This window comes from Elephantulus edwardii, unplaced genomic scaffold (genome assembly GCF_000299155.1).
Source record: "Elephantulus edwardii isolate Elephantulus edwardi_28Jun2011 unplaced genomic scaffold, EleEdw1.0 scaffold00222, whole genome shotgun sequence".
Lineage (NCBI taxonomy): Eukaryota > Metazoa > Chordata > Mammalia > Macroscelidea > Macroscelididae > Elephantulus > Elephantulus edwardii.
Window position 1 is genome coordinate 1,899,603 of NW_006399972.1, and position 71,528 is coordinate 1,971,130.

The window sequence follows — 71,528 nt, forward strand, 5'->3', positions numbered from 1 at the left end:
AGGGCTGTTGTACATAGGGTCGCTATGAGTAGCACGTGACTCGACGGCACATAACAACAACAACAACAGGTGGATCATGGACGTAGGACTAAAACCAAGGTCTATAAACTTCATTAAAGAAAAGCTTGGAAGAACTCTAGAAGTCCTAATCCACAACATAAACAGTCTTCCAAGCATCCTGAAAAATCTACTACTAGGACAGGATAAAATAGATGAATGGGACCTTTTAAGAATCAAATCCCTATGCCCATGCAAAAACTTCTCCAACAGGGTAAAAAGGGAAGCCACAGACGGGGAAATAAATATTTGGTAACAACATGTCAGATAAGGGACTTACATCTAGAATTTATAAAATACTCAAACACCACAAGATAAAGGTAAACAACCCAGTTGAAAAATGGGCATAGGATATGAATAGACACTCCACCAAAGAAGACATTCAGATGGCAAACACATGAAGCGTTTTGTTCTTATGTGTATACTGTCCCTCTGAGTCTGAACTGACTCAAGGGGTACCTAACAAAACCACCAAGTTGTTAAATTCCTAAAAGTAGTTCTAATGTACAATGTTACAAAACTCAAGTTTCTTACATTTAAGATTGTATTTAAAAAAACTTCTCTTTGGATGTTGGTCTTTTTGTGGTACTATGGAATAATAAAACCTTGACTTAAACACTAATTAACATTATGAATTGGCCATTTCCACTTCGAAGGCTGTACCTTTCGAAGGAAATGAAAAAAAGGGTAAGATGTAAATTGATCTGACCAGTGGAGATTGCAAATGCTTACCTGGTTGCTCCTTGGACAAGGCAAGGATTTTGAAACTCCACCTCACATACTTTGGGCATGTTGCCAGGAGGGACCAGTCCTTGGAGAAGAACATTAAACTTGGAAAGGTAGAGGGACAGTGCAGGGGAGGAAGACCTCAGATGAGCTAGATTGACACAGTAAGTGGAATAATGGGGGTAGGTGAGTCAGCGACAGTGAAATTACCTCAGGATAGGACAAGGTTCAGGGCTATTTTTCACAGGGCCTCTACAAGTTGCAGTTGACTTGACAGTACACCACCACATTCAAAACCACTGATAGTTTAACTTGCTATTTCCCTATCACTACAAGCTTCTCCTGTTTTCTTTCTTGGATTTAAGGTTCAACTTCACAGTCTTAAATATCTCAAGCTCATACTTTTGCCCACGGTGCCTTTGTGGTGCATTTTTGGGAGGAATTCTCTTTTAGAAAATGGAAGAAAGAGACTAGAGAACAAAAGATTAAGTGCTCTTTAATCCTCTGTTCTTCAGGCTTCTTCACATTCAAGGAAATAACCCCAACATCATAGTTTCTGAAAGGACAAATAAATTACTTTACAAGATTCAATTATAGTCAATGATAGTCAATTCCTTTTTATGTTGACTTTTGCGGAGGCATTGGAGAACGATTATTGGAAGCAAGAGTGTTGAGATAAGAAATCAAGGAGACCAATTAGTTAGGGAGCAGGTAGAAGAAATGAGGTCAAGGGGCAAGGGGTGATTACAGACCATGTTATTAGTGTTCATTATTGTCATGTAGGATCCGATCCGTAGCTGAGTTTTCAGAAGTTGGGAACTTTACTGGAGGAGATTACCCATCTTTCCTTCTTGGAGCAGTGGGTAGCTTAGAACTGCTTGCTTTTGGGGTGGCACTGCAACTCCTTATCCACCAGGTCATCAGGGCTCCCTTCTGAAAGTTTAGGAAACTGATCACATGCAAATTGTACTCTTATAGAGATTCCTGTCCCCTATCCTATACTTCCCCTCTCACTCCTGTGGAAAAACAGCTGGGCTTTCAAATTCAACATTCTTTAATTTCATATAAAGCTGAGCTGTTTTGACTTTGCCTTCAAAGATGCTGAGAGCACTGAATGTTGTTGTTATGTGCTGTCAAGTCACTTGCAACTCATAGAGATCCTCTATACCACAGCTCTGAACCCTGCTCTATCCTAAGCCAACCTCATTGTCACAGACACACTGTCCCTATTACTGCAGTCACTGAGTCAAATCATATCATCCTGAGTCTTCCTTTCCTGCACTGTTCTTCGACCCTTCCAAGCATTATGTTCCTCTCCAAGGACTGATCCCTCCTTGCAGTATGTCCAAAGTATGTCAGAGGAAGCTTCAAAATCCTTGCCTCCAAGGAGCAGCCTTGTTTCATTCTCTCCAGGAAAAACCTGTTTGTTCTCCTAGCAGTCCATTCTATATTCAATACTCTTCTCCAGCACCACAACTCAAAGACTTCAATCCCTCTCTATCATCCTTAGTTACTGTCCAGCTCTCTGATGCATAGCAAGTAATTGTGAAGACTATGTCCTGGATCAGGCACACCTTAGTTTCTAGACTGATACCATTGCTTTTCAGTATTCTGGCCAGGTCCCTGACAGCAGATGTTCCAATGCAATTTGTCTTTTAATTTCCTGTACCAAGAATGTTGATTGTAGAGCCAAGCAAGCAGAAGTTGTCAACAATCTCAATCTTTTCTCTTTCTATCATGATGCTGCCTATTGACCTAATGGTGAGAATCTTTGTTTTGTTTTGTTTTTGATATTCAGCTTCAATCCATATTGAAAGCTGTAGTCCTTGACCTTCTGCAGTGAATAAGTTAAATAAAATCTTTAACATATGTTGATAGGGCACGATTCCAATCTATTATTCATAGGGTTGCTAGGAATCATAGTCAACTTGAAGGCACCTAACAGCAACGTAAAAGTCATGATTTCACCTTTTTTCAAAATTACCTTTTAAGAACATAAATACAACCATGTCACTCTACATTTAAAGTAAGTCCTATACTCTTTTCCCTGGTTTACAAGGCCCTTCTGCTTGGCTTCTGAGGCTGTGTCTCGGGCCTCATCTCTTCACTCTGCCCCCTTCCAGAACATTCCAACTACAGTTCTTCTCTTAGCTCCTAGAGAACAGCATGCTCGGGCCATCTTACACCTTTAGGTTCTCACACCTGTGATCATTTACAAATGGTCAACTGAGGTGAGTTCTGGAGGCCTAGTGGTAAGAAGTTGCACTGCAATCCCAGAGGTGAGCGGTTTGAATCCAGGAGAGAAGGAGGGACAGTCTCATCCTGTACCAATTAGATCCAATTTGATGGTACACACAAAAAAAACCAAATGGTCAACTGCTCATCTCATGCCTGCCTTTTTTTCAGGAGTCAAGTTTCAGTCCAAATGAGAAGAACCTCAGAGATATCTTTGCCCACTTTTCCCAAAGAAACATCCTGCCCTATTTTCTCCTTTATTTAGTTATGCCTCTGAATTATGGCATTGATGTAAAATATTAAATATGTCATGAATTGTCAAAAGAACAAACAAGTCTGTCTTAGATGAATTATAGCTAGAAAGTTCCTCAGTAGCAAGAATGGTGAGACTTCACCTCACATTCTTTGGGCATGTTATCAGGTGGGGTCAGTTTCTGGAGAAGGAAATCTGATGAAACAGACAGTCAGTGGGGGAATAAGGAAGACTCAGTGAGATAGACTGACATAGGGGCTAGAGGTACAAGCTCACAGAGCAGCAATTTTGAGGATGGAACAGGACTAAGCAGTGCTTCACTCTATCATCCATATATTACTATAAGTAGGAAGTGAGGAGGGCTTGAAGCACTTGTTGCAGAAGATCAAGGAATGCAACCTTAGATATGGACTGCATCTCAATGTCAGGAAAACAGAGTCTTAACCACTGGATGGATAGGCAGTGTTATGATGAATGGAGAAGATACTGAGATTGTCAACAGCTTTATCTTGCTTGGATCCACAAATAAGACCCATGGTACTAGCAGTCAGGAAATAAGGAGATGCATTGCACTGGGAAAATCTGTAATTAAGGACCTCTCCAAATTATTGAGGAGTAATGATGTCAGTTTGAGGACGAAGATGCATCTGATTCAGGCCATAGTCTTTTCAATCACTAGCTATGCATCTGACAGCTGGACAATGAATAAGGATGACAGAAAAAGAATTGACGGCATTGAGCTGTGGTGTGTAAGAAGAGCACTGCACATCCCATGGATGCCTAAGAGAACAAACAGATATGTCTTGGAGAAGGTGCAGCCGGCGTGATCTTTGGAGGCAAGAATGACGAGGCTTCATCTCACATACTTTGGGCCTCTTGCTAGGAGGTGCTATTCCTTGAAGAAGGACATGATGTCGGGAAGGGTGGAGGGTCAGCAAAGGAGAGGAAGACCCTCAACCTGGCGGATTGATACCGTGACTGCTGCAATGGGCTCCTGTATATCAGGAAGTGTGAGGATGTCACAGGTTAGAGCAGGGTTCAGATCTGTTGTTCACAGGGTCACTATGAGTCGTGTTTGACTCAATGGCACCTAAAAACAACAGTGACTAACAACAAACAACAAAACAGTTGTGTTTATTTGAAATAGTCTTGTTCAGTAATTTACTAATTTATTTAGCGTCTCCACTACTTCTCAACCCAAAAGCAAATTTTACCATAGTTGTTACATGTCATCGAGTCAAGAAGTGACTCATAGCTGACCCTGTGGCAGATTTTCAGAGACAATAAATCATACCAGACACTGCCCACCTTTCTCCCTAGGTGGATTCGAAACCCATGCTATAGATTGCTAGTGCAAGCCTTTACCCACTAGACCACCAGAGCTCCCTTCACAATAGTAAGTCTTTACAGTATGGATCTCCATGTGACCTCTTCCACTCCATTGCAGGGTGAAAGGTACCTAGCACATAGTTGGTCCAGTCAGAACCAATTCATAGCTGACCCCTCCAGTGAGTTTTCAGAGTTTGTCACTTGCCTGGCAGGAGTTTGCCCATCTTTCTCCCACAGAACATCTGGGGGATTCAAACCACTTGCTGCTCAGAGGACAGTGCACCTCTTCACACTAAGATCCAGAGCACCCCAGCACATCACTGTTGCTGTTGTTGTTAGGTGCCACTGAGTCGAGTATGTCAGATAGCAACACTGTGAGCAAAAGATCTGAACCCTGTCGTGTCCTGTGCCGTCCTCACCATCTCTGACACACTTGAGCTCATTGCTACAGTCTCTGTGTCAATCCATCTCATGGAGGGTCTTCCTCTCTTTCACACAGTAGTGCTGTTGCTGGGTACTATCGAGTCAGAACCAACCCATAGCTTACTGCAGCAAGTTTTCAAAGACAGTAACTTGCACGGGAAGAGGCTACCCATCCTTCTCCTGTAGTGCAGCTGGTGGATTTGAACCACATACCTTCAGGACTGCAGCACAGCTTCTTACCACTAGGCCATCAATATTTGCTGAACAAAGAACTGAGTAAACAATGATATAGAAGGTAGTGAAGTGCCTATCTTTAAAGGTGTTTAAGTCTGTAAAACCACTTGACAGAGTCTTAGAAAACACAGTGAAAAAAAAAAAAAAAGAAAACACAGTGGCCATAGTTCAGAATAAAAAACCATCAATGTGACTTCTAGGTCTCTAGGATGCTCAGTTTCTTATTAGTTAGCCTATTGGTTGGTGGTTCAGACCCACTTAGCAACGCCACAAACAATAGACCTGTTGGTCAGCTTCTGTAAAGAAAAGGTTTACCAAGTAATCCCTATGGAGTAGTTTTACTCCATAGTATATGGGGTGGCCATCAATTAATGCTATAACAATTTTGGTGTTTAAAACCCTTGCTAGTCCCGCTCCTTCAAAAGCTCAGTTGGTAGTGGACTGTAAAACCCCTTCTAGTCCCATGAGTCTATAATTCTTTGGCCACTGTGTCAATTTTGTAATGCAATGGGGAAAAGCAAGGGAGTGTTTTTCTCAGTCATTTTCTACTGAATGACGTTCACCCCTGTTCCTGCTGCAATATCATCTCAGAATTAAAATGTTGGAGCTAATCAGACATTTAATTTCAAAGTGGAAGGTCATTATCTTGTCACAAAATTTTATTCCAATTACTTTTTTTTTCTATTATACAAAATGAATTAAAAGTAGCACAAAACATTGGGAGATCAAACAGTCAATCAGAAGCTCATTAAATATCATTGAAATTGGTGCAATAAAAAGCATTTCCCATGGCTATGTTATTATTTAAAAGCTACAGACTAGACGGTTCAAGAAACGGACATGCTGCCAATCAAAAAATCACCTTGGCCATAAATAGTCATTTGGCTTTTAAAAATTCATCCTCATCTTTTTTGTTAAATGATAAAAGTAAACATATCAAAAGGTTTAAAGTGTGGGAGGAGCAACCATCCTATCAACCCCTATAAATAGACTCTCAAAAGAAGATATCAACAAAGTAACCATCTGATAACTATAATTTAGAGCAAGATGCTTACTGAATGCTAGTTTATTTTAGAAATGCTTCAATCCATTACATTTATGCTCACCACTCAGCTAAATACAATCTTAAATAGCGATTAGTGGTCAGTTACAATTTTTAATTGAGTTCAACGCCACACTTGGTATAAATGTCCATTTGCTAAAGACTGACAATTAAACATTTCACTGATCTGTGGACCCAAACATGGGTGACTATCAGGCATGAGGATCTGAAACCTTCTTATTTTCAAATTATATATGTTTCCTCTGACAACTCCCTTTCTCCTCTCTATTCCCCATCTCCCCCACTCCCACTAAAACCACTAACTTAAGTGTCCAGTCTCCTAGGAACCGCTGCCTTATGAAGCGTAGGATGGCAGGTCTCTTTCAGGTGACAAAATAATACAACAGAAGCAGTGTTCCCAATCTCTAAGAGTATACAAGAATGCAGATAATAGAAATTAAAGATACAGAAGCCTAAGAGAAAGCCACCAGGTACAGGAAATTATTTCCATTGGAAGCACCAAAGAATTTCTCACCTTTTAACCCTTTCCCACACCACTATCAGTTCCACTTCCTTTCAGAAGCCAAGACTTATTTGCAAATTATCTGGGAGGAAAGGGGGAGGGTAACATTTTAATGCAAAATTCAGAATGGGTTTAGAAAGGAAAGTGTGGGGAGGCTTGTTATCATTTATTTCCTCCAGTATATCATTCAATTTCAGCTGTCTCCATTTCTCACTTAGATGCCTAAGAAACATCTCTCTGGCACCTCATTCTCCCTCTGTGTCTTTCACCAGCATTTCATTATTTCTTAACTGTCCCTCTCATGCTTGTCTCCCTTTTTTCCTAGTGATCCACGTGTCCTCATTTAGCAGTTTTCAGAAGCCAGGGAGAAACGTTGCAAATAATGTTAAATATGATTAATATCTTGAATTCCTTGAAATATGACATGCATGAGTTACAATGAAACCTCTTTTATTTCCCCATGAAATGCTTTTGCATAATGAGAAAGAAAATGTCCTCTATGCCCTAATCAGCCCTGACAGTTCCTGGACTCCCAAATACTTTTATTTATGGCATTATTTATTTCATCTCTAATAAATGAAGGGGGGGGCAGCACCATTTGAGGAGGCCGTAGGGGAGAGGGAGATAGTCCAGAATGGTGGAAAACAGCAGCTGCGCCAGCAAAGAAGGTGGAAAAAAAGCTTCTAAAGGAAAAGAGACCTGGGAAGTGAGTGGTCAATGACCTGTATCACTAGAAGAAAATGGGTCACTTTACCAAGACTAAAAGGAAAGTGGTGGAAAGAAATACAATTCAGACTGGAGAAGATAGGAGTCGCAGATCCAAGGAAAGAGACTGAGCCACAATAACCTAGAGAATGAAGACAGGCGGCTAGAAAGCAGATCTTTGAGAGAATGTGTGGGAATGTGTGAGAATGGGAGTTGGCCAAGGGAAGTGGTGATATGAGATGGGAGGAACGTATACACCCTCTGCTCCAAAGAGTAGCTGGAAGATGCCCACAGTGCCCTGAATTTGAAGACAAACCTACCCTACAGATACCATTCTGCAAACCAGTGAAACTCTTCTCTCTCCTGCAAACAACTATTAACGTCAGTGTGCTCCAGAAATCTTAGTTTGGTGGCACCAGATCCAGGGAGCCACTAAATGGATCTTGTACGATGTGAGTTTTGGGTTTGGTTTTTTGTTCAGACAGCTCTCATCTTGCCAGTACATATACACGTACACACACATAATGGAGTGTCTGAGTTGTGCAAATACTTAATATGCTTGACTGTTAACAGACTGGGCATTAAGAGTGCTCTGGAAGAAAATTCTGGGATCACCCTCTGAAATCAGCCGCTGAAAGGGCACAGTTCAGCTCCAACACTGACAGAGGGGCCATGAGTCCAAGTCAAATTACAGGCAACTGGTGGATTTTAAGTTTGTTTTCTTAGGTGTAAAATGACATGGTTAGAAGTACCCTATCACCATTCCAAAGGACAGATGTCAGGTCACATGCCCCTCTGTTTGCAAGGAGAACTGTCTATGAGAATTGAGGCTTTGAATTCTGATATGGATGGAGGGAGGGAGGGAAAGAAGGAGGGAGGGAGGGAGGAAGGAAGGAAGGAGGGAGGGATGGAATCAAGCTGACACACACTTTCGAGTGTCTGATTTGGGGCAAGTCCCTTCAAACACCTGACACCTCGGTTTTCTCACGTGCAGAAGGATGATGATAAGGAAGTTACGCGCTTTCTCATGGACTTCATGAGGAAACGAACCAAATAATGGGAACGTCCAACGCGAGTTCCGAAGACACCCGCTTGGTAAGGGTCGAGCCCAAAGGCGCAAACACCGGTCCTCAACTAAGCCGATTTTGGCAGAGGTTAGGGGAGCAGAACTCGCTGCAATCCTTCTTCATACGTAAACGCACCCTCACCACCCTACCCTCGACTTAACAGCCACCACCGCTGGCGTGCAAACCCGAGTCTGAGGTCAGTCAGGGGTCACCATAAGCCCGGCCCGCTCCGAAGCTGAACACACTGTCTGTAGGAGTAAAAACCTAAAGTTCAAACAGCAAAGTCTTTTTGAGCAAAGCCGTGCAGTCACTTCTCCCCTGGCTGGTGCCCTGGTCACCACCCCTTCCACTTGTAGTGGGGGCGCCCTGTCCCGGCTCCCGCCTCCCCCGGCCCCCCGCCCAACGCTCAGACCTGACGGGCAGACTCGGCGGCCGCCGGCGGCGCCAGGCCCCGCCCCCGACCCCTATTATCATTAGCAGCTATTACCCTAAACACTTGCTCTTTACCTCCTTTCTCCCTCCAGGCATTGGCGAGGCGGCCTGTCAATCAGCGCTTGGGCGGCAGCCCCCCGCGCGGGGTTTCGGTGGTGCCAGCCTCAGCGACAGGCGGCGGCGGCGGCCACGGCACAGACACACACCCTCCCACACGCGCGCACTCGGGCAGCGGCGGCGGCACCCTCGGACCCGGCGCCCGGCGGGGAGGGGGCGCGCCTAGGGGGCCCCCGGCGCCGAGGCACAGGATGGAGGAGGAGATGCAGCCGGCAGAGGAGGGGCCCAGCGTCCCCAAAATCTACAAGCAGCGCAGCCCCTACAGTGTCCTCAAGACCTTCCCGGGCAAGAGACCGGCTCTGGTCAAACGCTACGAGAGACCCACCCTGGTGGAGCTGCCGCACGTCCGGGCGCCCCCGCCGCCCCCGCCGCCCTTCGCGCCGCACGCCCCGGTCTCCATCAGCAGCAGCGAGCCGCCGCCGCAGCAGCAGCAGCAGCAGTTCCAGGCGCAGGGCTCCTTCCCCGCGGGGCCCGGCCGGGCCGCCGCCTCGTCGTCGTCGCCGTCCTGCACGCCTGCCGCGTCCCAGGGCCACCTGAGGACTCCGGCGCCGCCGCCCGCCTCCCCCGCCGCCTCGTCGTCGTCGTCGTCGTCCTTCGCCGCCGTGGTCAGGTACGGCCCGGGCCCGGTGGCGGCAGTGGGAAGCGGCGGCGCGGGCAGCGACGGCGGCGGCAGCCTGGAGCTGAGCACAGGTACCAACTCTTGGACGTAACTTTACTTCCCGGCGCGGCCGAGGGGCGGGGAGGTGCAGGAGGAGGAGAGGCTGGAATGGGCCGAGGGCTCGCTCTCACGCGTCCGGCTCCGGAGAGGGGCGCGCGCACCGGGCGGAGGGACGCGGGCCGTCGGAGCGCATCTCGGAAGCCTGGCCGTGCGCCCTGCGCGCAGGCAGCAACTTCTGAAGGACTCTCTCGCCGCCGCCGCCGCGTCCCGAGCCTCCGACGGGACGCGCGCCTCCTAACAGGTGGCTCTGCGGTTCGGATGGGCGCCCAGGACGCGCGGTGGCGCCGGCGCCCAGGCCGCGGACCTGGGTGGGGGAGCGCATGCCCAGGGGTGTGCAAGGTGTTCAGCGTCTCTTTGAAAAGCTAGGGACATCCTCCCCTTTAACCTCCACTGCTTTATTTACTTTTCTCTCCCACTTTTCCTTTATTTCTTCTTCATCCTTTTTCATTCATTGCTTTCCGGTCTTTTTAGTTTATTTTTGCTCCTTTGCCCCTCTCCTTGATGCGCTCGTGCCCTGCCCACTGCTCTCAGGCTTGCTGGTGCCGCGCTGTGTGTGTTTTCCTTTGCTTTTAATGTGCACTTCTGTGCTTGCTCCCGCGTGCGCTGGCCTTGGGGTTTTGTTTGTTTGTTTTTAATGTCTTTCTTCACAGTGTGTAGTCCCATCCACCCCTTCGTCTTAACCGGTGGGCTTACTTCACTTGTCTCCTCCGCAGCACCACTCTCGAGGTAGCCTAGCGGTGTACTTGGAAGCCAAGGGACTTGGCTCTCCCTCCCCCTGACCTCCAAGCTTCGAGAGTCCCAGACCCTGACGCGCAAGCCCCACCTCCCTTTGCGACAATGACTTCCTCTCCGCAGGGGACCTGCCCTTCTGGAAACATCTCATCCCTACATCCTAGGGACGTCTCTCCCCTGGAGCCCGCAGGCGGCCCCTAGAGAAAGCCAGTTCTCCAGCCCGTTGGCTGCAAGGAGAAGGACTGTGGCCAGGCCACAGCCTAAGGAGCCCCGGGATCCGCAGACACGTTCATTTCACTCATTAGAACAAAAAGTTCCTGCTCAGGCCTTGTGTGGCACTTTGGAGCCCCCCCCCACCCCAATTTCTCTGAAACAGTAAATCCGAAGTCCCTTTTTTCTAATGAAAATGTAAGAGCATTGTCTTTAAATGAGTTATAGATGCCTAAGCTAATGTTCTGTTGTTTGTCAATATTTTGACACATGAAGGATTGCTTTTGAGAAAGAAAATCTAATTACAGGTTAGAGTGAAGACTTGTTCTGTCACATCCCTCACCGATTTGGAGATGTTTGATGTCTGGGAGTGAGGTTCCTAAGTGGGCCTCACTGTTTATGGGTTTTCTTCAGTTGTTCTTGGCCCAGTACTCGATTTTGGTTTTACAGGTCATTGTTAGGCCACTCATTTACTTCCCTTTTCCTTTCTTTTTCTTTCTAGTTTTCCCAGCACCCCACTTCCTAAGAAGGCTTGGGGTCTTGCTTGCTCTGTACTGCTCCTGCTCAGGTTTGTTCACCATCTGTAGGGCATCTTGATTTTTATGTCTTCTGGAATTGCCAGTCCTCCCATTTTCCGTATTGTTCTGCCTCCTGTTCCTGATCTCCGCTGCATCATGCTCACTGTTGGTGGTTGGTTTGTTTCCCACACCCCACCCCCACTCTCCTGTCTTTACTTGTTGAGATTAGGCTTTGATATCTTAAGATACTTGCCTTCCATCTTGCTGTCTTTCCCAATCTTTGCTGATTGCCTTTCAGTCTTATTTTCTGTTTATATGCTCTACATCTGCTTCTCCTTGTCCATTTTTAGCCAGAGGTTCAATTTTTCTTTTCCTTGCTACTTTTCCTTTCTTGTTACTTCTTGTGTGTGTTCCATGGTTCCTTCCTCTTGCTTTTTTTTTCTTTTGCTTTATTTTTCCTTGCTGTGCACCGTTGATTCGGATCCACCTGGCACAGGAAGAGATTGTCCCTCCTTCTCCAGCGGAGCATCTGGTGGATTTGAACCGTGTGCCTTCAGGATGGCAGCACAGTGGGTCCCTCTTACTTTATCAGTTTGTCTCTTCCTCCTGTTTTTAATCACTGTAGAGTCATCGTCATCCCCCACCCATGTTTTATTTTTGTGTATTTCTTTTTAGTGTTTCTTCTGGTATCTTCTTTGGGGTTTCTTTGTGTCTGTGTCCAGGTAGAAAGCATAAAGTCATTAATCTTAAAGGAGTAAAAAGAGCTTTGTTGGTCCCCTTGTTGCTACTACTTCGTAATCTTGTTTTTGTTTTTTTAAGAGAAGTCATAGCTTAGAAGTCAAGCTTGATACCATCAAATGCAGGAAGACTGTACTTATTGGAAAGATGGAAACTGGATGGTAGGTTTCTTCCATGAAGCAGTGAAAGGGATCCAGGGTGAGGGTGGAAAGAGACCACACAGTATGTATTAAACATCAGAAATTGCAATCATAAAATCAGCCTCATGTTAACACAGTAATAAGTAGCCATCAGAAGAACAGTCTCCTGAAGAGCTGATTGGTTCCTTGAGAAGCTAGTGGTTCCACTTTGAACCAATGAGCACATGTGTATGAACAGAGGGCCCCTTAGGTATTCTAGCTGCTGGTGGTGGTGGAGGTGGTTTGCCTATGGCACCCTCACCAATGTGCCATTTAGGAAACTGAAGTCAGAACGTCAAAGTGGTGAAATAAGTTAAGGATGGAAGACTTTAACTGAATGACCATAGTAAAACCAGTGAAATGATGGAAAAGGTTGAAGTGAATCTTATTTGGCACATAGGGCCATAAACCATTGAAAAAAGAAATACATGATTAAAAATGGATTTTTCAACATTCTTAGGAAATCTCAAGAAGAGTATAATTTTCCTTAAAAGGGGTAATATACTTTGGTTTTAAAGGCATATTTTTCCTCTGTGGGAGGCTTAGAGTTAAAACCCACGTAGATCTTGATATGCAGCCTAAATTTGGCATCAGGAAATGGGAAATTGCATCTTTAAGCAGAGTACAATCAAAAATGAATTACAATAAATCCTATATAATTGCATAGGTCATTCTCTTTAATGAGATTTTATTAACCTGACTGTCAAGCTTTTGAGTCAGGCAGATATTTTATCTTCTTCAACTGATAAAAGTGTCAGCTATAAACCACCATATAAATATTCATAAATCTACACATCTGTGGCAGCCTATCAGCATCATTCTTTTGGACATTAAAAGCATTCTAATTACTTTCTGTCTAGCAGAGCTGAAATGCTGCCTGTTATAGTATGTGCTTGGCAGGCATGATTGCTTTTGTTTGCCATCACAAATAGCAGCATCCTATTTTATATACCGATGGTCCAGAAAATATTCAGGGATTGACTGAGCAGGATGAATATTAGGAAGCACCATCTGGTTTTGATAGCACCGAGTATATTAACTCATCTGTTAATTTTTGACACATCATTGATTTATTTATTTAGAAAAATTGCATCCTGTTTTGCTGTGTTGATGTTTGCCATTATGAAAAAAAGAAATTGGATGGCATTTTTTTTTCCTTTTAAGAAAAGACAGTTCACTGATTGAAGACAAGGCTGATGCTTCTAAAGGTGCTTTTTTTCTCTAACTTCTATTTTCTGTGTCATGAAGTCTTGTCTTAAAAAGAAGTGAAATTCTCATTTTAAGGAAATCACCTCTTTTGAACTAATTGGAAAATCTTTTGAGAGACGTAATATATGGATCTATGAGAGTAGGTCACAAAAAATTCTGCTGCATTTTTAATATTAATACATTTCACCCTTCGGTGGGCTAAAATCAAAAGGTTACTACTAATCTCGACTACTGTGATCTCCTTCATAGAAACAGAATACTCGTGGGGATATGCTGTGATGGGCAGATCCATTCAAGGCTTTACTTACAAAGAAGGATGTTAAAGTAGGGAGCTGGCGTTTGATTGCAAAGTCCCCATCCCTCTTCTTAATCAGTTATCAGATAGAGAATGGTTTAAACCACTTAAATTCAGAAGAATGTGTAGAAATTATTTTTTTAATTAAAAAAATAATCATAGCTCCAGATTCTGAAGTCAGACTAGGCACAATTTGTAGCATGATTTTATCTCCCAACACAATATAACAAAATAAATTAGAAGTGGTCAGTTTGGTGATGATTTATTGTCATTTGATAGCATTTCGTCTTAAGGGAGTTAGGAATAAAGTACATGAGTTTTGTAAACTGTTGACTTTGTCCTTCCCTGCCATCGCTCAAGTGGAATATTCTGTTGGTTGACCAGGGAGCAAGAAGAAGGAGGAAAAACCCCACAAAACAGTTTGGGAGGGGGGGCAATCAAAATACAAGTTCACAGTTTGCTCAATTAAGAATCATGGATCAGTGGCCATTCAGTTGTGTTCATATGGAAACAGAACTTTTCCCCATGTCTTTAGTGATAATGGATATCACACAGTACTTGCATTTTTAATTATATCTGTCTGGGAAGCTAAAGCGTTACTGACTGCAGTATGTATTAAGTGCAAAGATTTGCTGTTTTCTACTAAGAGTAATAGGAAGATTTCTCATCACACCCTTCCTTGCATAGATGCTAAAATACCATTCAGATACTTCAAGATGTTGAGAGAGGGAGAGATTAAATTTTAAGGGTTATAGTTGTTATTTGTGCATGAATCTGAGAACAGATTCAGAATGGAGCATATTAAAAATGCAGGCAAAAACTTATCATTGTAGCTGTCCTCATATTCTGACTGCACTTTAATACATTATGTTCCTAACGTACTATATAACATAACGATTTTTTTCTCAGTATGTTATGAGTTTATCCTTCAATTAAGAAAACAAATCATGCTTGTCCCTAAGTCAGACTTTTTCCTCCCTTAAAAATCTATAATATGATTTATCAATGTGATTAAAAATACTGAATGTTCGTTAGGACATTGAACTTATATATACTATCAGTTCTTTTTAAGCAATTCAGTTTTAGCATTTCCCTTCATATTCCACCCCTTTTTGTCAAGGTTACGTTAAAGGTATATCCTCTGTAAATCAATTGGGACTATGCTGATTAAAATGCAAACAGTAAATACAACTTCAGATTTAGAATGGGATTATAGGATTAGGACGAATGAAAACAGCTTTTGTGCTAGAATTGAAAATTCTCAATCAATATTGTCCTTTGATTTTTACTAATAAAAGAACACAAACCAGGAAGTAAAGAAATAAGAATGTAGCTTCTTTAGTCTCAACAGTTGTAAAGGTCAGCTGCTTTATTTCTTGTTTATTTGGTTTGAAACACTAAAAAAAAAAAGCCAAATACTTTGAGTCTTCTTCCTTTTAATTTTCATTTGAATCATTGTCTCCCCTTCCACTACATGAGGGAGGCTGTGAATGCCAGTCTTCAATGTGTAAATGTTTCTACACACATCCATGTCCTCTTTCAGCCTTTTCCACACGTTGACTTTATCATGGCTACTTCTTCATCTGAGTTCTGTGTCCATCAATCATGGATGTTTCTAACCTGAAACTATTTTTGCATCTTGTAATGTAACCACTCGTGTGCAAACTGTTCAGTTCTTCACAGTTGTAGGATTCCAGACAGAAGTACAAATGCAGGTCCCTGTGCCCTTTGTTTTGCTGCTAGCCCGAAGTCCACACCTCCATAGTGGAGTTCAATTCCACCAGTGTCACTGCTAGGAAAAGATGGGTAATCTCACTAGGTTGTTGTTTACAACCTCGGAAACCAGGTGGAGGGTCAGCTGTCGGCTCCAGTTCAACAGCAGTGAGTAACTAACTTGTAAATAAAATCTGTTTTACTCACCTACCCTGACAAATACACCTTCCCAGTGACCCGGAAGACCAGGTTTAACTTGCATTTTTAGATTGTTCAGAAATGGAAAAAACAAAGCTAGTCACAACCTCCCTTACCTTGGCTTTATTTTCCACTGTTACTACTATGAGGGAGCTCTGGTGGCTTGGGGTAAAGAGATGTACTACCAAACTAAAGGCAGGTGGTTCGATTCTACCAACTGCTCTGACAGAGGAAGACAGGTATTCTCTTCCTGTGCAGTTTACAGTCTCTGAAAACTCGCGGGAGGGTCCAGATGAGATGGTTTTTCTTTTTTTTTTTTAATTTTTTTATTAATTTCAATGAACATTTAGAGACTTTGGATTTCCATTCATTCATTGTTGCACTTTTCACCCCTCCCAACCCTACCCCCCATGGTGGTTGTTCTTGATAGCTACCATCATGTCAGCTTCCAACTCTTGATAGTTATGATCCGTAGAGTTTTCACTAGCTGATTTTTACAATTAGATCTCCAAGCCTTCCTTCCTGGGCTTAGCCTGGGTCTGTTACTGAAACTCGTTCAGCATTACCGTAAAATGCAGTTCTCCATTGGTGGATGGTTGGTGGATGTGTTTAAAGTACACTGACAGGGAAGCAAAGCAGGTATCCCCGTAAGAGAGACAAGAATTTTATTAATTTGACTCCAAGTACTTCCCATCCTGTACCAGGAAGAGCCTTTCATCATACACACAGATGAACTGCTCTCCCCAGACATCATGAAGAAACTGCACCCAAAGAAGCCATTACAGAGGTAGTTTAAGCAGAGAATCTCTTGCGTGTCTTGCGTACCTCTCTATGGAGAGAGGTAGTCTTGGGGGGGGGGATCCTCATTTTCCCACGTCAGGGAGTCAGAACGAACTCTTAGCTGGGTTTCTGAGGCTATCATCCCATGGGAGGAGGTGGCCGGCATTTCTCCCAAGGAACCGCTAGTGGATTAAACCAGCAGAGCTGCACAGCTTTTGGGTTTGCAGTGCAACTGCACCCAGCACAGCTCCTCATCAGGACTCCCTCCTAAGGGAGCACTGAACCTAGAAGTGAAAAAGTTCAATCCCATAGAGAAAAATACTCCCCTCCTACCCAGCAGAGTCGTACCATCCTAGCCAATTACATCCACAAATGCTAAAAGTTAGGAATCATTACGGATCTGAGTCCACTCATGCATTCAGGGTGTCTCTTAAGGCAATGCGCTGGCACTCAAACCCCAGTCAGTGGTCACTGGCCTCGGTCTAGGATCATCCTTTCCTGAACTGGCCTTTCTGGGTTCTGATTTGGTGAGAGAGGTTAAAGATGTTGCATTCTTTAGGCTTGGGAGATCTGTGGAGTGCTCCTATCATATGTGCCAGGCTATGACTTAAGGACTTTATAAGAGCACACAAGGCAGATAATGCAGGTTCAATTCCACACCAGCTCAAAAACAAGTATCACAATAAAGCAAGTCATGTAATTTGTTTTTGTGGTTTCCCCATGTATATGAAAGTTAGGCTTCTACTACACTGTAATTTGCTAAGTGTGCAGTAGCATTATGCATAAAGTTTGAAATAGTGTGAGAATTACCAAAATCTAACACAGAGGTAGGAAGTGAGCCCATGCTATTGGACAAATGGTTCTAAAAGATTATCTCACAGGGTTATCCCAAACCTTCAATTTGTAAAAAGCATGCACTATGTGATAAATGGAAACACAACAAAATGAGGTGTGCCTGTTTATCCTAATAAAATAGTGAAGAAGGAAGAACTGGAGCCCCTCGTCCGTCAGTTGCACCAGGAAAGAATAGTTAGGAAGAAACACAATGGAACATTGAGTACTGCATGGAGATTTCTGAATTGTGCTTTCATTACAATATAATCTGAATTTCCTCAGTAATTCTTAGTACAACTCTCCTGGCTCTTTGTTCCCTTGGAAGCCTGTAACCATAGAACCATTCTTTATTTTGAAAGATTTTTCCCCCCAGAAAAATAAAACTAGTCAAGATTTTCAAAACAAACAGGAAGCTATTTACTTTTCTGTCATAAGTAATTACTGATACCTGGTGAATGTGGCATAAGGATTGGAGGGAGGCTCATCAATAACTAGCATTATACAGACGACACAACATTATTCGCTGAAAGTGAGGTTGCAGAAGATCAAGGAATGCAGCCTTCAGCATGGATTGTGTTTTAATATCAAGAAAAGAAAGATTCTTACCCTTGGAACCAATAGGCAGTGTCATGACGGATGGAGAGGAGATTGAAACTGTCAACACCTTCATCTTGCTTGGATCCACAATTAACACCCTTGGTACCAGCACTCGGGAAATAAGGAGACTGGGAAAAACTGCAATTAGGGACGTCTCCAAATTATTGAAGAATAGTGATGTCATTTGATTCAGGCCATAGTCTTTCTAATTACTAGCTATGCATCCGAGACCTGGACAGTAAATAAGAATGACAGAAAAAGAATTGACTCCTTTGAGCTGTGGTGTTGAAGAGCACTGAACATCCCATTGATGGCCAAGAGAATGAACAGATATGTCTTGGAGAGGGTACAGCAGGAATACTCTTTGGAGGCAAGAACGATGAGGTGATTGCTAGGAGGTGCTGTTCCTTGGAGAGGGACATTATGTTAGGAAGGGTGGAGGGTCAGTGAAGGAAAGGAAGACCCTCAACCAGGTGTATTGACACAGTGATTGCTGCAGTGGCTCTTGTGTGTCAGGAAGTGTGAGGATGACATAGGACAGAACAGGGTTCAGATCTTTTGTTCATAGGGTCACTATGAGTCATACTCAACTCTGTGGTACCTAACAGCAACAACAACAACAAATGCTAAAGAGTTTCTCTGCCAGCCCAAAGGCACATGATTTGAATCCACCAGTGGCTCTATGGGAAAAAGATGAGCAGTCTCCTCTCATAAAATTAATTGTCTATGAAAACCTACTGGAAGGTCAGTGAAGGGCTAGTTGGTTCCAACTCAGTGGTAAACAACATAAAATCCAGATTATTTGTTGTGGTTGGTCTGAATAGAAGAGAAACAAAATGAGAAGTCTATTCCACAGTGTTATGCATCACTACAGAATAGGAATTTGTGAAATACAATACAACGTGTTGAAACTAGAACAAATTATGATGAGAGACATGAGCCAGTCACAAAGGGTCAATTATGAAAAAGACCAGGAAAGGTTTCCACAGATAATTGTGCAAGGTTCATAGGGATGAGTACGAAGAGAGAAGGGAGCAAAAATTTATAAAGTTGGGTGAAGGAAAAGGCAATAGGTAATAAGGGTTTGATGAGACATTATAACTAAAGTGCATTATTCAGTTGTAATTAATATTATAAAACCAAATGTCTGAATAATTGAATGAGAACCAATATGATTTATAAACTTTAAAAAAATGGGTAAAAAAAAACACCCAATATCCCCCAACAACGATAATTCTGGATCATGTCTAGCAAAGCAGAGAATCTACTTTATGATGTTCAGTTGTTGTTGTTATTAGACGCTGTTGGGTCGAGTATGACTCATGGAGACCCTATGAACAACCAGTCTGCACGCTTCCTGTGTGAAGTTTATATGACCCTTCTACTGACAGAGTGGAATTCTCCTGTCACTTTTATGAGCTTTTGTTGGGTTTTATTGGCAATGAATTGGTTACTTCCTGTTGCCTTTTAGGTTTCTCTGATCGACAGTGTGCTTTAGAATTCACATATGTGCACTCAGTTCAGCACCCACAACTGCATACCTTTATAGAGAAGCTTTGGCAATTTAATGATGCTGCTATAGATCAACCTAAACATTCCAAGTTTGCAGATAAATGAAAATTAAGTTAGAGGGATAATGGAACAAAGATGTTGAATGACACAGTGTTACTTTGTGGCTACCCTTTGACTTACAGGGTCTCTGCTGGTTACCTTGGACGCCTGAGAGACTCCTCAAAAAGATTTAAATCTCTCTCTTCTCCAGTTTGCATTTGGGAGCAACGGTACTCTCAGCAGGGATTGTATCAGCTGATTAATAGCAAGGGCATGAGGGCACTCCAGAAATAGAAGTAATGATTGCTCTAAGTCCTCCTATCAATGAGGAATTGAGTCTGCAGTGGCTGGCTCAATTCATTAGAGTAAGGATATTAATGAAGCCAGAGGGGCGAGTGTGGACCTGTGCGGGTCAGTCAGGGCTCCGTCCAGCCACTTCCAGAGTGAGGGAGTGGGGGTGACTCATCAGATACCCTACCCACTGCAGAACTATTGACAGTAGACTGAACAGTGTCACTTGGGTGTATCACAGGATGGAAATGCATGTTTCCGCATTCTCAGCTGTTAACCTCGTAAGAAGTGAGGATCTCTTCGTACCCTCATCTATGGCTGGCTGTCTCTGATGTGTCTTTTCATTTCTTTCAGAGAGTCGCATGATCCTGGATGCCTTTGCCCAGCAGTGCAGCCGAGTTCTCAGCCTCCTAAATTGTGGAGGGAAGCTCCTGGACTCCAACCATCATTCTCAATCCATGATTTCTTGCGTAAAGCAGGAAGGCTCGAGTTACAGCGACAGGCAGGAGCAGTGCCACATCGGGAAAGGAGTCCACAGCCAGACCTCAGACAATGTAGACGTAGAAATGCAATATATGCAGAGGAAACAACAGACTTCGGCCTTCTTGAGGGTTTTCACTGACTCTCTACAAAATTACTTGCTCTCGGGGAGCTTCCCGACTCCGAACACCTCCTCAGTCAGTGAGTACGGGCACCTGGCTGATGTGGATCCTCTGTCCACTTCCCCCGTGCATACACTAGGCGGCTGGACCTCCCCGGCAACGTCAGAGTCCCATGGCCACCCATCCTCTTCCACACTGCCGGAAGAGGAGGAGGAGGAAGAAGAGGAAGGCTATTGTCCCCGGTGCCAGGAGCTGGAACAGGAAGTTATTTCCCTGCAACAAGAAAACGAAGAGCTGAGAAGGAAATTAGAGAGTATCCCAGGTATCCCGCCACATAATTTGTTAAGCCAACTATAACTTTCTTCCTTACACTTGTCTCGTATGTGTGCATGCATCGAGGCTTTCAAGGACTCAGCAGTGTGGAGGGACTCGGAAAACAGGTGTCTGTGAGAAATCTGCCTGCCCTGGGCCATTTGGGACGACTTCATGATCTGCCTAGCTTTTCCTTGCTTAGTTTAAGCTGTAGGGTTCTTGGGCATAGACTTGAAGACCATCTAACAAAAAAAAAATCCAGTTGCCACGGAGTGGATTCCCATTCCTGGTGACCCCATGTATGTCAGAGTAGAAAGCTGCACTCTGTAGGATTTTCAGTGACTGGTTTTCAGAAGTAGATCACCAGGCCCTACTCCCACCAGGCCTCTGGGTGAACTCCCAACTGGTGGCCTTTCCATTAACAAGTGCACACATAAACTGTTTATACCACCTGAGGACTCCCTAAAGATCCTAGTCCTATTAAGTGATGTCTCTGTCAGTGTAAAAGCAGCTCCTGGATGTGGTGCGGTGAGATTGAAATTAGCCAAGTGAGCAGGCCTCAGTTGTCTTCAATAAGTTGTCCTGTTCCTTTAAAATAACCTTTGTATGTTAAAGACTTGACCATACACATTTATTTTTTACTTTTTAAACTTTTTTTTTATTTTAATGAAAGTTTACAGAGACTTTGGATTTCCATTCATTTCATTCATTGTTACACACTTTCCTCCCTGACCACCCCTCCCCCCAGTTCACTTTCCTCTTTGAAAAGTAAAAAAAAATTTCTTTCAATGTTACACACATCCCCCTCACCCCCAGTCCACTTCACTATGCAGCTTTCACGCTGGACTCTTGTCATGGCAATAATACCTAGTCATATATTCCTCTTAAACAGTTCTCTCCCTTATCTATTTCAGTGCAATATACATCATTTATCCGCTCTTAGTTTCCCCCCAATCCTGATGTCAGTCCCTCTTACAACAGTGGCACTGTGCAGCATTTGTCCCTCTGTGATCAAGATATTTCACTCAGCGTGATATCCTCCAGGGTCTCCCATTTTGTATATTTCATGAGTTCCTTGCTTTTCAATGAAGTGTAGTATTCCATTGTGTGAATATACCAGAGCTCTTCTATCCATTCGTTTGTTGATGGGCAATTGGGTTGTTCCCAGCTCTTTGCTATTGTGAACAAAGCTGCAGTAAACATGGGTGTGCATATATCTGCTGGGTAGCAGTAATGGTTTCTTTGGGGTCTGTTCCCAGTAGTGGAACTCTGCTGGGTCAAATGGTATTTCTATTTCCAACTTTTTGAGAAAGCATCATACTGCCACTCACAGTGGTTGCACCAGACTATATGCATTTTGTTTGTAATTTAATTGTAATTTCAGAAGCAGAATTGATAGTACTAAGCCAGTAGTATCTCTTATTTTCTCCAATTTCATTAATTTCCCTCACTTCACTTGTTAAGTTTCAACAGATACGGTCTGTTTAGCATGCAAATTCCCCACTGAGGAAATCATTCATTACTGTTAAATTGAAACCAACTCACAGCTAGCGTCCCGCTGGCTTTTCAAGACTGTAAATTTCATGAGAAAAGATTACCCCCCTTCCTCCCTCAGAGCCTCTGCTGGATTCAAACCACCAGAGAAGTGCAACCTTGGGTTTAACTACACAACTCCCTGTGGACTATAAGGCCAGAGTTCCCCTGAGAGATAAGAAATTAAACTAAAACAGGCCATAGGCTGACCACTAATGTAGGCAGCCCAGGATGATCTGTGTCTCTGGCTAAACCTGAAGCATTTCCTGGTACTTCAAGACACTAGTTTTCTAAAATAGTAATGGCATCCACTTCTTAAAACAACATGCCTCTGGAAGCTTTATGATCTTAGAGACATGGTGATAGTTATATAACAAAGTTCTAGTCTTTTGTTCATAGGGCAGCTATGAGTTGTGCTCAACTTGATGGCCATCAACAAAAACAACAGAGACATGGAAGAGGAGTTCCGGTGGCACAGTGGTTAACAGCGCAGCTATTCCTTGAGAGCGCCATATCCTAACCACTAGACCACCAGGGAGCAGCACCTCCTTGAGAGGTCATCAGTTGGAACACACCAGTCATTCCTTGGGGATAAGATGTGACAGCCGACTTCCGTAAGGATCACACCTGTGGAAACACTGTGAGGCAGTTCCACTTTATCCAGTAGGGTCACTGTGAGTTAGAATCAACTCAGTGGCGTTGGGTGTATTTTTGTTGTTATTCGGCTGATTGATCTGAAGAAATCTTTATAGTAAGATCTCTAGTCTGCAGTGAACCCTTTTTGCTATTTTTGGAACAGCATGGATTAAGAATCTAGCAACTTGTTTACTTTTTTTTAATGACCATATAACAGTCTACACACTTATTGATAAATGGAGTCCATATGACTACTACATACTCATCAATTATGTACAAAAGAAAACATATAATTACCAATACTTGTTACTTATGATGACAAAAATGTAAGTAGAATTTATGTTCTGTCCCTAAATTGTGTATCTCCACTGCCGTGCTTGGCAGATGAGCTATGGAAAGAAAAAAATACTGATGACATTCCCCTACTCATTTGTTAATACACGTAGGAAGTAACCTGCAGTGTTAAGAACTGGCAGGTCTTTCCTCCAGAGTACCTCTGGGTGGGCTTGAACCACCAGTCTTTTGGTCAGTAGCTGAGTGTTAAGTGCTTGACCTACACAGGGACTTTTAGTCCAAAACTTGCCAAGTTATAACTTAGTCTTCATTCCTTCTAAAGAAATCCTGAGTGGAACCTGAAAGAGATTTCACAAATTGAGAGGTGCAGACATGACTAGCAAGATTAGGAAAGGGGCTACGAAGATGAATTGTGAACAGCTGAAAGTTGACAACATCTATTACTCTCAAGATTTACATCTCATTTCTCATTGCCCTTGAATCGTTTGAGGCACAACCAACTTACAGTTGACCTTCAGTGAGTTTTCTGAGGCTCTAAATCACACAGGAAGAGACTGTCCATCTTTCTCCTGTGGAGCTACTGGTGGATTCGAACCACCAGAGAGGGGCACTGCCTTTCAGTTAGCAGTACGATTCTGCAGACTGAGCCACCAGAACTCCCTCACGATTTACATCAGTATTCATTATGTTTTTGTCAGATAACAGTCGCAATCAACATCCCTCACTCTGCTCAGTTATTATTTACCATTCTCTAAGTCCTGCCAAGTCTCGGTCTCTTCATTCTGAATGTAATTGTGGTTCGTCATCCCTCACACTTTCCCTTTGGCAAGAATGGATATTTTTTTTCTTTAGTTGGCTTGACCTTTTATGTACCCAGCCTTTCACACTTCTAGAAGAACCTCATGTTGTTGGCATTGTTCTCTGAAAAATTGACATCGTTTTTAAAAAAACCTCTCAGTTTAAATGCTGTTAAAAAATATAGTGTTCATGTACTTAAAATAGAGCACCTGTGATTCTGGTCATAAAATTTAAAAGCATATTTGGTCAGTGTATATAAATATAAACACACACACACACACACACACACAGCTCTGGTGGCCTTGGGGCAAGAAGCAGCTCTACAATTCCGAAGGCAGTACATGGTTTGAATCTACCAGCAATCTCCTCCCATGCAATTAACTGCCTCTGAAAACCCTCTGAATGGCGTAGGACAGGACAGGGCCCTAGTCTCTTGTTCATAAGGCTGCTATGAGTCTTATCCGACAGCACCTAACAACAATATCAACAGTATCATATGTAAAACTTTATATGAATATGTAAATAGATACACAGAAATCATCCTATCTTTCAGTGTTTGGTTCTGAACGTTTTGAAATTAGACTAAGCCAGTTGTCTTGAAAGGAAAAGCAAAAACTGAAGGAAATGCATTCTTTTTTTGCATGCATGCCTTGGGATTAGATGTAGAATCAGGATGTTTTTCCAAGCCAGACACCTGTCTCCAGGAAAGAAGCTAGGTAGAATGTAGTGGAACTGGAGTTCTCTGTGTTTCCTGATCACAGATCTCTATTTGTGGGATTTACAAGCTCTTTAAATTGTGATTGATGCACTACATGTTGGAGATTTTACCCCAGCACAATATTTTCCATCCTTACCCACTAGGGAGCTCTTGGTGGCCTAGTGGCAAGAAGCTGCGCTGCAATCCCAAAGGCACACGATTTGAGGTCACCAGCTGCTCTATGGGAGAAGGATGGACAGTCTCTTCCCATGCAATTAACTGTCTCTGAAAACCCACTGGAAGCTCAGCTATGGGCCAGTTCCAGCTCAACAGTACACAACAACCACCCACTAGTACTCTTCTTTCATAAGTGGTAAAAAATCCTAGAGATTAACTGTCTGCTTAAACACTTATCAACCACTTGGGGCTATAGACAAAGGAGCCCAGATATCAGCATACCTTGATCCTATCTGTGATTAAGAGTGTCTGCATGCAAGGATAGCTCACGCAAATGTCCAGAATTATTACTCTCTGATTCACAATGCTATATATTTGGCAAGATGTTTGTCCTAAGTATGCTTTAAGCAAATTTGTGCTTTTTCTCTCATTATTTAAGCTTGTATTCATGAAACATTAGGGTTTACTAATGTTTACTAATAACTTGATGATGACCTACCGTTGCAAGGTGTCCATCTGTATTTCCCAGGAAGACACAGATGCAGCAGTTTCTTGATGGCCAGATGCTGTGTGACTCTGGAATGTCATTGATTGGAGTGAAGCTAATGGTCATGACTATTCCTCTGTAGACGTTCCACCTTGTTGACAATTCGCTCTGTGAAGCAATCGTTTTTACACATGGAAAACCATGGTTGCTTCAATAGTCAACACTAAAACACAGAAATATAGGAGAAAAGTCAGTTTATTCTTTACAAATCTTTTAAAAAATGGTCTCGGGGACATCATAGAGAGTGAAGCTACAGTGCACCCCAAAGACAAGTGGTTTAAATCCACCACTTGCTCTATGGGAGAAGGATGGGCAGTCTTCTCTTTTACCATTTACTGGCTCTGAATACTCACTACAGGGGCTGCAGTGGGTCAGTTCCTGCTCAACGGCACACAACAAGAGGGAGACTTTCATTTTAGGAACCAGGTTGAAAGTGTTACTTCGTGGTGAAAACTTGTACCAAACAGAGGCATGACTGTCTCTGTTGTCTTCACCTCTCAACCCCTGTCTTTGATTAAATAGCAGAGCAGACCCTGGCTGGCCATGCGACAATCCACTCCTCACTCTGTAGGCTCGGCCTTTGAGTGATGAGGTGGGCAGAGTCTATCAGTGACACCAGTAAAGTTGCAGTCACTCAGTACAGTAACACTTGATGTTATTTTCCCAGGGGATCTCCTCCCATTCTAGACCAGACAGAATGCACATAGACACCGTGAACTCAGCAGGCATGGACCGCAGTGTCCATCAGCCACCAACTCCTATACTGGCTGCACCACAGCCCCTGGGTCCAACAGTACCTCTTGTACCAACAGCCACATATTGCACTGCACAGAAATCCTAGGGACTGTCATTTTACGGTCACTTGTTCTGACACTGTTGGTTCAAGCCACATCTCCATATCCTCTAGTGACACCACTGAGATCTGTTGTTATGTTTGGCCATGCATTTGAAACAAAATGTGTTAAGTAATACTCTGGTTTTATATGTAAGGAGATTATGTTTTTCAAGCAGGAACTAGATATGATTTTGGGATAAGCTTTTTCTAAGCAGTACCATTTTCCTTGAACAGTAGGATTTCTAATTTCTTGATGTTGAGGTATTATCCATACTGAATGCTATAATCTTTGATCTTCATTTCTAAGTGATTCTAGTCTGTTTTCAGCAAAGAAGATTGTGTCACTTGTGTGTCACAGATTGTTAGTGAATCTTCTTCCAGTCCTGATGCTGCATTGTTCTTCACAGTCCAGGTTTTTTTGGATTATTTTCTCAGTGTACAGATTGAATTAGTATGGTAAAAGGATAGAGAATATATCTTTCCTGATTTGATACCATGCCATATCCCCTTGTTCTGTTATAGCAACTGCTTTTTGGTCTGTGTATAAGTTCCACATGAGCACAATTAAGTTCTGTAAACTTCTCATTCTTCATACTATTACCTATAATTTGTTATGAGCCATACATTTTAATATCTTTGTATTCTTCTACTATAATGGTATTATTAGCGTATAAACAAGTCAATGTTCAGTTTGTCACCCAAGTTAGAAACCTCAGACACAATTCTAAATTCCCGCCTCCTACATCCAACCAATCACTGAAACTCCTGCATCTCACCTCTTAGGTTTCTAGAAATTTCCCCTCCTTGTCTCTCACCCCCCTTCTGCTTCACCCAACCAGTGGGGATGAGAGACAAATGTGGGAGGAGGCCAAATTTCATCTCACATCCTGACCTCCTGCAGTAGCTACTCAACTCTTCTCCCAGAAACCAGTTTCTTCCCACTGAAAGCCTCTTAGTTATCTAGTGATGCTGTAACAGAGATATCACAAGTGTATGACTTTAACAAAAAACTTTATTCTCTTAGAGGTTACGAGGCTAGAAGTCCAAGTTAAAGGTGCCAGGTCTGGGGGATGGCTCTCCCTCTCTGTCAGTTATGGAGGAAAGTCTTTATTTCAGCATCTGCAGGTCCAGTGGTGGTTGGAGAGTCTCTGTGTCTTGTGCTTCCTGGGTATCAGGAAGCTTCCTCTAAAAGGGTCCCAGGTCCAAAAAAGATGCATCCAACTCCTGGTAATTCTCTCCTGATGGTAGGGAAGATCCAGATCTCAGCTTGATTCCCTCCTCTGTTACCGCCAGTGAAATAAAAGGTGTTACAGGCCACACCCTATGGAAAGTCTCCTTACTTTAGTTTTGAGCAGTGGTGGAATTAATAGGTGTTGCATTTCACCCTTAATCCTTTTACAGCTATTTTGTTTGTCAGATTGTGGGGGGATCATTTCATAGCTTCCACATTATATCGTTTTACACGTATATTTTGGAGGACACAATTCAATCCATGAAATCACCTCTAAGAACTTCATGTAGTCTGTGGAGTAAAGTGTAATATTTTCAGTTGTTGTTGTTGTTGTCTACCATCGAGTCAAAGCCGAACGATAGCTGATCTTCTAGTGGGTTTTCAGAGGCAGTAATCACACAGAAGGAAATTGCCCATCCTTCTCCCTTGAAAGATTACATTTTTAGTAAACACATAAGATTTCATACGACTAGCTTTTTTTTTTTTTTTACGACTAGCATTTTTTTCTTATCCATTTTTTAAGGCCTGGCCCTGAGTTCCTACTGTAAACCAAGTGTTCTAACCCCAGTGGACATTTGTTACTTCCTAAGATCAATTTTAAACTTCATCCCTCTTTGACTATTCATACTGATGACTGCCATTTTTTAATTCCTGGTTACCAATCTAACAGCCCACTCTCCTCTAATCCTATTGAGAAACTTCTATTCACCCTTTAGTGCCCAATTCAGATGACACTTTTCTGTGTGAGAAAATTTTCTTCTCAGAAAAAAATAAATCCCTTTCTATAGTGCATCATGCATAACTGTTAGAGTCACTATCGTGAGAAATTGACACGTATCTGCCTCTCCTGATGTTCTGATTGTGTGAAAAATGAACAAGATGAAGAAGTCCTTAAAGACAGAGAATAAGTCAAAGACATTTTTGTATCCCAGTTCCTAGCCCAGTGTCATGAATGACATGTTGTTGTTATGTGCCATCAAGTCGCTTGTGGCTCATAGCAACCCTATGTACAAGAGCCCTAAATGCCGTTCTATCCTGTGCCAACCTCGCCATCTCAAACGCACTCATTCCCACCACTTCAGTCACAGAATCGATCTATCTCATCGAAGGTCTTCCTCTCCTGTGCTGTCTCTCCACTCTCCCGTACATGTTGTCCCTCTCCAAGGACCAGTCCCTCCTTGCAACATGCCCAAAGTATGTCAGACGAAGCTTCAGAATCCTTGACTCCAGGGAGCATTCTGGCTTCACCCTCTCCAGGACAAACCTGTTTGTTCTCCTAGCAGTCCATGGTGTATCCAACACTCTTCTCCAGCACTACAGCTCAAAGGCATCAATTCTTTTTCTATCATCCCAATTCATGAATGGCATATCATCTACATATATTAGTTAACTTAACAGAGACAGGACACTAACATTACCAAGAAGCCTAACCATACATCAGGGTTGTTCTTAGGTGCCATGAAGTCGAATATGATTTGTTGCAACCATGTGAACAACAGATCTGAACTCTGTCCTGTCCTGTGCCATCGTCATCATCTGTGGCATACTTGAGCCCATTGCTTCAGTCCATCCCTTTGAGCCTCTTTTGTCTTTGAATGACCAGCCACCTACCAAACATGATATCCCTTTCCAGTGAATAGCCCCTCCTAACAACATGCTCAAAGTATATCAGATGAATGTTTGCTGTTCTTACCTCTAAAGAGCATGCTACCTGAACATTCTCCAAGACATAACTGTTCTTTTGGCAGTCCATGGAATAGAGTCAGTACTCCTCTCCAGAACCACAATTCAAAGGCATTAATTCTTCTGACATCCTTATTCATTGTCCACCTCTCAGATGTGTAGCAAGAGATTGAAAAGACTATGGCTTGAAGCAGGTGCACCTTACTCTTTAAACTGACATCATTGTTCCTCAGTACTTTGGCGAGGCCCTTGAGAACAGATTTTCCTGTTCAATACACCTGATCTCCTGACTGCTGGTACCTAGAGTGTTAGCTGTAGATCCAAGTAAGATGAAATCATTGATAATTTCAGTCTTTTCTCTGTCCATCAGGCTGTTGCCTATTGGTCCAGGGGTGAGAATTTTTATCTTCTTGATGTTGAGATGTCAATTGAAGGCTTATTGATCTTCTGCAGGAAGTACTTCAGGTCCTCCTCAGTTTCAGCATGCATGGTTGTGTCATCTGCATAATGCAAATTGTTGATGAGTCTTCTTCCAATCCTGGTAGCACATCCTGCTACTTACACTGGAGCTTCTCAAATAATTTGTTCAGTAGACAGATTGAATAGATATGGAGAAAAGATACAGCACTAATGTACACCTTTTGTTTTTTATTATTTTAAACCATACAGTATTACTTTGCTCTGTTGGGACAATAGTTTCTAGGTCTAGATAGAGGTTTTGTGTGAGCATAATTAAGTTTTCTGGATTCTTTTCCATGTTAGCCATAATTTATTATGATCCAAACAGTCAAATGCCTTTGCATAGTCAATAGACATAAACAGACATTCTTTTGGTATTCATCAGCAGTCATATCCCTGGAGCATGGCCTCTTCTAAATGCTTTTGGACTTCTGCTCTGCCAGTGTACTCTTTTAGCCCTTTTTGTATAATCTTCAGCAGTATTGTGTTTGTATGTGATGTTGTTGTTATGAGCCGTCGAGTCGTTTGCGACTCATAGCGACCCTATGTACAACAGCCCTAAACCGTGCTCTATCCTGTGCCAGTCTCATTGCCTCTGACACACCCATCCCGATTACCCCAGTCACTGAGTCAATCCACCTCATAGAGGGTCTTCCCCTCCTGCGCTGTCCCTCTACTCTACCCAGCATGATGTCCCTCTCTAAAGACCTGTCTCTCCTTACAACATGTCCAAAGTATGTCAGACGAAGCCCCAGAATCCTTGCCTCCAAGGAGTAGCCTGGTTTAACCCTCTCTAGGATGAATCTGTTTGTTTTCTTGGCAGTCCATGGTACATTCAATACTCTTCTCCAGCACCACAGCTCAAAGGCGTCAGTCCTCCTTCTATCCTCCCTAGTCGTTGTCCAACTCTCTGATGCATAACAAGTGATTGCAAAGACCATGGCCTGTATCAGGCGCACCTTAGTCTCCAGAGAAGACACCGTTGCTCTTGAGTACTTTAGAGAGGTCCCTAACTGCAGACTTTCCCATCGCAATACGGTTTTTTTTCCTGGCTACTGGTGCCAAGAGTGTTGACCGTGGAGCCAAGTAAACTGAATCTGTGAACAATCTCAATCTCTTCACCATCCATCCTGATGCTACCGATTGGTCCAGTGGTGAGAATTTTTGTCTTCTTGACATTGAGCCTCAGTCCATATTGAAGGCCGCAGTCCTTAACCCTCTGCAGTATTGTATGTGATAGTAATGATATAATTCTATAATTTCCACATGCTTTTGGATCCGTTTCCTTGGGAATGGGAACAAAAATGCACCTACAGGCTTATTAATAATGAAAGTACCTTTTATTTCTAGATATTTGCAGTTCAAGAGCATACCTACAAAGACAGTGTGAATGACACTTTCTTATAATAAGATGGTTTTCATTCACATTGTTTGTGGAATATGTTGAGATACACATTTTGAGCCTTTAAAAAGAACTATGGAAAAAAAAGAACTATGTAACACATATTGCTAGAAGAATGAAAAAAGATAAAACTAATCAAGGTTTTAATGCATTAAGCCTGCATTGAAATTTAGAAATCTAGGAACTCTAAAGCTGGAATTGGAGAATAAAAAGGGAAGAACTTGCTCTGTATTTCTCAAGCTGAAAAACAAATTTAAGCCTCCTGTTGCAATATTGAAAGATGCTTTGGGCAATATTTAAGAACCCAAAAAGCATCAAAAGAAGATGGAAGGAATACACAGTCACTGTACCAGAAAGAATTGATTGACATGGAAAAATTTCAAGAAGTACCATATGAACAGAAACCAATGGTAAAGAAAGAGAAAGGGGAAAGTGCATCAAAGGCATTGGCAAAAAATAAGGCCCAAGAATCAATTGGATACCAATTGACTTGTTTCAGTTAACAGATGCAGCCTTGGATGCACCCACCAGTCTATGCCAGGAAATTTGGAGGATGGCTGTCTGGCCAACAGATGGGAAGAGGTCTGTATTTGTTCCTATTCCCAAGAAAGGTGATCCAACTGAATGTGGAAATTATCAAATGGTATCATTGATACCACATGCAAGCAAAATACCCCTGAAGATCATTGAGAAATGGCTGGAACAGTCCATAGCTAGGGAATTTCCAGAAGTTCAAGGAGACTTTAGAAGAGGCCATGGCACCGGGGATATCATTGCTGATGTTGGATGGATCCTGTCTTAAAGTAAGAAATACCAGAAGAATGTTTGTTCATTTGTGTTTTGTTGACTCTGCAAAGGCATTTGATTGTGTGGATCATGACAAGTTGTATCTGACACTGAGAAGAATGGGAATCCCAGATCACTTGATTGTGCTCATGGGGAACCTGTACCTGGATTAAGAGGCTGTTGTGCACATGGAGCAGGGAGCACTACATGGTTGGAATTGGGAAGAGAGTGTGTTGGGAATGTATTCTATCTCCATACCTGTTCTATCTATATGCATAGCAAATTATATGAGAAGCTGGACTCTATGAAGAGGAATGTGGGATCAATATTGGAGGAAGACTCATAAATAACCTATGTTATGAAGATGACACAGCTTGCTGAAAGTGAGGCAACTGGAAGCACTTGTTGCAGAAGATCAAGGAATGCAGCCTTCAGTATGGATTGCATCTCCATATCTAAAAAAAAGATTTCTTACCAGTGAACCAATAGGCAGTGTCATGCTGGGTGGAGAGGAGATTGAAACTGTCAAAAGCTTCATCTTGCTGGGATCCATCCTTAACACCCTTGGTACCAGCACTCAGAAAGTAAGGAGACATATTGCACTGGGAAAATCTGCAGTTAGGGACTTTTCCAAATTATTGGGGAGTAGTGATGACAGTTTCAGGATGAAAATGCATCTGATTCAAGCCATAGTCTTTCAATTAGTAGCTATACGTCTGAGACCTGGACAGTGAATAAGAATGACAGAAAAAGAATTGATGTCTTTGAGCTGTAGTGTTGGAGAAGAGCACTGAACATCCCATGGACAGCCAAGAGAACAGCTATGTCTTGGAGAGGGTGCAACCAGAGTGCTGTTTGGAGACAAGAATGATGAGGCTTCGCCTTACATACTTTGGACATATTGCTAGGAGAGTCTCTTCCTTAGAGAAGGACGGGATGTTGGGAAGGGTGGAGGGTCGGCAAAGGAAAGGAAGACCATCAACCAGGTGGATTGACATGGTGACTGCTGCAATGGATTCTTGTCTGTCAGGAAGTGTGAGGATGGCGCAGAACAGGACTACGTTCAGATCTTTTGTTCATAGGGTTGCTATGTTGTGCTCAACTCAGTGACACCTAACAACAAGCAGCTTAAACTATCTTTAATATGGACAAAATTGAAGCAGTTTTCCTTCAAAGAGTCTTCTTTAACAGTTGCTGAGTCAGCACAGCAGAGAAGGTGGCAGAGTTCACAGTGCCATTTAAGTGGTTTCTGTAAGGAATTCCCCACACTGCTAGTCTTAAAATAACAACAACTTATACTCCCCAGTGTTAATTGGGTACCTTTCATCAGTTAATCCTCATTGGAGTAAGTGGTTAGTCTATTTTGCAAATGGTAAAATTAAGGCATAGAAAGACTAAGTAATTTGTCCAGGTTTGCATAGTTAATAAGTGTCAGAGAGAATCAGTACATTTTTTTTAAATTAAACTACCCAGGAATTTCTTTAAGATGAATTCCTGAGTCTTTTGTTACTTAACTGTTATACATTTATAATGTCTTTATAGATATATGTATCTATATGTACACATATGTATATGTACACACATATATATGTTTGTTATTGTGTACCATAGCATTGAGTTTGATCCATAGCTGACCCTCCAGCAGATTTTCAGAAGCAGTTACTCATATGGGAGGAGATTGTCCATCCTTGAACTACATTCTTTTGGGATTACAGTGCAGCTCCTTGCCTGTAAGCTACCAAAGCGCGCGCGCGCGTGTGTGTGTGTGTGTGTGTGTGTTACAGAAAAGTTGGGTTTTCATTCATTCATTGTTGCATATTTTCCTCCCTCCCTCTCATGTCTCCTTTCTTCATTAACTTTCTCTCAAGAACTTGTCTGTGTACATCTAACTTGACCTGCTGTGGCATCTCTGATTTTGAGACTAGTATATTGATTTAGATATTTTAGATATTTAGTGGAGTATTTATAGCTAGGTCTTTTGATTCTTAATTTCTTAACACAAAAGATCATGTTACTTTCCTTTTTATACCTACTAGATATTTTGTTCTCTCCAGGATTATGTGATAGACATTTTCAATTCTTTGACATAGTGGGCAAAATTATTACTATCGATGATAATATTGACATTCAATACATTATAGGTACCTTAATCACCTTTTTCGCATTGATAGTTGCTTCCAGGTATTTTTAGTTCTTGATTTCTTTTCCCAATTAAATCTACTAGATTCATTGATTTTTTTTTTCTGGATAATTAATCCATAAAATAACCAATAAAAATAGGATGGATGAAATCTGACCAATTGGTGTGATAGCTTTTCATCAGTACGAGTGACATTTTACTTAAAATCTATAATTTGCTTTAGTAGGCAATTAGTTTTGAAGGCCTCTGGGGTATAACTTGTTTCCGTTTTGCTGCACTAAACCCTCACTCTTTCTCTTTCTGCTCTTGGAGACCAAGAGAGCCATGTGTTTGCCTGAAGCACAGAAAATAGTGCATGAAACCAAGGCTTATTATTTCCCACTTGAGAGGAGTCATATCCTCACCCAGACATTTCAGCCCAGCGCCACAAATATAGATTGACAGAACAGAGGATCATTGGTTTTCCGTGATTCTGTTTTTGGTGTGGTGTACATCTCCTAAATAGTCAGCATTGGTAGTTCAGTGCATCAGTTCTTATCTTCCAGGTGGGACAGCCTGAATCTGTTCCCAGCCAATCAGCTATCATCTCTCAGGCAGTAAATGGACGTGAAATTCAGTTTTATTACATGTGTGAGTTAGCTGGCCTTGCTCACAGTTTAGTACTGCTGCCTATAAGCTTGTGATGTAAAGGGCTGGGAAGGCAGCCTTCAAACCTTTCCTGAGCTATAATCCCCATTGGAGGTTATATTAAAAAGGAAGGTGTGTTGTGAGTCTCCATTCAAGCTGGACCTTAGGATGGCCTCTCATGTCTTGCGGAGGGACACATATGGAATGCTCGGGGCTCTTGTGGCTTTCTTTTGCCCCAAGTGGGTGTCAAAAGAGGGGACTTGCCAGATGAATTAGGGGTCTCTGGCCCAGAGTCCTCCAGCATTCGGACATGCCGGAATTGTAAAATACTGAAATGTTTGGCTACACCTGCAGGCCGAGGGCTGAGAGCTAAGTGTGTTGTGACTCTCCATTCAGGGGGGACCTTAGGATGGCCTGGTTTTAATTGTTTTTGGTCAGACATTCTTCTAGGTCATATAGCCCTGGTCTGTCCATTTGCTGTACAGAGGTAACTCATGGTTGTTGTGAAGCTGAACACTGTGACATTGATGTGTCAAATGCGATAATGGTTACCCACGGTGGACAGTGTTTGGTGGAGCTTCCCAAATAAAACAAGCTTGGAAGCAGGAGTGGCATCCACTTCCTAAATAGCTTGCCTCCGGAAACTCTATGAACCTGGAGAAAGGACGAAAGTTATACAAGTGTTTAGGCCTTTCATTCATAGGGTTGCTATGAGTCACCTACAACTCCACAGCACTTAACAACAACAACAACAATCATTTCCTACAGCTGCTGTAACAAAAACACTACAAACTGAATGATGTATTTAAAAAGGAAAGTTTTCATTTCAGTTTTTAGGCTAGATATTCAAAATCAGTCATGTTGATTCCTTCTGAGAGCTTTGAGGAAAAAATCCATTGCAAGTCTCATCCCAAGGCTTTGTAATAGCCTTGGTCCTTGGCATTCTTTAGTTATTCTTGTTGTTGAGCCAATTCCAGTTCACAGAGACTCTGTAAGATAGAGAAGAATTGCCACAGAGTTTTCAAGGCTGCAAAATCCTTCTTTATGCTGTAAGGTTACATTAAGTCAAAATATGCTTGAAGGCAATGGATTATTTTTTATCTTTAAGAAAAACCGCTGTATCTTTCTCCCACACTGCAGCTGCTGGGTCCAAACAGCTGACCCTTCAAGTTGTCAACCAAGTGCTTAATCATTATGCTACCAGGGCATTTTCCTTGGGTCTACATTTACTTGTGTTATCTGCCTTTTAACAGTTATCTTCTCTCTGTTTCTCTTCTCCCAATTTATATCCTCTTAGTGACAATGAGAGTGAGATAGAAATTTACACTGGATTAGGACTCACGTTGTGCCAGTATGAGCGGTTGTTAAACTGATGACATCCTCTTTTTGTTGTTTACCATCAAGTTGGAACCAATCCATAGCTGATCCTCCAGTGAGTTTTCAGAGGAAGGTATCACATGGGAAGAGATTGTCCATCTTTCTCTGTCGGAGCAACTGGTGGATTCAAACCATGTGCCTTCAGAATTGCAGCACAATTACTTACCATTAAGCCACAAGAGCTCCCTTGGAGGATTTTATTTCCAAGCAAGAGAGCGTTCACAAAACCAGAGTGAGGACTTCACCATATCTCTTGTGGAACATAATTCAGTGCTTAACGAAAGGGCAGATAATACTTTTCCAGACACCACGTCCTTCTCTAGGGAGCAATCCCTTCCTCATATCATGCCCAAATTATGCAGTTTTATTATCATTGCTTCTGAGAAGCACTCAGGCTTGCTTCTTCCAAGATAGATTTGTTCATTCTTTTGGCAGCTCATGTGTATTCAATATTTTTCAACAACACCATCATTCAGTTCTTCTTAAGTCTTCCATTTTTCAATTTTCCATATTGAGGTATATGCCAAGGTCTTTGATCTTCTTCTGTAAGTGCTTCAAATCTTCATCATTTTCTTTAAGCAAGGTTGTCACCTATAACCTTGTTGCATCTTCCTCCAATTCTAATGCAACTTTATTCTTCCTATTTTCCAGTGTTTCATAATTTTTTCTCAGCATACAGATTGAACAGGTGTGGTGAAGGGATATCACACAGATGCATGCCTTTCCTGACTTCCCCTGTGGTATCCACTTAGACTCCGTATCCATCATACTTGGGATGGTGGAGGGATTACAAAAGAGAGGAAGACCCTCTTTTTAGGTGGATTGACACTGACTGCGGCAATGGGCTCAAATGTGTCACAGATTATGAGAATGGCACAGGACAGGGATGAGAATCTGTTGGTTCAGGATAGGGTTGCTCTGAGTTGTACTCAGCCCTATGGCACCTAACAACAGTCTCCACTTGTTCTGTTTGAATGACTGCTTCTTGCTTTATGTACAGGTTCCATAGGAATACAATTTAAGTGTTCCAAATTTTCCTTTTTTTCATAATGTTATCGGTATCTGTTTAGTATCCATACAGTGGAAGGGCTTTGCATAGTCAGTAAAACTCAAGTAAACCTGTAAACCTGTTTCTGATATTCTCTGCTTTCAACCAAGATGCATCAGACATCGGCAATGATGCTTAGCCTCTTCCGAATTTTCTATACCTTTTCCTTTTCTTCTCTTTGTATGTGAGGTTGTACAGATTGCCCTCTTGTAATTGACTTATTTCACCCAACATAAAATCTTCCATCTCCATCCATACTTTACCATGTATGAAGACTTCATTTTTCACAATGGTTATTTAGTCTTTCAACTCATCGTGACTCTATAGGGCATAGTAGAAGGGCTTATAAGATTTCTAAGGCTTTAAATCTTTACTGAAGCAGACTGCTATATTGTTTTCCCTCGTTGAATCTAGTGAGTTTGAGCCACTGACTTATCTGGTAACAAAAGTACTTTTACCACTGTCCTACTTGTATCTCATTGTGGTTTGGATTTAATCTTTCTGATGGCTAATGACACTGATTATCTCTTCATGTGTGTAAATGCCCTTAGTGAAATGACTGTTCCATTTCCTTGCCCATTTTATGATTGGATGATCTGTCTTTTTGTTGTTAAACTGATATATATTGATGTATTTAGATACTTGTCAGATATGTGATTCCCAAAGATAGTCTCCTATTTAGTATCTTGTCTTTACTTGTTTGGCAAAGTTTTTAGAGAAACAAAAGACAATGCTGATTTATATAAGGATAATAAAAACAACCCTTAATCTTGCTGCCAGGTTTTTTCCCCCCAGATGCCCTTTAGCCAAATCCAACATATGTATATTGGATAGATAAAAGGTGTTTCACAGTTTTCAAAGGCTATATTTATTTATCATTGTTCAATATTAATAATTTGGGGTTTTTCTAATTTCTTTTATTTGCATCATTATCTTGAACAGGATAGAAGTCATACTGAATAATCTTTTTTCTGTGTTTCCCTGTATGCATTTTTATACTTTCTTTTAAAAATTCTTTATAAACCTGACTCTAAAGTATTGGTAAGGAATCAAAACAAATCATTTCAAGTCCAAATCAGTCAATGATTATATACATATTTTACTAAAATATCCAAACTAAATCCAAGATACATGCTATGCCCAGATATCACTTTGCAAAACAGGGAAACTTATGCAGGCACATCTTATTGGAACCATTGTGCTGGACATGGCTTGCTGTTGGGATCATCATTGTCTGTTCTAGAGAAGACTCGGACATATCAGTTAGATGGAGTCCCAGAAGGCACATGCTTAGTGAAAAGGTCTCCAAGGCAGACCTGTCTCTCCTCGTTTCTCAAGTCTCTGATTTTTCCTGTAACTCTTGCCCACTGCAGAGAGAAATCACTCACTGTGGCATCAGTAAAGTGGGTAAGACTTTTAATAGGCTGGAATGAAGAGGACTTGACAGATTGTGTAAACTTTGGGTGATCCAGTGCAAACCAACATATGTGTGCCTTCTCCTGGTGGACTTGTATGGTTTTTCTGAAAATAGTTTTTCAATCCCAAGGATATTGTCAAAGGATTATTTAAGATGGTCTATGACACGTGTATAAGGCACAGATGAGAAAGTGTGGTTATTTAAGGAAATACTTTTTGGCAAGCAGAAAAATTTCCTAACCTACTTCTCTTTTCTATCATTCACATTTGTCCATAGGATGACAATGTGCTTTTTAATTTATATGACAATGTGATATCACCTCAAAAACCAAAGCTATTAGCAGGGGAATAAAGATGATAACTTCTATTTGCTATCTTTTAAAAAAAAAGTGGTGAGAAAAACAGTGAAGAAAGCTTAGTGGTGATACTTTAAAATTAGGGCTTCAGTTAAATATTTATTATTTTCTTTAATGTGACAAAAACATCTTAAGGAAACACATAGCTAAGATAGATAGTGGAAAGGACTTTATAAATTAGGTTATTAACTAAGCTACCAAGATTTTTTTAAAGACAATTAATGTCCCTGATTAAAGGGCTCTAATTTAAATCCTAAAATATAAAAACTATTTATACAATGGTACAAAAAGCCAGGCTTTATATTGGATTAACATCTGTTTCATATTTTTATAATTTTTCAGTGAATCTCTAAGGTTCAGGGACTTGAATGGATATGTGTATGTTGTTTTTGTTGTTGCTATGTACCATTGAGTCGCCTGCAACTCATAGCAACCCTATGTACAACAGCTCTGAAGCCTGCCCTATCCTGAGCCAGTCACAAGACTGACTCTGACACACCTACCCCCATTGCCCCAATTAGTGCATCACTCCATCTCATCTGGGATCTTCCTCTCCTGCACTGTCCCTCCACTCTTCCAAGCCTGAAGCATGTCTCTAAGGACTGGCTCCTCCTGGCCTTGTATTCAAAGTATATGAGATGGAACTTCAAAATCCTAGCCCCCAAGAAGAAACTTGGTTTCACCCTCTCCAAGACAAGCCTATTTGTTTTCTTGGCTGTCAGTGGTAGGTTCAAGACTCTTCTCCACCACCACAACTCAAAGACATCAATTCTTATTCTTTCATCCTTAGTCATTGTTCATCTTTTTATACATAGCAAGTAATTGTAAAGACCATGGCCTGGATCAGGCAAATCTTAGTCTCTAGACTAGCATCATTGCATCTCAGTGCTCTGAAGAGGTCTCTGACAGCATATATTTCCAGTACAATTTATCTCTTGATTTCCTGCCTGCTTGTGCCAAGAGTGTAGCTTGTGGAGCCAAGCAAGGTGTAATTGTTAACAGCTTCAGTCTCTTCTCCATCTGTCGTGGTGCTGCCAGTCGGCCCAGTGGTGAGAATCTTTGCCTTCTTGATATTAAGCTTCAATCCATTTTGAAGAGTACAGTCCTGCAGCAAGTGCTTCAGGTCTTCCTCAGTTTCAGCAAGCAAGATTGTGTCATCTGCATAACATAGGTCGATGATGAGTCTTCCTCTAATCCTGATGCTATACTCCTCCTCATAAAGCCTAGCCTCTTGAATGATCTGTACTGCATATAGATTAAAAAAAATACGGGAACAGGTTGCATCCCTGACTCACTCCTCTCCTGATATTGAACCATGCAGTGTTACCAGTGTTCATTGAAACATTATTCACAGCAGCCAAAAGATGCAAACACCCTAAGTATCCATCAGCAGATGAATAGACAAGTTATATGGTATATATGTAAAATGTAATATTGTTCAGTCATAGAGTGAAATGAAGTTCTGATACTAATTCGTGAGCCAATCTTAAAACTGCTATACTCAGTGAAATAAGCCAGATGCTAAAAGACAGCAATTGCATGATTCCACTTACATGAAAGGGAGCTCTTGTGGCCTGTAGTCCATAGGCAGTTATGACAGTAACTCAAAGGCTGAGCTGCTCTGGTGGTTCCAATTCACCAGCAGTTTCTTGGGATAAAGATAGGCAGTTTCCTCCTGTGATCTTTACAGCCTCAGAAAACCAGTGGAGGGTCTGGTATGAGTTGGCTTTGATTCAACTGCAATGAGAGAGGAAAAAATAAGTAAAATACCTAAAATAGATAAATTCTTAGAAACCAAGTTGAGGTCATCAGGGTCAGAGGGAGGAGGAAAAGGGATATTAGGCTTAATGAGCTTCTGTTAATAGAGTTTCTGTTTAGGGGTGATAAAAAAGTAGGTTTTTTGAAATAGTGACATTGGTTTCAGAATATGAGAATATAATTATAGTCATTGAATTAAATGCTTAAAAATTATTACATTGCCAAGTGTGTGTGTGTGTGTGTGTGTGTGTGTGTGTGTGTGTGTTATAAGGAGCCTTGATGGCATACTGCTGTTGTGTGCCATAGCTGACCCTCCAGTGCAAAATCAGGTAGTAAATCACATGTGAGGAGATTGCCCGCCCGGCTCCTGCAGAGCAGTTAATGGATTTGAACAGCATGCCTTTGGGGTTGCAGTGTAGGTTCTCACCACTCAGCCACCAGAATGGGGGAAATGACTGCAAACTGAACGTTCTGCAATTTGGGCCCGCCAGCCATTCCTCAGGAGAAAGAGAAAGCAGCCTCTCCCCTCTGAGACTTAAAACCTTGGAAACCCAGTGGAGGGTTGCCAGCAGTGGAGTTACGAGTTTGTGGTCCTGTGTTATATAAGGATCCTTGGTGGCAGTAGTGCTTTGTGTGGCAAGGCTGTGATGAGGTTCAACCCACTAGCCCCTTTGCAGTGTGATGCAGGCTGCTTCTGAGGCAAGGTTACCACCTTGGAAACTAGATGGAGTGTTTCCACAACTCAGAATCAACCCCAGTGCCTGTGGGTTGGGGTTTTCGTATATGTCCAACATGTCTTAAAAGAGCATGGGTAAGTTGGGGGGAAAAACCAAAGATGTGTGTTTAACTTTTTAAGTGTCTGCTTCGGTGACATTGATTATATATATTGTACCACCATTAAAAAGTGTATTTATTAATGAAATATAATGGAATAGCCAAATCAGCTATTTGGACCATTTGGGAGGGGAGAGAAAAAGACATTGTGTCCATAAATATTCATATTAGCAGGCAGGTCTGAACTGCATAGGACTCCTGCTTACTAAAGAGTTTAAGAATGAACCTACCATTAAAAATTAATACTATACAAATCAGAGAGTTGCACTGCTAATCCAAAGGTTGTGCCCTTCTGGCAGTTCAAATACACCAGCCGCTCCAGGGGAGAAAGTTGGTGAGAGAGGCCGAGACTCAATTATTGGTTAAACACTGTTGCTGTTATGTGCTGTCAAGTCAGAACCAACTCCTAGCAACCCTTCCGCAGATTTTCAGAGGCTTTAAATTGCACAAGAGATCGCCCATCTTTCTCCCATTGGAACTGCTGGTGGATTCGAACCACCTGCTTTTGGGTTGGGAACACAACTCCTTTACCCACTATGCCACCAGTTCCTTGATTTTCAACAGAAGAGTCAGGTGCTTTGACATGAGTCAAAGGCAAGTCATGTCTTTTCTGTGAGCTATTTATGATCATTATTGTTGGCCTGAATTCCTCTTAAGATCATTTTTAACTTGAAAATTCTCAGTAAATTGTGCTGAGCCTATGAAAAACCTAAAAATTTTCCCCAAACCATAGCATCTGTTCTGGATTTACAAACTGAAATAACTACGGATGTCAAATGAAAGAAGAATCTATTTTCCTTTGGAAAAATAAATGCTTTTTTAAAAAAAAGTTTGTATAAAAATATTTTTAGCCCTACGTTGTGCTGCCAACCCAAAGGCATGCAGTTCGAATTCACCAGCTGCTCTGCAGGAGAAAGATGCACAGTCTCTTCCCATGCGATTTACTGCTTCTGAAGACCCACTAGAGGGTCAGCTAGGAGTTGATTCTGATTCAATGGTATGTAACAACAAACATTTCTTTTCTTTTCAATGTGGGGTAGCTAATTGTTATCATTTATTCCACCCAGTGCCCTGCCAGACTGTTTTAGATTACTTGAAGACAGTCCTTCAGTACCACAACCAGCTAATGATACCACAGTCAGCTGATCAGCCCACCGAGGTAAGTCTCTCAGAAGACAATAAATGTTGTTCCACTTAGAATTTCTGTTGTTCACGTATGAACCCATTACCTGTACATTTCTATACTATGGAGGAAGATCATTGCATTTAACTGAAAGATTCTACTCTGCACCCTGAAAAGAAAGCAATTTAAGTAGTATGGACAACTGTTCCACCATTTTGGGGCACAGACGGGTGTTAAAACAGGAGACACCAGCTTGATGTTCCCTCAGGCAAGATCAGTGTTCCAGAAGGTTCCTCACTGTAGTGTGTCTGACACATTGAGTGGGATTTTCACATGTTTAGATTTGTGTTTTTTTCTAGACATCAGGGACCTTGAGCACACACCAGTCTCTTCCTCCAGTCCTAAGTGGGAGAAATCACAGTTTCTTGAAATGCATAGGGGAAGTGGCCTGCTTGAATAATAATGGTATGATAGTTTAAACATGGTTTTGAATACACCCTATTTCCATCTTGGGCTTTAGAACCTAAAGTTAGTGGCAGGAGCAATTTTACTCTGTCTTACTGCACATGATAATCTTATCCATAATGATGGATGTTGTTGTTGTTATATTCTGTCACGTTGACTGTGACTCATACCAACCCTATGAGCAACAGATCTTGCTCTGTCCTGCCCTATACTTACACTTTACAGCATAATCCAGCTCATTGTTAAAGTCACCGCGAGTCAGTCTATTTTGTTGATCTTCCTCTCTTTTTCTGACCTCCCACCTTTCCCAACACAATGTCTTTCATCACGAACTGGTCCGCCTTGACAGCATACCCAAAGTATGTGTGATGAAGCTTCACCATCCAAGGAGCACCCCCTGACTGCACTTCCACCAAGAAGTGACAGTCCATAAGATATTCAGTACTCCTTGCCAACACCACAGTTCAAAGTCATCAACTCTTTTTTTTTTAATCATCTTTATTCATTGTCCAACTTTTAGATGTATAAGAAGCAGTTGAAAAGGCTGTGGCTTGGATCAGGTACACTTTAAGCTGGATGGATCCTTTAAGCAAGGATCCTTGTTCTTTAATACTTTAAAGAGGTCTTTGATGGCAGATTTTCCCAATGCAGTATGTCTTTTGAGTTTTAGGATTTTTCTTTTATTTGCTACTAGTTTATTTATAAAATTTGAATTACATCTTTTGAGTTTTTGACTGCTGCTGCCCATGGGTGTTGATTATGGATACAAGTAAAATGTAATCATTGACAACATCAGTCTTTTATTCATTTATCATTGTAAGTAATGTTCTGTTTAAGTGGGTAAATTGTGTTCATTTGGCTGGGTAAGTTTTTCATACTAATTTGATAGGACGTTGACCTTCGATCATCTTGTGGTTGAATATCCATTGACAGCTCTGTATCTAATTTTAAAACACCCTATATTAACCACTGTATTAATAACTGTGACTATGTGCTTGCCCCATATCATTCTAAAGAAACGTAAGACAGCAGTGCTTTCGTCACGTCAGAAACCAGCAAATGAAAACTATTTAGTCAATCTGGTATGGTCTGTAAACCTGTCACCTTTAAGTGTGATCAGAGATTCAGTTCTTGTTGCGTCTTTTTCTTAGAACCTTATTTCTCATTGCCGTTCAGTCAGAACTGAATCATAGCTGACCCCTCCAGTGGGTTTTCAGAGGCTGTGAATCTCAGAGGAGGAGATTGCTCATGTTTTCCCCATTTGAGTGGCTGGTGGATTTGAACCACCGGCTCTTAGGTTGGCAGTACAACTTCTTGACCACTAGGCCACTAGATCTCCCTTTAACCTAGAGGAGCTAGTGTTTCTTTCTAGCTGAGTTAAAGAGAAGGAGAGTAGTGGGATTACAATGGACAGAGGTTGGAGAAATAGACTGTTTTCTAAAGAGTTCTTTAAAATCTAGTCCATTTCTCTACCCATTGTCCACTCCTATTGCCACTGTCTTCCTTCTCTTGAATTTAGAAAGAAACACCAAGTTGAATTTACGCCTACCCATTTGCCTTCACATTTATTTCTGTCTTTAAGACTCTCCCCAGTACTGAGTGGTGTCTCTTCCCTTGACCAGTGACAAGTCAGCTCTGCTCTTCTCCTTCAACTTTGTGCCATCAGTTTATTCCTTGTGTCTTGCATGTATTTCCCCCTCAGCACTAGTTGCAAACATAGTTCAGCTTTTCTATCCTGAAAATAAGACTTCCTTGGCTTTTTCACCCCCAGGAATCTGTCTTCACCTTCATTACTCATGAATGCTCTTCACAAGGCCCCACACTGTCCAGTCCAGGGACCCCTTTTCCAACTCATGGGCACCTAATTAGAAGAACAATGTATATATCCAGGCACACTTATGTACCTTAAAAAAGAAAGTAGTAAGGTTATTTTTTTAAAAAAATATTTCATATTCGATAGTTTTTAAAACTGCTTTCCTTCAAGTTTGTGATCTTATCTGGAAAGTGAAGAGTTCTCTGCCCATTTATCAAGAAAGTTAAAACCTAAGCCTCATAACTCAAAGGAGCACAACTGGGAACCCAGCCCCTGTTCCAAACCTCAGCCTGTGATACTACACTGTGTCCCTAAAAATTGGAGAGATATCTGTTTTGGGATGGAAATTGTCATGATTAGGAGTGGACAATTCAAGACAAGAGGTTTCTCAAATCTTTCACACTATCTCCTCATATACAGAAGGGCTCAGCTGTCCTCCTAGAATGTAGATATACTATTTGGAGGAAATTTTCCCAAAGAACAAAGAAAACAAAGAGGGAAAGGCTGTTTGCAGCCTAAAATACAACCCAGAATGCTCTTTTGAGTTATGGGTGAGATTTATAATTCTATTTTCACATAGTTAAACTGTGATAAATAATAAAAATGAGATAATGCCTGAAATGACAATAAAAACAGTACAGTAATAATGGTGGTGATGAATAATAAAAGTGTTCTCTAGAGGGACTAGAGAATTCTTTGTGTATTCTTTTGAATTACTACCCACATTTACAGTATTCTTCCACAACACAGTTCAAAGGCATCAATTCTTCTTCAGTCTTCCTCACTGTCTGACTTTGACATGCATATGAAGCAGCTGACAACACCACGGCTTGGGTCAGGCTCACCTTAGTCTTTAAACATCTGTTCTTGCTCCTTAGACCTTTTAAGTGGTGGTTAACACATCTGCCCAGTATAGTCAGTATATCATTTGAGTCCTTAGCTGCTGCTGCTATCACATATGTCCTTTGAAGAGTCAAGTAAAATGAGATCATCAACAACTCCAGTCCTTTCTCCATTTGTCATTTGCTTTTGCTCCAGTTGTAAGGATTTTTGTTTACTTTGATATATAATCTGTAATAAATATTATCATTTTTTATCTTCTTGCATAAGAGTTTCAAGTCCTTTTCACTGACAGTAGCCAATGCTGTGTCATCTGCATATTTCAGGTTGTAATGAATCTTCTTCCAATCCTGATGCCTCATTCTTTTTCATAAAGTCCAATTGTTTGTTTGCTTAACACACATATTGAATAGGTATAGTGAGTGGACCCAAGCCAACCCTGACCTTTCACCTTTTCTAATTTGAAACCATACATTTTCTCCTTGTTCTGTCCAAATAATTAATGATCCATGTACAGGTTTTGCATGGACACAATCAAGTGTCCTGGAAGTTTAATTTTTCTCATTGTTACTTAAAATTTATTACCGTCTACACAGTTGGGTGCCTTTGCATAGTTCAATAAAACAAAGATCCATCTGACATTAATAACATAATGATGTCCCTCACTCCTTGATTTCTTTGGAATCCAGCTTGAGTTTTTGGAAATTCCTTGTGGATATACTGATCCAGCTATTTTTAAATAATATTTGTCAAGATTTTATGTGTCTATGATATTAATGATATTCTTGTATCGTTGTTGTTTGGAATGGGATCTCTTCCACAGGTTGGCCAGGAAGCTGTCTTCAGACAACTGATGGGTCCTTATTTTTCTTCGGTGCCTCCAATAAAGCTTGGACTTCTTTGTCCATTACTATTGGCTCTTGATCATATGCTGCTTCCTGAAATGGTTCCATGTAGACTAATTCTTTTTTGGCACAGTGACTCTCTGTATTCCTATCTTTTGATGTTTCTTGAGTTATTCAGTATTTTCCTTCAATAATCCTTCAGTCCAAATAGCCCTTCAGATTTACAACTTAAGATTTGAATATTTTCTTCTGTTCTTTAGCTTGAGAATTGTCAAGTGGGTTCTTCCCTTTTGGTTTTCTAACTCTAGGTCTTTGCACATTTCATATAATAATTTCGCTTTGTCTTCTCGAACTGCCCTTTGTCATATTCTGTTTAGCTGTCTTATCTTTTCTTCCTCTTACTTTAGTGTCTCTACATTCAAGAACAGTTGTTAGAGTCTCTTTTCACATCCATTTTTTGTCTTTTTCTTTCCTGTAATGACCTGTTGCTTTCTTGGCTTAGAAAGTCCTTGATGTTATCCCACAAACTCACCTGGTCTTTAGTCATTAGTGTTCAGTGTGACAAATCTATTTTTGTGATGGTTTCTAAATTGAGGTAAGATGTATTGTTGCTGTTGTGAGATACTGTTGAACCCATTCTGACTCATAACAATGTGCGGTAGAACAAAGTCTTGCCAGTGCTGGGTCATCCTCTCAATCTCTGCTGTGACAATTGTTGTCTTTGTGTTGGTCCATCTCATTGAGGGTCTTCCTCTTCTTTTCTGACCCACACATCCTTTTGGATGTCTTTTTCCAAAACTGGTCCCTCCTGATGTTGTTGTTGTTAAGTGCCATTGCGTTGTAAACAACTCATAGCAACCCTATGAAAGACCTGAACATTTGTAAAACTTTGCTAGTTTCTCCAAGTTCATAGGGTTTCTGGAGGCCAGCTATTTCAGAAACGGATGCCACTCCTGCTTATGAGGTCTCACTATCTTCAGCTCCAGGGAACACCCAGCTGTACTTACTCATGGTCATATTTTGGCTCTTGTGGTGGTGGTGGTAAGTGCCGCCTGTGTCTCATAGTGACCCTATATACAACAGCTCTGACCCTGCTCTGACACACCTGCCACCATTACCCCAGTCACTGTGTCAATCCATCTCATTGAGGTTCTTGAGTACTTGTTTTAATCTTCTTTAACTCTAATTTGAACTTGCATATGAGTAATTACCACAGTCAGCTCTGGCCTTATTCTGAGCAATGATATTGAACTTCTCCACAAATTCTTTCTACAGATGTAGTCAGTACAATGTGTATTTTATCAGGGGTAGTCCATGTGTATAGTCACCTATGTGTTTTTCTAAAAAAAGTGGTATTTGTGGTGAGTAAATCATAGGTTGTATAGATTCATATCATGCTATGTCCAGCTTTATTTCTATCACCAAGGTCATATTTTTTTCACTGTGAATTCATATTCTTTGTTTCCAGTTTTTTAACTCCAGTCTCTAATTATTAGTGATTTCATGTTCAATCAATTTCAGACTGTCAGAGTTGGTACAAATCCTCAGATTCTTCATTGTTGGCTTTAACGGTAGTGCATCTATTTGAATTAGTTATATTAACAGGTTTCTTATATGAGTATTGATATCATCCTATCACTTCATGGCAGTTCTTGAAATGTTCTTTTTGGTAATAAATGTGACAACATTCATCTTTATCATTGTCAACATGGTAGACTATGAGCAGGGTACAGAACCTGACACGCTTCTTGGCCATGTGAGCATGGCATACAATAAGGCAAATAAAAATATCAACCTTGTGAGCTGCTTTTCCGATAGGGAGACAGATGGACCCTCACCAAAAGCCAAAAAGGTGAAATTCTTTCTTTCTTTTTTTTTTTTTAAAGAAAGGTGCTGACATTTGGAGAAGTCACGTTGTCTGCCGAATCCTAACCCTGCTCTGTAACTACATGGGTATCACCACTGCCTATGGGAAGAAATAGGTCAGGGCTACCGAGTGCTTGGGGCTGGGGCCTCTGCTTGGTAATCAGTACAGCTCATGAAAGGGCCACCGTTGCTAGTCAAGTTCTTGTGCAAAAATTTCTTTCTGATACAATTAGTAGTTTTAAGGATAATAACTCTTCTGGAGTTTTTGGTGGTGTTTTTTTTTTTTAATTTGATATATTAAAAATAGAGACTGCTCTTAAACAATGCTGCTAAAATGACCTGGCTGGGGATCCTACATACCTGAGACCCCCCCACCTGACTTCCTGAAGTTTGAAAATCAACCCAGTTAGTTGTACATGGAAAGTAACATAACTATGTTCCCTGCTGCCAGCCTTCTCCTCCCTGCCCCCACCCTGTATTCCTTAGCTTGACTGACATCTCCCAGAGCTTTCCTTGTTGTCTTGGTTGCCTGACCACTTTGATTCTACATCTTTCATCCTTATTTCCCGAACTTCACTACCACAGACTCAGGTCATGCCTTCATCATCGCTCACCTCCTGCCGTGAAACGGCAACCTCGGACTCTCTCTGGGCCGCCGCTGTCCCTCCATCCTACCTACTCCCTTGCATACAACCCTGTCCTAAGCTCTAGGAATACAGCAGTGAATGCTGTTGGGATTGCTAGCTGCGATTTAGCTATGGCATGGCTAACTGCACAGAGTAGAACTGAGCACTGTAAGGTTTGCTTGGCTGTGACATTTCAGAAGCAAATTGTTGGCTCCGTGGATTCAAACAGCCTACCTCTTGACTAGCCATGAAGTTTTAGCCTTGGAACCATTCAGGGACTTATCCCTAGCCATCATTTGATCATTTCCAATACAGAATCATATAGTCACATCTTAAACCTATGATTATCTGGTTCTTCTCATTTCACGTGTGGAGAAACTTGGGTCTGATAAGGTAAAGTAGTTCAAGAAGCACATCTAGTAACCACAATTCAGTTCAAACGTAGAGTGAGACTGTAAATTCTGTGCACAATTTTAAAAAAAAGTTCATCTACCTCTCTTACAAAGGAAACAAAGTCACACGTTTGCAATGTGAAAAGGGTGGTCCAGGTGTGTATTTCCACATGTGATCACTCATAGCCAAGTCTGGCTGCCTCTTTCCTGTTGGCTCCTCTGCCATTCACCCATCTCAGTGCTTAACTGATCAGAACGGTTTTTTTTTCTTTTAATAAAATCCTGTCAGACCCAAACAGTGCCAAATTTATAACCTGTAGTAAATTTGCAGAGTTGTATAACGGAATGAGTTTTTCTCTTCTTTATTTTGTACACCTTAATTACTGGGGAAAGAGTACATTAAAACTGAGATCATGGGTTAATTAGTTTGTCCTGGACTGTAGAATTTTATGGACAACCAGAACTAAAGTAATGGTTGTGTAGGTGCAATTGACTAAACATGGCTTATAAATGTTACAGAAATTCCCATAATTAGTCCCACTGCCGCTGTTTAGCCTGGGAGTTTTATGGCAGACATAAATTATGAAGGTGAAAAGTAAAGAAAAAAATGGGGTTGACACGGTGACATTTGCCGAAGCTGTAATTTGAGGAAACATGTTTTGAATTACTATTAATTTTTTTTTTCGCTTCCACCATTCCTCCTTTTTAAATTTTTTATGTTTTCTCTGTAATGCACTGGGCTATCTGATGTTAAGTATGTTCAACCGCAGCTCTACCTGATGAAAATAGACCACCAGCACCATTTCTCAGAGTACTTACCTGCCAACCAAAGGTTGAAGAGACCTGTTTGATCACACTCTTCAAAGTCATTTTTTTGCATATTTTAATAGATTGAAAAGGAAAGTTACAGGTTATATTTAAATAGTGTTCCCTGTCATTGGATCTTGACACATTTTAACCTACCTGTTAAAAAGCAAGTTATAAATAGCTCCTCTTTCAAAGGTGTTCATTATACCTCATTGGCTCTTGTTATAGAAAATGCAAATGTAATTTGAAAAGTGCCCACTCTGAGCATGAGCAATTACTGGTGTTCTTCTCTACCTGGTTCATTGTCAGCCTCACTACCTGGTTAAAAAGCATGTCTGCCTTTGAAATGGAGATTGCCTCGGCGGCTGGCTGGCTGCCTGGCTAAGTAGGTAATGAGAAAAACCTTTTGCTTTTTCCAGGGGAGCAAGCAGCTGCTGAACAACTATCCAGTCTACATAACAAGCAAGCAGTGGGACGAGGCGGTAAACTCTTCTAAGAAAGATGGCAGACGGCTCCTTCGCTATCTCATCAGATTTGTTTTCACAACCGATGAGCTTAAGTACTCTTGCGGCCTTGGGAAAAGGAAAAGGTCAGTGCAGTCAGGAGAGACAGGTCCTGAAAGACGCCCTCTGGATCCAGTTAAAGTAACATGCCTTCGAGGTACTGCATCCTTCCACTCAGCGTCCGCCATCTGTGATCTCATTTCACCGCATGGGCTGTGGCTCCCCGCGTCCAAGTGTTCAGCCTTACTGTATTTTTCTTTTTCTTTCCCCCTGCTGCGACCTTTTAGGCTTCATGTGGCCCATTCACTTGGCATTGAGAAGCTCTTTCAGAATTCTCCCTTTGCTTGAGCCTTGGTGTTCTCACTTAATGGTACATAAACATTACATAACACCTCATGTTTCACACTTTAAAATCAGATTTCCATCGCCACCAGAGAAGGCTGCCTTCTGCAAAAGTAGAAGATCGGGGAATGCATAGGACAAGGATAGATGTGGGATTTAAAATAGATCTATAGTGTTTAAGAAGCCAAGGTGGTGTGGTGGTTGAATGGTCAGCTGCTAGTGAATGTCAGTGGTTTGAACCCTTCGACTGCTCTGAAGGAGAAAGGGTAGTCTCCTCCTAAAAAGATTTACAGCTTTGGAGACCCCAGTTCTACCCGGTCCTGTAGAGTCGCTGTGAGTCCGAATCAACTCAGCGACAGTGATTACATACTATTTGGTCAAATATCCCATTTCCCATTCTACTCTGCACTCCTTTCTAACTACTTTCTTAAGAATACTTCTAACTAATTCTGTCAGTCTGTTTAGAATTTCATCTTCCTTAGTGCCTCAGGTATGTAAATCTTGCCCAGCAAATCTGTCTTTCATTAGTTAAGAAAGGAAATTCTGTATTCAAATACTATTGAGGTAGTGCTATTTCATCACTATTAACAAGTGACTACTTGTATTCATTCTATTTGAGGGCCAGAGTGGAGAAGAAAAATGAGAGATGGCCAGTTAATTCACCAGATGCAAGAAACAGTACAAGTAGAACATTAGAGTGTCAGCAAAAACACCATTCACACTTGAAAACCCATAGCAGAAAGCTCAAATATTAACCTCTCTGGTTCAATAGCAGTTTTATCAGCTGGCAAGACTTAATATTGATTTGCTCTGGACAGGGATCAGAATGTTTCCTTATGAGAAAATGAAAAACGTGGTCACTCATATAGCCTTGTTTATCAGAAAGGAGAGAGTCCTCTTTACATCCCTGCAGTGATCTTCACACATATATTTGCGACACTACCCATGTCTAAGGCACATGTATGGTATCTGTTCCTCGAATCCAACTCATAGGGGCTCTCCAGTGGATTTCCGATGGCTCTAAAAAATGTTCAAGAGGAAACTGCCCCTCTTTCTTCCAAGGAGCAGCTAGTAAATGAACACTTGGCCTTTTGGCCAGCAGCATGACAGATAACACACCATACCAGCAAAGCTACTTGTAGTATCTCCCAACAGCCTAGGTTCTCCATACTCTTTCCCAGACAATCTGAGGCAGTAGGTCTAGGGAGGGTGGTCATATATTGCGCGCATTCTGCTCTCTCTCTCTCGCTCTCTCTCTCTCTCTCACACACACACACACACACACACACAGAGTTGCTACACATACATACTTCAGATGATCCTGAGGCAAGTGGCCCATACGGAGAAAACCAGCTGAAATGAATGTTAACTAAAAGCAGGTGCTTAAAAGAACTCCATCTTGGCTGGTCTGAAAATCCTACTCACTCAAAGTGTTAGATGATCAAAATTTCTAGGTTCCATCTTAACACAAGATAGAAGATAATGGAGTAACTCACCAAGAGGCAGTAGGGAGCTTGGAGACTTTACGGAGGGCATCCACTGTGTACTTGGGGACGCTGTCCTTAGGCTCACAAGGATGATAAGATAAGGAGTCCCACAGTGGCTTGCCTTTCCAGAAGTTCTGATTAAGTATGTTAACATTTTAACCAGCAAGTCGGTGAAACGGTGACAAAAATGCCTCCCACACACCACTGTTGCTGTGCTGAGGACATTGCTGGGCCCAACATCCCATCACGCAGATGCCGTTCAGGCTGCCTACCTGGAGACTACATTCACCCATTGCTTTCTCATTTACAACCTACTGGCTTCCTCCCTTGTGGAAGAGAATGCATACACAAGAAATGGTGGGTTTGTGTGTTGTAGGGCAGCTTGTTAAGAGTGTTGAAATTTTTATCCTGAAGGTTGAGATCCTTGGACCTTCCTGTAGACTAGATTTGATTCTTTCCATAGAGATTTAGGTAACATGGCACTCTGATTGTCAGGTCTAAAGACTCCCAGGTGGATGTCCCTGCTATAGTGGGCAAGACGAGAAACGCCAAGAAAACGGGCAAGACGAGAAAGGCCAAGGAAACTCTCAGATTTTGGAGATTCTAGTGATGGAAGACAGGGTGCTATGGGAAATGGAATCAAATTCCAGACTCTAAACTGCTTCCTAAAGTGGTTTGACTCTAGAGGAAAGAGGGTCTGTGATAATGCTTCATGTTTTTATATAGCAGCATGAACTCTACTCTGAGCTCTCAATAATCTTTGTTACAAAACCAGAGAAATCCTGTCATGATCATGACTGTGATGAAAGAGATGAGGAAAGGCAGGGCACAGACCGGCACACTTGGGCAGAATCAAGATGGCGCCATTGTCTTGCAGGATAGATGCTTTTACACTCAATCATGAGCCTTTATTTCCCTTTACTGGTCATTTTAGTCTTTTTTTTTCTTCAGTGAGAGGGAATGCTGAGAGAAGAAAGTTACTTAAGGATGGGCTATTAAATACTAGGGATGAGAGGAAGACAAAAAAGGTATAGAAAACCGAATCCTTGTCTTCTGGGGCTCATAGTCTGGCTCAAGATGATTTGAGGACAATTAAGACTAGCATGTAAACAAAAGAAAAATCAGGGAGAGGGGCTAAGTAGGTCAACTCAGAGGTTCCAGAATCGTCCTTCCTGCCTTCATGAGATTCTGACCACCCTCACCTACATTTGAGGATTATCCTTCAGTGTTTCTCAGATCTGCGTCTTGGAATTAGCCACCTTTTTCCTGACAATTTTACAGAGTGAGGAGATGAGTAAGCATGGTTCTTTTGCACAGAAGGGTAACCAGCCCTGGGAACAAGATGAGGCAAAATATTTAAGAGAATGCCAAACGCTTAATGATGACCTGCTGTCTCCCTAGAAACCAGACTCTACCTAGATGTGCGCAGCTCAAATCATGAAGGGTTTTGCTTTGTTTCTTCTCATTTAAGTTGTTTAAAGTGTCAGCTTCTCCATGCATTTGAAAACATCAAACTTCATATCCTATAGCCAGAGCTTTTACATTATATTGTGCGTAAATTACGTTTTAATAAAAACCCCATCTTAACTTACAACTTTTTTCCCAAATGCTTACTTCAGTCAGCAAATATTCATTTTAAAATAATTGCTACTTTAGAATTACCTATGTGCCCTACCCCTTGGAAAATAGAGTAAGGGTTAATTTGAGCTTGATCTGAAGGAAACCTTGTTTGTTTCCTGGTAGCCACGGGGGGGGGGGGTGTGCATGTGTGTGTATGTATGTACATATGTATAGTATATACACATATGCAAACACAAATAAAATACATCACACTTTTTATACATTTACTCCTTGAGTCATGCCAATCGCTCTTCTGATGAAATTAAATGTTTACAGGAAATCCCATTTAAAAATATTTGTCAGGGCTTGCATAGCTGCAACACATAAAAATAAACATTTCCTGTGTTGCAAGGTTTTAAGACTGTGGAAAGATTTTCTGAGCTAGCACAGAGACACTGTCCCACATACTGCGACATTGGTTTTATCTTCAGGCTGATAGCAGATTAAAGAATACTAGACTGGTAGTATACTTGCTTTTAGCAGTAGTGAAGAACAGATAATGTGGGTTCAAACCATACAGTTTTAAATGTACTCCGTAATATACGTGGTGGGTAGTGTGGTTTAGAAATTAATTAATTTCATTTCAGCAGAAATATTTCTTAGAGGGATCAAGGCCTCACTTACTTGAGTTTTGCTTTATCCACAAGAACAACATAACATGTGGAATAAGTCAGGTCTAATGAGTTACATCATCATGGCATTACATCAGACTTCCCATAAAGCTTTCCTTTAGAGCTTTTGCTTAAATATAAGCAGTCTCTCTTGTTATTTTCTACAAAAACCAGCTGTTTCTGTCTTTCTCTTTTTTATTGTTGTGTATATTCCACAGAATTCATTAGGATGCACTGTACCTCCAACCCCGATTGGTGGATGCCCTCGGAGGAGCAGATTAACAAAGTGTTCAGCGATGCAGTGGGTCATGCCCGACAGGGCCGGGCCGTGGGGACCTTCCTGCACAATGGCGGCTCATTCTACGACGGGATAGATCACCAGGCTTCGCAGGATGAAGTCTTCAATAAAAGCTCCCAGGATGGGTCTGGGGATTAGTGGACAAAATCCTTCTACTGTAGCAGCTGGTCCTCCCAAGAGTTCCAATTGTGAATGTCCTGTTAACATCACTTTAGAGTCCAAAGCATGTCATTCTGTTGCAATTGAAACACTCCAAACTTTAACTCTCTTGACCTACTAGTACTACACTTCCCAAATAGAAATCCATTTTAGGGTTGTTTGGGAAGTCTGTGGTGCCTACAAAAGACTTTTCAGGATATTGTAAGAAGCAAAAACTACAAATCATTAGAAATGATTAATAGATGATGAGAGTGAAAAGGTAGGTAACATCTCTGAAATCTTCCGGGTGAGTCCTGCTTTCTGAACAAAGCTGGTGCCCAAGGAGGGGTGGGTTCTTTAATGTTTGTGTCCATGGGAGAAGGTAACAAAACAGATTGTTTAAGGCACGGAGAACAAATGTTCTCTGGTTTTAATTCAGATAACTTACTTTTCTCTTTCCCAAAGATTTGAAGCGAAGACATAGGAGAGGTGACGTATACAGTCTCTATACTAGCAAGGCTTATTATTGGAAACCCTGGTGGCACAATGGTGAAGCCCTCAGCTGCGAGCTGAAAGATTGGCAGTTCACACCTACTTGGAGGCTTCACAGGAGCAATCCTCCAAGATTATAGCTTGGAAACCCCTGTGGGTCAGGCTTAGTGTGTCACATGGGCTCTCTGTAAGTTGGCATTTATCAGTGTTATTAGAAACCAGAGAACAGAGGCCACCTCTGCGGACCATGACGAGTTGGAGGGCACCTCTTTTCCTCAGTTATTTTTACACATAGTTCCACTGTGTTGATAAAGAATGCAGTCCATGGTTTCTGGAGTTTACAAACAGTGACAGTTTTTAATCCATCAGTCAGGAAACATCCAAAGATCCCCAGTCACTTTCAGATGTCTGATTGTAGGTTCCTGTACCCACAATTGCCACAGCCTTAAATCAGGCTTTGTTGACACCATGCCAAAGTGCTTGGTGGAACAATGAGAAATTCAATCACCGAGTTTGTCTGGTTCACTGAGGACCAAACCACTGGTGTGACTAATGGTGTTCACTGAATTGACCAGATGTGCTGCTGTTGTATACATTCAATTTCAAGGCCATTCTCAGCAGTATGCAATGGGCTTATCTGTAAATTCTCTGAAATCAGAGGGGCTTTCTGTCCTGAGTTGATCTTTATAATTTGCATAAAACTATTGTTTGTGCTGATGTCATTGATAAGAATGTTTTGTAACAACTGTTGTGTGCTACTGTCAGCTGTTAGCTTTGGCTAAGTCAGTGCTGTACTGCTCCCTCCCTCTTCCCCTGTGCTTCGTTTGCTGTCCTCCAAATGTGAAATTAATGAATGTGTTTAGAACTTTCCTGAAAAAAACACCTGCAGACGAGATGCTAGGATTCCTGAGAGCTTCGGGTTTGAATGTCAAGAACAATTTCCTTTATCAAGCATGTCCAGATTACTACGTCCTCTTTAGAGCAAAAGGCTAAAGGAACCGTGTTTAGTGAAAGCTATTTATTAACTGTTCTTTACAGGTATGACTAAGGGGTTTTGACAATTTCTTGGAAAGTCATTTAAAGTGTCTAAGCATCCACTTATAACATTTTTAATGGGTTTTTTTGGTCAAAATTAATTAACAAGCAATTGATTGTTGTCAGGTATGGAGAAGTTGACTCTGGCCCATCATGAGCCTAGTATGAACCGCAGAACAAAACCCTACCCAGCCCCGCAAGATCCTCACCGTCTCTGCTCTGCTAAGACCTTTGTTGCACTCGCTGTGTAAATCCATCTTATTGGGGCTCCATCTTTCTCGATGACCTTCCACTTAACCATGCTCTGTGTCCCTGTCCAGCAGCTGGCCCCTCCTGATAACATGCACAGAGTCTGTGAGAAGCCTCACTGTCTTTACATTCAGGGAGCACTCTGGCTTGACAGAGCTTTCCATAGTTTTGCTATGAGTACTAGCTTTCACTGAAAGCTTTTTTCATTGAAAAGCTTAATATTTATGGAGCTGGCCATTTGTTAAATGAAATGAGGAAAACTAATATTTCTAGTTAGCTAAAATTTAGCACTTAAAAAAATAAAAGACAAAAACCCCACAGTGTTGCTTATGGGAACCAAAAGACCAATAACATTGACCCCCGCAAAAAGTAAGGACATTTCTTGTCTTGAAAAGTTTAGGGGAGCTCTGGTGGCCTAGTGGCAAGAAAGCTGCACTGCAAACCCAGAGTCACACAGTTTGAATCCACCAGATGCTCTGCTGGAGAAGGAGGGGCAATTTCCTCCTGTACCAGTCAGATCTGATTTGACAGTATACACACACAAAAATAGTAAGATAAAAAATGTTAAAAAAAAAAAAGTTTTCCAAAGTTGAGAAGTCCAGGTCTTAGTGAAAGTCTGGCAACATAAATCTTAGCCTGAAGAAAAGCACCATCTCATCTGGCCGCTCAGCTGACCTTTCCTTTGTTTACTCTGGGCTTTAGTGATTCTCACCGTTTAGTGTAATTTGCTTTTCTTTCTATTTCAGAACTGTTTGGTCACTGGTGTTTTTTGTTTTTTGCTGGGTTTTGTGTTTTTTTTTTTTTTTAGGATAAACAGTTTCTTTATTAGCGGCTGTTAAAGAAACTAGAATCAAGCAAATTCCAACTTTGGAAAGGGTAATCCTTTTTTTTTTTTTAAATCTTCCAACCCATAGTGCTTTGTCCATCAAGCTTGAGGAGTCTTTTGGCCTCCCCGTTCTAAGGCACCCTTGAGTCCTGTGTTGTACCAGTCGTTGTTGCGGGAGACGAAAGAGCATCCGGCACCCATCCCCATAGCTTTATACGTTGCCATGATCCAGGATGCAGTGTTGGCGCCGCTGCTGTGAGGGAGGCAGACTGGAACCTCCGCTCAGCTGTAATTATTGCCACCACCTAAGAAAGCTTCTGCTCTAGATTGTATCTCTCAGCCTTCATGATTGCATACCTCGTGGTCTCCCTCAACAAAATCTCTGTTCCCAAATAAATACTGGTGTTCCATTTTACCCAGCTCTTTTGCACGTGCAGATGCTAGGGCCCTGAAAGATGAACTCACACAGTCCATTTTAATGTCCTCTCCTGGGTAACCTAGTCTTTCACATAGCAGCTAAGTGCATTAACTATTTGCATCATTCAGGAAGTCTCTGAACTCTGACCAGTGAGAGATCATTTGTTACCGTGGTTCTGTCAGCTGATCTCTTTGGAGACTTGAAGGAGTGGCTTATTTTCCTGATTCGATATTTTCACATCAGTGTCTGGCAATTGGACAAATGTCTGTGCTTGTGAGGAACTGAGTCACATAGCTCTTGGCATTCTTTTTGAGACATGGTAGTATGGGCATAAAATGCACTGAATTAAAACAATCTAGGATGCAACTGTATTTCACATCATTGGTGAGAGAAGGTCACAGTGTTGACCTGACATCGATGACTAAGCTTGGATTTTCTGTCCCTGACTAGATGTGTCAGTCTGTCGGAGATTCCACACTGACCAACAGTGACGGTGCTTTCAGGCGTGCCACAGAAGTCATGCCTGCTATTCACAGTGAGGTGAAGTTCTGGCCAGATTCAGAATTGTTGTTCAGTGATCCTTCCTATCCCCTATAGAAGATCTGTCTTAAGAAATTGGCTGACATGAGCAGTAATCTGCAAGTAGTTACTCAAGCCACATTTCTTATGGTCTCTTTTGAGGCACATTGTTCTAAAGGCTGTATTTCAACCTCAATGTTATGTGCTATGGAGGAAAAGTCAACATTTACGTTTTTGCCTTCCCCCTTTACTTGAAAGCATTTCATCAGACTTCACTCTCTGTGGTCTTCATTTCTGCCGCTGAGTTTAGGTTGCCGGCACCTCTTCGTTCTGTAAGGCTTCACTAGGATTGTGAAGGGTACTCATGAGAGCATCTCCTGAAAACTGCTGGCATCTCCTCTGGGGGTGTAATTATTGCCTACTGCCCAGTCAGAGCTGACCCTCTAAGTGGCTTTTCAACTACTTGGGAAGAGATTGCCCATCTTCTCCCACAGAGCAGCTGGTAGGTTCAAACTGCATACCTTGCGATTGGCTGCATAATTCTTTACCACTGAAGCCACCAGAGTTTACCAACTCCTTCAGTAAATGAACTAAGTATATATAGATGTCCAGAACTGTACAACAAGTGATGTATGCTTTGATCCTTTCTACTGCTTTCGCCAGCCATCTTTTACGATCATTAGGAGATGTAAATTAGACATTATTTGATCCATCTAGACTGTACAGCGTGAAGTAATGTAAACTGATGTTGATAGAATGTCTTTTTAAAAAAAATCCAGTGGCTATTATTATAATCCCAGATATTTCCCTTTCATATAGACAATAATCCAAACTTGACATTTCGTTGATTTGTTATTGCTATATTTTCCTGCTATCTTTAATACTTTTGCCCCTGTTTACTTGATATTAGAAAGTGCTTAAATTGCAGAATATCATATGTGGTGAAACATACACTGTTTCCAGAAAAGCAAAATGAGATTACTTTGTCTCCCTCATTCAACATCTATCTCATTGTATATATACTCTGGAAGCTAAAGGAGCTCTGGTGGGGAAGTCTGTATGGAGTTTCGCTGCTAACCTGAAGGCAGTGCCTCTCTGGTGGTTCAAATCCACCAGCAGACCCTAAAGATAAAGATGGGAAATTTCCTCCCAAGCAATTACAGCCTCCAAAAACCCACTGTTGTGTCAGCCCTGAGTCAGTTCTGAGTTGATGGCAATGAGTTTGAGTGTGTAGAGCTCTGAAAGTTAAACTTAATACCCACGAACTACCTCTTTAGTTTCTTCTCAGATTTCAGTTATATATTCAAACTTATACTCTTGGGATAACTTGATTTTTAGGAGCTATTAAAGTGTACTGATTTATCATTCTCTGCTATGTTGTTTCACAGTACAAATCCATGTTTTAATTTTTAGCAGCTCTTATATACAAATTTTTGAAACGTAATAGAAAATTATTTTGCACATATGGTGCGAGTCTTGCTGATGTATGTTTCATGTGGCGACACTTGCCAAAGCTGCTTGGCAAAACATGTCAAATAGAGTGTTTGAGTCAGAACTCTAATGTAAATGTGTCTAAACAGCAGTATGTATCATGGTGCATTTTTGTAAACATAGTGATGGCTCCTTTCAGTCGTATAAGTGCTGGATAAAAATAACTGCTTTACTTGGAATGATTTAGGAAAATGTCACCCAACTGATGCAAAGTTGCTTGCACTGTCAGCAGATGGCATTGATTGCTTTATATGGTTTTAGAGGGGATTAAAGAATTTATATCTGGCAACATTGAGTGAACAAATAAATATCTATCACCACTTTTATTCTGATTTGTAAAATTCAAAAGTGTAACTGATATCATAACACATAAACACTTCTTGTGCTTTATGGTATGTTCAGTTGCAGAACACACTGCGTTCAGTGACCTCCGTGTTCAGTTGGGCTGTTTTAAGGAATTAAATTACCAAATCTTTACAAAAACAGTGACCAAATTCATTTTCCTTGGGACGATCCATTGTTGTATGCCATCAAGTTATTTTCAATTCATTGTGACCCTGAGTGATGATAGGGTAGAACCCCACCAATCATGGAGTTTTCTAGGTTGTATTCTTTACTGGAGCAGGTTATCAAGTATTTTCTGCTGTAGAGTGGCTCGTGAGTTTGACCTTTTGGTCACAAGTGAACACTTCATCGTTGCACCACCAGGGACCATTCAAGCATCCATTTTTGTTGTTAGGTGCCATTAGGTTGACAAGGAGTCAGAGTGACACTAGGGAGCTCTGGTGGCTTAGTGGTAAGTAACAGTGCTGCCGATGCAAAGGTACACAGTTCAAATCCACCAGCTGCTCTACGGGAGAAAGATGGGCAGTCTCCTCCCATGTGATTTACTGCCTGAAAACCCTATAGAGAGTCCGCTATGGGACAGTTCTGGCTCACTAACAACAGTAACATAGCCATTGTCAAAATCTCTGCCATGCTCAAGTTTCATTGTTGTAGTCACTCTCAGTCCATCTCGTTGAGTATCTACCACTAGCCAAATAAGGCTGTGTTTTCATTGAATCACAGTCCCCTAAACTATAAAGAAAATGCATCTGATTTAGAACCAGCTCAAAGCTGATCCACCAGTGGATTTCTGAGATTGACACAATGTTTGGATTACCAATATAAATCTATACTGAACTCTGGTAGCTCAGTGGTAAGGAATTGCACTGTCATCACCAGCTGCTCTGTGGGAGAAAGATGGGCAGTCAATTCCTGTGCAATTTACTGCCCCTAAAAGCCTGCTAGAGAGTCAGTTATGGGTAGGTTCCAACTCGACGGCACATAACAACTGGCTATGCTACCAGTGCTGCAATGCTAATTTTAAAACCTGTTAATTCTCAATAATTATAACAAAACAAGTAACCCTATCGATCTTAGACATATTGGAAAACTATTTTATTGTTGTTAGGTACTTTCCGGTTGGTTTTAACTCATAGATACCCAGTGTAAAATGGAACAAAATACTACTTGGTCCTGTGCCATAATCACAGTCATTGATATGCATAAGCCAGAGGGTAAATCTATCTTGTTAAAGGTCATCTTCTTTATTGCCGACTCTATTTTCTAATCATGAGGTCCCTCTCCAGGGACTAACTTCTTCCAATAACATGTCCAAAGAATGTGAGACAAATGATCACCAACTTTGTTTCTAAAGAGCATTCTGCCTACACATCTTTCAATATGGATTTTGTCATTCTTCTGCAAGTCTGAATCCAGTCATTATTTCTTCACCAATGCCGTGAGTGAAATGCATCAGTAATTTCCTTATTCATTGTCCATCTTTCACAAGCATATTCAACAATTGAAAATACTATATAGGTCGGTTCCAGGTGCACCTTAATGTTCATAGTGACACCTTGCTTTGCAAGGTCTTTTGCAGCGATTTTTCCCAATGTAATACAGCTTTTGATTTCTTGATAGCTATTTACTTAGGTGAATCCCAGTAAAATTAAATCCTTGACCACTTCAACCTTTTCTCCATTTATCATAATGTTAATTATAGGTCCAATTGCGAGGATTTTTGTTTTCCTATACTGAAAGGTAATCCATACTCTTTAGGCCAATTCAAAAACACTAATAGCCTCAGTAGTTACCAATGATACTTACTGAGTTCTTACATTCTAGATACTTGGCTAAGCACTTTAATGCATCCTCTCATTTAGGTCTTCACAAAAAAACCTGCAAGGTTGTTGCAATTATTATCACTGTTTTACAGATTAAGGAAATTGCCTGTGGTACTATACTAGGAAAAGGAACATTTTTGGACTTAATAAACTAAATATCTAATCCTGTTTCCCTTGTAGTTCTCAAAACCCATCAACACTTTAGAGTGAGTCTCTTGTTTTATTATCTCATTGAAGGAATGTTAACATTTGTGTTGTCAAAAATAACTTTCTGATTATATTTGTCCTTAAGGAAGAGCTAGTAAACTCTTTATTCCTTGCGAACTTGCCAGTTTTCTGCATAAGGCTTGACTTATGCAAGATCCCAAGATTAAGATCAGGATATTTTTTTAAAGAAGTGAATGCATTGAAGTCACTGGCATTTTTGTAATTTATACATAAGTCCCTAGGGCACATGTGCAAGCATATAAAAGCAGCAACTTGAACTCAGTGAAGTGATCAAACAAAACACATTGCTGTCTTGAAACCAGCTCAACAGCTGACCCTCCAGTGGGTGTTCAGAGGCAGTAAATCTCCAGGGAAGAAGTTGTTCATCTTTCTCCAGCATAGTAGCAGGTGGATTTAAACCATTCACCTTTGTGATGGCAGCTCAGCTCTCACCAGAGTTCCCTAATGAACTGATGTTGTTATGTTACGTGCGGTCAAGTCAGAACCAACTCCAGCGGGTTTTTAGAGGCAGTAAATCACACAGGAGGAGATTGCCCATCGTTTCCTCGAACCACGTGCCTTTATGATTGCAAGGCAAGTTTTTACCACTAAGCCACCAAAGCTTTGAGAATTCCTACAACTTAGAAATAGAATTGATTGTCACATAACTTCTTTTTTTTTTTTTAATTCCACATCTGCTGTCTCTATAGCCTAAGAGTTGATGGATCTGATTCAGAACAGGGGGATTTCCTTTACGATGCCACTCGGAGAACTGATGTGAAGATTTTGTAGAAAACTCCAAGTAATTCTTTCAGTTTATTCTTTCCTGTAGTTTTAGATTAAACATCTCTTTGGCTATGCCTAAGTTCAGAGCATGGCAAGGCCATGAAGGACCTAACTTGTGCTTCTTGAGAACAAGGGCCTGCCAGACCATGAAGGGGGGTCATGAAATGTTCAGGGTCACTGGTCCAGCCCAACCCTACACAGTTTAAATAATGCCTTTACATCTCTCCTCTCTGGAACTTCCTGTAACAGCCTAACTCCGGGGCCAACTTGCCTTTACTCTATTTTCTATGATGAACCTTGTGGAAAAACTGTGACAAATCCATTGATCCTAATATTTTTATTGTTGAAGTCTTGTTGATTCTCTATGAATAATTTCTATTTACTTGTACTGTGTAGAGTTAATATGCACTAGGAATATGTTAATAAAATGACAAAGGCATAGTGTAATATAGAATAGCAAAACTTTTTTGTGAACAATTTATATAGAAGAGTATGTTGTTTTTTAAGTGTTAGGCACATTTCTTTTAGGAACTGAAAAATGTTATAAGAGTTTTTTAAACATTCAATATTTTTAATTATAAGAGACATTTGTTACTAGAGGCAGTTATTTCAGGTGTTCTAATTGGAGTATTGATTTTATTACCTCATATACCTCTAGAATGCCACATGTTCTGTTGAGGATAAAATTGCACAATAAATGTCAAGTCTCTGTTAAGTGTTTTAACTTGGTTTTTTGCATCTTCCCCGCCCCCCCTATTTGTTGAAGAAACTCTTTGGATAGAGATTTTTTTCTTTTCCTTGAAGGTGAGATTTTTTATGCTTGTCTCTGAGCACCATGAAAATGTTGTGTTCTTAATAACTAAATAAAAGAGACTCAGTCACATCACGGAAATGACCAGAAATTCCTTTGATCCAGTAAATGAAAGAAACAACCAATGTGGAGTCACATGGACTCAAAAAAGATTTCCTTGCAATCCAGCACCTTTGAACATATTCACATATATGACTGTACGTGTTTCTCATCCATAGTATCATTCTGTTGTTGTCATTGTTAGATATGACAGAGTCAGCTCCAACTCACAGCAACCCTATGACCAGCAGATGAGAACCTTGTCCTGTCCTGTACCATCCTCACAATCTTCGCCATGCCAAGCCCATTGTTGCAGTCACTTTGTGCTGCTACCCTTGACCTTCAGAAATGGACAAATACTGCTTATGGGTTTTGAGGTGTAACCAGATTACAAAAGCAAAGGAGCTTTGACTAAATGAGGTGGAATAGTTGTGATCTGGCATATCAGTTATAGAAAAGAAAAAATAATCTTCTTGTTATGTGCCATGAAGTTGCCTGCAACTCATAGCTAGTCTATGTACAACATCCCTAAACCTTACTTTATCCTGTGCCAATCCCACTGTCTGACATATCCACCCCTATGACCCCAGACACTCAATCAGTCCATCTTATATAAAAATGTATTATTTTGAACTTTTTTTAGGTGCCCTCAAGTTGAGTATGACTCATAACAAACCTATGAACAACAAATCTGAGCCCTGAAAGAAGTATTTTCGACCTCTCCTTGCCATTTTTCTTCTGATAGACCCTCCTTCCCCTTTCAACTTAAGCGAGTCCTTGCTCATCTCTCTTATCTTAGAACAAGCAAGGATCAGCATTGGAAGGAAGCATTTCGACTTTGCCATTTTCCTTTAGGTTTTTGCTATGTGCTGTCAAGTTGTTTCCAACTCATAGCAACCTTGTGTACAACAGCCCTAAACCCTGTTCTATCTCTTGCAAACATTATTGTCTCTGACTCACCTATCCCCACTACCCCAGTGATAGAATCAATCCATCTCATCAAGGGTCTTTCTCTCCTGCGCTGTCCCTCCACCCTCCCAAGCATGACGTCCCTCTCCAAGGACTGATCCCACCTTGGAACATGTCCAACGTATTTAAGACTTCAAAATCCTTGCCTCCAAGGAGCAGCCTGGCTTTACCCTCTCCAGAACAAATTTGTTTGTTCTAGCAGTCCATGGTATATTCAATACTCTTCTCCAGCACCAAAGCTCAAAGGCATCAGTTCTCCATCAAATCTCTCTTCATTTTCCAGCTCTCTCATGCATAGCAAGTAATGGCAAAGACCATGGCCTGTATCAGGCGCACCTTAGTCTTCAGACTGATATTGTTGCTCTTCAGTACCTTGGAAAGGTCTCTGGCAACAGACTTTCCCATGCAATGAATCTTTTAATTTCCTGGCTGCTGCTACTAAGAGTGTTGATTATAGAGCCAAGCACACTGAAGCTGTCAACAATCTCAATCTTTTCACTATCATGATACTGCCAATAGGCTCAGTGGTGAGAATCTTTGTTTTCTTGATGCTGGGCTTCAATCCATATTGGAGGCTGCAGTCCTTGTCCTTGTGCAACAAATGCTTCAGTTCCTCCTCAGTTTCAGCAAGCAGGGTGCAGGGTTGTGTCATCTACATAACATAGATTGTTGATGAGTCTACCTCCAATCCTGATGCCACACTTCTCCTCATAGAGCCAAGTTTCATCTTTTCCTTCAGGCAGAACCTCGTATTTTGCATTAAAAGATAGAAGGTTTTAACTAGAAGTTTTAGATGACAAAGCATAATTTAAATAACTTTGGTTATAATTGAGATGTTTATTAAAATTAAGTTCAAGTTGTTTATTCTTTCAAAGCACTAAAGAGGATTATTAATAATTTTATTATTTTGTAGCTAGCAGAGGAAGGAAAGCAATAGATCCACCACCATGTTGCTCAAACCACTTCTAATGCTTTTTTGCAAATAAAGCATTTTCACTATTGATACTTTAAATTTGTGTAGTGAATAAATAATACTTTCAGTTTTTAAAAAATGTGTTGAGAAAAAATACAACAAAGATTATTTGTATTTTTATGTCCAAGCAACGAACAATCTGAAAATAGGTAAAACAATTCTATATACAAGAACACCAGAAAGAAAATATTTAGGAATAAATTTAATAAAAAGGATAGGAGGGGGAGGGGAAAAACGACAAGACTAATTCACTTACCTACAAAGCACCATTAAAGATATTAGAAAACTAAACAGTAAAAAGACATCCTATGTTAATGAGTGGTTGCTGTTGTGTACCATAGAGTCAAAACCAACCCACAGCTGACCCTCTGGCGGGTTTTCAGAAGCAGTTAATCACATAGGAAGAGACTGACCATCCTTCTACCACAGAGCAGCTGGTGGCCTTGAACTGTGTGCCTTCAGGATTGCAGTGCAGCTTCTTGCAACTAGGCCAACAGAGCTCTAATCCCTTAACAGATCAGAAGATTTAATCTTAAAATGGCATTACTCTCCAAATTAATCTACATATTCAGTGCAATTTCTGTTAAAATCCAAGCTTGCTACTTTGCTGAAATTGGCAGGCTGATCCTAAGATTTATGAAAATGCAATGAATCTACAGTAGTTAAAACATTATTAGAAAAAATGGAGAAATAAATTGGGAGACTTGCATTGCCCAATTTCTAAACTTACTGCAAAGCTAAAATATTCAAGATAACTGTGTTACTAACATAAAGATACATACAGGTTAATTAAATAGGATTGGGAGTACAGAAATAAACCCCTATATTTGTAGCCAACTGAATTTTGGCATGGCTGCCAGGAAAGTACTGTTGAAAAATAATGGTCTTTTTTAACAAATCATACTAGGATAGCTAGCTATTCAAAAGAACAAAATTAGACCCCTGTCTCAATGCCATATACAAAATTAACTCAAAATGGAGTGTAGATCTAAGTGTAAACGTTTTGAAACTCTTAGAAGAAAACAGTAAATATATGTGACCCTAAATTAGATGATAGTTTCTTAACTATAATGCCAAAAGAAGTAGCTAAAGAAAAAGTAGATAAATTGAACTTAATTAAATGAAAAACTCTTGTGCTTCAAAGGATACTGTCATGGAATTAAAATGCCATTCATAAAATGGGCAAAAGACTTGGCATAGCACCCAAGAGGGTATCTGACCACAAAATGCATGAAAAAACACTCAATGTGGATAGAATCAGAGAAATGCAAATCAAAACCACATGAGATGCCATTTCAAACCCACTAGAAAAACTGTGCGGAAACAATAACAACAAATAGTAATAAGAACATGGGGCAATAACACATTATTGGTGGGAATGCAAAATGGCACAGCATTATGGGAAGCTCTATGGAAGTCCCCTACAAAGCTAAAACTAGAACTACATCCCCACTGGTATCAAATCAGTTCCACTCATAGTGACCCTGATGATAAAGGAGAACTACCCTGAAGGCTTTCCAGAAACAAACTGCTACATCTTTCTCCTGTGGAACAGCTGTTAAATTTGAACCTCTGACTTTTTAGATAGTTGTGTACCGTTGAGTCTAAACTGACCCTCCAGTGGGTTTTCAGAGGGAGGTAATTGCACTAGAGGAGATTACTCATAAGGACCCTATGAACAGCCAACTTGAACCCTGCCCTATTCTGTGTCATCCTCATCATCTCTGACACTCTAAAGCACATTGTTGAAGTCACATCTCACGCCAACCCATATAATTGGAGATCTTCCTCTCCTTTGCTGACCCTCCAGATTTCCAAGCATGAGGTCTCATTCCAAGAAATACTCACACCTAGCTACATCTCAAAAGTATAAAAGACAAAGCTTCTCCATCTTTGCCTCCAAGGAGCACTCTGGCTGCACCCTTTCTAAGACACAACTGTTTGTTCTTTTGTTAGTCAATGGAATATTCAGTACTCTTCTCCAGCACATCTCAAAAGCATCCATCCTTCTGTCATTCTTGTTCACTGTCCAGATCTCTGATGCATAGTAGGCGATTGAGAAAGGCAGTTTTCATGGTCTCTTCTGATGTCCACTTTGGTTTTTTTCTTTCTCCTTTGTAATAACCTTTTGCTCTCTTCATGGATGTCATCTTTGATGTACTCCTGCACCCTCAGTTCCTCTGTTTTTCAGTCATTGGTGTTTAATGCCTCAAACTCGTTTTTAAGAAGATTCTTAAATTCAACTAGAATAGACTCAAGGTTGTGTTTTTTCCTGTGGACTAGTTTTCATTTTCTTCAGCTTCAATTTAAACTTGCATATGAGTAAATAGATGATCTCTTCCACAATCAGCACCTGGTTTGGTTTTGATTGCAAATATTGAGCTCTCCAACAATTCTTTTCACAAATAAAGTCAATCTGATTCCTGTGCAATCCATCAGGTGAGGTCCATGTGTGAAAAGGCATTTGCTCTCATTGTTAGCATGTAACTTTTGCAAATCCCCTTTTTACAGGTGTCCAACCGACTTACAGCAATTCTAGTGTCCAGCTATTCGGCTCTCCCATTAATCAATGTAATTTTCAATCACTATTAACCCTTCTTTCCTGCTACTCCTGTTATCCCTTCATAATCTTCATCCTCTATAAAGTTACCTTTTCTTGTCCTTTTTATATAATTGACTCACTAAGTGGATTCTGGTTCATAGAGGCCCTGTTAGACAGAGGAGAAGTAACTTGCAAGGTTTCTATGGTTGTACACCTTCACCAAAGCAGACTGCCACATCCTTTTTAAAAAGGATTTGATAATCATTGACCACACAAAAACTTGATTATTCAGTCTCCAGCCACATGTCTGTCTAGTGTCCATACTTTCTGACTACCATTCCTTCTTCATTGTTTCCAACTTTTATCTTCTAACCACCAATGATTATTAAGCCATCTTCATTGCATGTTTGGTCAATTTTGGACTGCAACATTGGTAGAAACCATCAATTTTCTCTTCTTTGGTTTTAGTTGTTGATGCATATCTTTAAATAATAGTCATATTAACAGGTGTACCTAGTATGTTTAGGGATTATATCCTATTTGGATAGTTGTCAAGTACTTTATGACTGCACCACCAGCGCTCACACTTAGTTAAGTGTATACCCAGAAGATCTGAAAGAAGAGGCTGAAAAGCAGTCATGTTCATCCCAGCACCACTCTTAAATGGCCAAAAGTTGGTAACAGTCTAAATGTCCACCACCAGATGAACAGATACCTGAAATGTCGTACACACATACACTAGAATATTACTAAGCCTGGAGGAGAAATGAAGTATTGATGCATGTTACAGTATGAATAAAGCTAGAGAGAGTATGTTGAATGGAATACATGGACCACAAAAGGACAAGCGTTATATTACTTCATTTCTATAAATACAGGCTGGATGGCATAGTGATAACTGAAAAATTGGTGGTTAAAACCCACCAGCATTTTCCTGGGAGGAAGGTGTGGCAGTTTGCTTCAGTAAAGATATACATCCTTAGTCTTGGTGGTTGAACCACTTGACTTTGGGTTGGCCATGTAACTCCTTACCTATCAGGCCAATGAGATTTCCTAAATAGAATTTAGAATACTACATACAAAATGTGAGAAAATACCTGCAGATCATATAGTAAGAGTCCCGCATCCAGAGTTTATAAAGAACCCTTGAAACTTAGGAATTAAAGAACTTAAACATTCCCATTGCAATTGAAGGAAAGACCTCAATAGGCTTTCCTTCAGAATAAATATTAATGACCAATAACTGCATGTAAAAGTGTTAAGTATCATTATTCATTAAAACTCAAACTCATTGCTATAAAGCAATGGAGCAACTCACAGCTGAGCTTCCATTAGATTCCTGAGACTCTTAAACACACAAGAGGAGAAATCATGTGTGTTGCTGTTGTTGTTGTTGCTGCTGTTAGGTGCCATTGCATCATGTACGACTCTTAGTAGCTCTGTGCCATCCTCATAATTTCTGACATGCATGAGTCCATTGCTTCGGTGACTGTGTCAGTCTATCTTGTTGGCGAGTTTCCTCTTTCAATGACCTGCCATCTTTCCAAGCCTGATATTCTTTTCCAAGGACTAGCCTTTCCTAACTACATGCCTCCAAATTAAGAAAGGTGTGGGAGTCAGGGTTGTATACTTTCTTGATACCTATTCAATCTGTATGCTGAGCAAGTTACGAAAAAAGCTGGACTCTATGAAGAAGAATGTGGTAACAAGATTGGAGGAAGACTCGTCAATAACCTTTGTTAAACTGATGAAACAACCTTGCCTACTGAAAATGAGGAGAACTTTAAACATTTGCTGCAGAGGATCAAAGACTATAGCATTCAATATAGAATACATCTCAACATTAAAAAAAAGAAAAAATTCTCACTAAAGAACTGATAGGCAACATCATGATTGTGGTTAAGTGTCATTGAGTTGTAGGTGACTCACAACAACTCTATGAATGAAAGACCTGAACTTCATCATTTCTCCAAGTTCATAGAGGTTCCAGAGGCAAGCTATTTTGGAAGTGGATGCCACTACTGCTTCCAAGCTTATTTTCAGGGAGCTCCACCAAACACTGTCTACCATAGGTAACCATTATGGCATGTGACACATCAGTGTCACAGTGTTCAGTGTCACAGCAAACACAAGTTACCTTTATACAGCAAATAGACAGACCAGTGCTATACCACTTAGAAGAATATTTGACCAAAACAATTTAAAAGCAGGCCTGATGGCCACAGATTAAAATCACCCACCTTTGGCTCGGTAACATAATTTTCTATCCACTAGGCCAATAGAGCTCTCTCATAGTTGTTATTGTTGTTGTTGTTAAATGCCATTGAATCTTAGACAATTCATTGTTACCCCATGAACAAAAGACTTGAACACTTATATAACTTTCATCATTTCTCCAAGTTCATAATTTCTTCAAATTCCTTTTAAATAGGAGGCCAAATACAATCAACTCACAGCCAACGGCCAGTAAACAGTGCACCCAAATTCTCACCAGCACCAGAAATCAAACCTCTGTAAAAGTCAGGCTGCTTCAGAATACTCCCCACCTAGACTCCAGCCCCGTACTGGAGACCAAATGCCTTTTTAAATATCCATCATGATAGATGGATTAAATATTGAAATGGTTAGCACCTTCATCCTATTTGAACCACAATCAATACCCTTGATACCAGTATTCAGGAGATCAGGAGAAGCATTGCACTGGGATCTGTAATCGATCTGATTTCTATGCATACCATCAGGTGAAATCCATGTATATAACCTGTGTTTAAAAATGTATTTTTTTCTTTTTTTTTTTCTCTCTTCGGAGGGGGAAGCGAGCTGGTGTGGAGGGATGGGCAGGGAGAAAATTGCAGCAATGAATGAATGGAAATCCAAAACCTCTGTAAAATAAAAAAATTAAAAATAAAAAAATTTTAAAAAATGTACTTGCAATGAATAAGTCATTGATTTTGCAAAATTCAATCATTCTTT

General features: G+C 41.0%; 1 protein-coding gene across 1 annotated transcript; it reads left to right on the forward strand.

Annotated features, from left to right (window-relative positions):
- The first annotated feature begins 9,334 nt into the window (after positions 1 to 9,334).
- BEND4 (BEN domain containing 4) lies at positions 9,335 to 55,030 on the forward strand. The gene is made up of 5 exons (XM_006898177.1): positions 9,335 to 9,833; positions 20,061 to 20,630; positions 42,322 to 42,413; positions 50,451 to 50,691; positions 54,813 to 55,030. Exons 1-5 carry the CDS (start codon positions 9,335 to 9,337, stop codon positions 55,028 to 55,030), a joined length of 1,620 nt encoding a protein of 539 aa, XP_006898239.1.
- The last annotated feature ends 16,498 nt before the right edge of the window (positions 55,031 to 71,528 follow it).

Excerpts from the sequence above, each read along its gene's own strand:
- BEND4 (XM_006898177.1), top strand. The coding sequence starts at position 9,335 with ATGGAGGAGGAGATGCAGCCGGCAGAGGAGGGGCCCAGCGTCCCCAAA. Across the intron at positions 9,834-20,060 it reads CAGCCTGGAGCTGAGCACAG|AGAGTCGCATGATCCTGGAT; the intron begins GTACCAACTCTT and ends CATTTCTTTCAG. Across the intron at positions 50,692-54,812 it reads TAAAGTAACATGCCTTCGAG|AATTCATTAGGATGCACTGT; the intron begins GTACTGCATCCT and ends TATATTCCACAG.